Source organism: Tachypleus tridentatus, chromosome 10, assembly GCF_004210375.1.
Source record: "Tachypleus tridentatus isolate NWPU-2018 chromosome 10, ASM421037v1, whole genome shotgun sequence".
In the NCBI taxonomy this organism is placed as follows: Eukaryota; Metazoa; Arthropoda; class Merostomata; order Xiphosura; family Limulidae; genus Tachypleus; species Tachypleus tridentatus.
The window spans coordinates 74,968,822-75,040,910 of NC_134834.1; the positions used below are offsets into that span (position 1 = coordinate 74,968,822).

The window sequence follows — 72,089 nt, forward strand, 5'->3', positions numbered from 1 at the left end:
GATAAACCGTGGGTTCATATCGGACTAGGGAAGAACTTATTGGAAAATAATCCAATATATCTAAATCTATTTGACATACCAGCCGAAAGTAGATTTATCGATTGATTACTGCATTAACAGTGAAATGTGAAAAATAGATATAATAATGTGGCCTTCATAAAGGAATATTGGTTTGTATGATTTGGATCATGTGCAAAGCTACACGAGGGCTATTTGGGTTAGCCGTCCCTAATTTAGCAGTGTAAGACTAGAGGAAAGGCAGCTAGTCATCACCACCGACCGCCAACTCTTGGGCTACTCTTTTACCAACGAATAGTGGAATTGAACGTAACATAATAACGCCCTCACGGCTGAAAGGGCGAGCATGTTTGGCGTAACGGAGGCTCAAACCTGCAACCCTCGGATTGCGAGTCGAGTGCCTTAACCACCTGGCCATACCGGGCCAGACATTAAGGAGGCACCCGGGGTAGGATTGAAATCATATATAAGAAACCATTAGTTTCAGTATTTTATAAAACCAACTATACAGTGAAGCCCAAAGATGTGATGTTGAAGTTAAAGCTGATGCGCCATGCATTACAACATGATTTACATAACATTTCTCAAATTAAATATGCCATTTCTGCAATGAAGAGTAAATACAAGAAGGATAGTACAATGCCCAGTATGGGGCCATTATAGTTTACCCTAATCAAAAACACCTTATATGTGGAAAAAGGTGTGGCTAAGAAGAATTGAACGTGCGACTTAAGCGAATGAATCAAAATTGGCAGCCAAACTGGCAGCTACACTTGTAGCCTTTGACAAAAAATACAGTAAATATTCATTAATTAGTTAATTAGGTCACGTGTTTTGTTCAACTTGGGGCATGAGGATGGATAAAACAAAATATTTTTCAATGAATTAATATTTTTGAATGGCAGATTGCTTATTCTAAAAATATTACTTATATGGAATATTACGAAAATATCATGCCAGTTTTATAAAATAATGGAATAAATAAAGATATTTTTAAAAATAATTTCATTTTGCTTCGTCCCCATAAGTTAATAAAATATTTTCGATTCCATACGATTTAATTTTATTAGGTTCACATATCATTATAATAAAAAAGTCAGTTTTCTCAGGACTAACTCACCTGTCTATAGAATTAACTTATCCTTTCTGTAAGACTAACTTGTGTTTTAGACTAAATTGTCCTGTCTATAGGACTAACGTATTTTGTCCATAGGATTAATTATCATATCTATAGGATTTATTTTGTCTATAAAACTTGCTTGTCCTGTCTATACGATTTTTATTTCGTTAAATGTCACCTTGTTTTTTGTTTTGTTTTAATTTTTTTAAGTCTCACAGATATATATCATAAATTTTCTGGACTCCATCAATTATGTTTTTGTTTTTGTTGTTTTCTAGAACGCTATTTGTACTGTGGTTTAATAAACTCATTCGCATACATATTCGACATGGTTAAAATGTAAGATTCTTTCACTTTGAAGTAATATATAATAACAAAGAAATCAATGCAAAGTTTTAGTTCGCTTTATTCTAGTTTGCGTTTACTCATTATTATATAAATCATGTAATATACCTTTTAATAAACGTTATACAAATATCAGTGACAGAGAATTAGATAAAGTAGAGTAGCTGTTAAAGCTGACGCCCGAAAATGTAATAAAAAGGCAACTTTAGGTATAAAAAACTTATATATATGTAAATCTGGCTTTACCCGCTGGATAGAAAATGTAAAGTTATACTGGCAGATCTCTGTGTTTTCCGAGTCACTCACGGGTTTGAAATAAAATATTCTTGAGATTTGCTTATCAAAAACTTCTTGCTTTCCCCTACAATGAGAGATTTATTGTCTTCGTAAAACATAATTGTTAATAGAAGTCAAACCATATTGTGCAGCAAGGGAAAATGAGTCAGACGTTTGTTGACAATAAACAACGGTTTTTCGATCAGTAGTTTTGTTTTTAAAGATGTCAAATTAACCCTTATAAAAAAAATCATGCTTTAAACGTCCTATGAATAAAACCATAAAAAACAATATTCTCTATCGACAGCTGTTTTTGTTAATTTATGTTCAGTTCGGTGTTTGATAAATAGTTTCTCGTAGTCATTTCGTCCTTTTCTAGTGTTCAATATTTAATTAAGAGATAATACAATATTATAAATATATGTATAATACGGTAATAGTGGTACCACTATTAATCATTCAATACCTGCATTAAATAAATCATGTGTTTCTAATAAAAGATGTAATCAAAGTTTTAACAAGGGCGACTGCTTCAAGTGTTTGTTATTTTACTTTCAGTACAGAAAAAGACAAAACACAACTTACTGTACTAAACCAGGCTCCCAACTACTCACAACTGAAGATAAAATAATCATAAGCTGGTTGGAAGAATCGTTTAGTTGGAACAAATATCTGTTGTAATTTTCGTGCTCGTCAAATCCTATTTCCTCTCGGTACTAGTAACCAAATGTTTTCCTGCTGTAAAATGTATTTCTTTTTTTGCTGTCGTTTTCGACAAACCATAGTTACTATTGGTGATAAAATATTGTTTTTGTCTGTTTTCTAAGTCCAGCACCTTTGTTGAAAGTAAAATAAATATTTACTCTTTCATATTCTTTTTACAATCTAACCTTTATACTTTTATATGACCTAAGCAGGTACTTTTATATGACCTAGGCAGTTACCTTTATACATTTATACGACCTAATCAGGTACTTTTATATGACTTAGGCAGTTACCTTTATGCATTCATATGACCTAAGCATTTACCTTTATGCATTTATATAATTTAAGTAGTTACTGGCAGTGTACAAGATAAGTCTGTTTTAATTATGCTTTATAAACGTGTTTTGAAGAACAAATTAAAGTGCTCAGTCAGTGTATATTGTTGAGAAATGGTAACCACGGAGTTGTAGAGTATATGTGTTTGTACGTGTGTAATATTATTGTTACATCTTGTTTTCTTCACATCACATACCAGCGTTTTGTCTCACTCTTACTGGTACTGTTCACCTTTTAAGTCACAGTTTAGAGTATGTACACTCTGTTTCTTCTTAAACCACAGTTTAGAATATGTGCGCTTAGTTTCTCTTAGACCACAGTTTAGGATATGTACACTCTGTTTCAAGAATACAATTGTTAAAGATACTTTCAAAAACAAGTAATATATTAAAGATTCATGCGCTACTGGTTATTTTACAGAAGGCGTATCCACAGAAATTTATTCGTCAAACTGTCTTCAAAAATATTAAGCCAAACCGATCGTAGAAGCTGATGGTATTAGAGAGCCACTTGAGTTTCTTTCTGTATCAATACACATCTTACATGCACTAAGACAGATAATGTCTGGATGCTGAAAATTTGTAAATATTTTCAAATTTGTTTACCATACCAGAAGTTTACTGTGCTTATTTCCATTAAAGTTATTTCTTACTGATTTCTTTTAAAAGTCCATGTTTGCAATATGCCAGAGCATTCTCTGGTGATTAGGGTGCTCAACACATAATCTGCGGAGCATGTGTTTGAGTTCTTCAACGAACAAGCTTGCCCTTTCAGACCTGGGAGGGCGTTATAGTATGATAGTTAATCCTTTTATTGTTGATAAGTAGTATCCGAAGAAATGGTTGTGGACGGTGTTAATAAGCTATCTTACTTCTAGTCTATTGCTTTTAAATCAGCGATTGCTAGTGCAGATAGCTCTCGATCAGAGATGTACATGAAAGTTAACAAAACAAACAATGTACGATCATCTCTTCTAGAATTGCTATGAACAATCTAGTTCTTGAGTACTGAAACGCAGTATTCATATTATTTTATAACCTCTTTCATATCAGATGCTGATATTTGTTCTTGGTTTAGTTTGGTTTGAATTTCACGCCAAGCTACACGAAACCTATACGCAGTAGCTGTTCCTAATTTAGCAGTGAAAAACAAGGAGTGAGGCAACTAGTCAGCCTCACCCACCGCTAACTTTTGGGCTACTCTTTTACTAACGAATAATTGACCGTCACAATTTAAAGGTCTCTGGCTATGAGGACGAACAAGCTGAACAAAAGGGCCTCGAACCCGCGACACGGATATTATAAGCCAATCGTCTTAACTACCAGGTCATTCCAAGTCTATTTGTTATTACATAAAGTTAAAATTATTTAAGCACTTTAATGTAACGAGAAATCTATGACGCTGATAGCGATATGTTTCAAACTTATTGTCCACACATCCGTCAAAAACACTTTTCATTCGGTTCTGCAAGCCCCAAAAACAATAATACATTCTGAGAAAAATTTTAGTCTCTTTCTCAAGCGCTAATACGTGTCATGACACATATCTTGATCTCCCACTAAACGTTTCTTGCCAAAGCATTCTCAGAAATTAATTTGCATTTTTCGGTCTCTCATCAGTTTTCTAGAACGTATACCCATATATTTATTTGGCACTCACAAAAGCGTTAGCAGTTATCCTGATCTATGTGTTAATCTAGTACATATTTTAAATTTTTTATTATTCCATAATTAACTTTCAAATTCATTTCTTAGTCCCTCATTAAAGAGCTAAAACTTATTCTGACGCTAGTTTGTGAAGTCAGTAAAAATGGATGAACTTTAAGTCAAGGGAATTTCTTTCTCTCAAATTCTTTACGTTTAGTCTTCAGGGATCCAAAATTGAAATTCTAAAAGTTGAGTCTTTGTTAAACATTTTATATGTCATTATTTTAGAGGACAGTGTTCGAAATGGCGAATCAAAGGGTTCAACATTTGAGCCGCGAAACCGTGAGCACATTTTGCATTTCAGTTGTGGCGGTCAATCTCGATATCAGATTCACAACATTGGACATATCCTCTGTTACTAGGGATGCTGATAAGTTGTTGCTGTTCCTCTGGTCAGGAAAAGTTACACTTGAAAGCAAGATATCTTTGAAGTAAGTTTAAAATAACAACACCAATCTATACATTTTGTGCTCACTGCATATCGGAGCTATATGCAAGAATTAAAAGACTGCATCATTGTTGACTAGAAATTGAGGAAACTCCTTGTTCTTTTTTTGAGTTAACTGGTATCTGACGTACTCGTTATACGACGTCAGAATCATACGAGCCTTTGGAAGTAACAAAGGGGGTCAGATTTGAGCATCGACTCTTTTTGTCTCTCCTCAAGAAGTCATAATGGTATTTGACAGGTTAGGTGAGAATTAGTCAAGCAGCTCATCAGCTATAGACGTGCACGCGAAGTCTTTTGTGATGCATTCCTGAAAATCTGTGTTGTTCATTGATCTTAAGACTCCAGTGGCACAGCAGTATGTCTGAGATTTTCTACCGTTAGAAAATATTTGTCGATTCCCGTGGTGGCCAGAGCATAGATAGCCCTTTCTGAAAACTTATAGTTAATAACAAACAAATGCATTACTGTGAAAAGAGAATTTGATATCTTTTCCCTTCTTAACCGAAATAAATTAACAAATAAGACATGTATATAATTACGTAATAGTTATGCAATGATCTTATATTTTCACAAACCGAAGTGAATAAAAACAAAACAGTGATTGAAATTATTTTAATAGTAGTAAATATATATATATATATATATATACATATCATCTTTGAAAAACGACAGATATTTTTAATCCTTTTTATTAAACATTCCGTCATTCAAGTGTGTCCTGCCTGCCATTTAGTGTAATCCAGCGCTATGAATTATACATTAGTATAATCACAGAGCTCATTTCATTAAGTTCCTGGAAACCATGCGATCAATGGCGATTTCAATGGTTTTTCACATCATTATTGATTTATGTAAAGATAGGTGGATGTGGACCTGAAAAAAAGTATTTGTAAGGCTGTAATGTATACTGCTGTCGTACGTACATCATTTATGTTTGACTGACATATAGAGAGTAAGAACATAACGGTTAACATAGCATATAAAGACTTGGGGTATTACTATAAATAAACGCCTTGCGTCGTCATGGTGGGAATACGTGGCAGACTGACAAGAACTATACAAAGAAGTATGCCTGCGTATATAATATTAGCTGACTTACTGAACGGATTTTTTTTTCTTATTAAAGTTACCGTAAAAGATTTTTGCAGATAATCTTAAGATACAATGATGAGACTAGCTTAGGGTGAATGAACAGCATTCGTTCGACTACGATATACTGTTGCTCCATAAGCGTGTTAAGAAATTTATGAAAGATTAATAAGTCATTCTGATTCTGTTCACCCTGGATAATGCAGGAACGTTCTCATTTTTTCGTCTTTAATGCAGGAAAAGGCAGAAAATTATCAGTTTAGTAGTAATGTATAATGAATATCAGTAGGTCATTAACCAAAGGAAACAAGGGGTAAGAATATATACATTTGGGTTGTATGTATACGAGGATACTGAGAAAGCTGAGAATTACCCGTTAAGACACGGATATTTTCCATTGTTTTATCCGGTTTTTTAACTGATATCAGTTGTTTTTCTAAAGCGATAGAAAAATTTAAACGATGTGGGATTAAGAACGTAAACAATTTAAGGAAAGGTTTTATCTAAATATGGTATAATGTATCAGTTAAGTCGCAAATACAACAAAAGTGCACTGGCTCTGTTCATTGGACTGGTCAAGTATTGAAGAAGCAATATTGATTATAATTTTCTGCAGTATCCCGATATCCTGTAACTAATATTTAGTTTCCTCTACCATGATAAGTTTCAAATGTAGAGTAATATGAAAAGTTGGTAACTCTGATATAAAATACGTAATACCATGTTAGATATCACTCTGTGAAAGGTTGTGACATGAACATTTTTTCCTCATTATAGGGTTAAGACAAAATTTACGTGTAGTTTTATATATTCTAATACGTGCTTTGTAACACTGTTTGTCAGAGCGTGGCACAATGTTTGGTGTGTCAGCCTGTGTATCCGAGGCTCCGAGGTTCCCACACCTTACTGTCAAAGACTGAATGTAGTGCTCAACAGTTTCGGACTGCAAGTACTTCAAAAGAGTGACAATCAAATCTCACTGTTTGATTGAAGTGGCCCACAAGTTGGCGGTGGATAGTGTAGGCTAGTTATTTTCACCTGACTGTAGCATTTCAAAAGTAAGGATAGCTAGAGCAGATAGTTCTTGAGTAGCTTTACCCAAAATTCAACAAACAACAAGTATAAAATTATTCTCGTTCCGTAATTTTATAAACTTAAACAGAAGCAAATATGTTTAGTTTGCAGTTTCTTTAGATTGATTTTTAATTATGAGAACTCCAAACGTTTATTTTTTTAATTACTGTAGTAAATTGAGGATGAGTTTTTATTTTCATGTATACAGAATTTTTTTTGTGTAACAAAGATATGACATTTCCGTGGGATTTGGGTACAATTATTTTTCACTCGTCTGTTTTGTGTAAATTATATAATAAATAAAATTGAAACGATATGTTGGTCATTTCGTGCGTATGACTTACATTCGGGCTCAATATAACATATTCATTTTTCTCTCGGATATTCGTGGTTACTTCTGTTTTGTTTATCATGTAATGTTGAGGTAAATACACTAAATCAATGAAAAGTATGTAGAATAGGAAAACATAAACAAATCGTTTATTCTAACAGTTTAAAATAATTCTCTCCTGTCGAAGTCTAACGTGACATATAATATGAGTTGATATAATAATGCAAAATTAAAATATTATGAGAAAATCACAATAGCCTTGTAAGGTACAAATAAATCATAAACTAGAATATTTGTTTCAAAATATGAAGGTCTAACAGAAATAATTTTTATAAACAACCGAATAAAAAGAAATTAATTGATAAAACAAAACAAAGAACAAGTTAAAAAGTATGTTTACATATATGAAACATCAATTACAAACACATATAATATTTTTAGAAACTGAGTTTGGAGTCTGTGATCGCTAAAAGTTTATTAGAAAGTCTCCTTGTGAAAAAACGGTGAGTTTTCTTACTTTCAACATTGAAATTTGGTGTTTGACTCTTGGCTTTAGATGTAATGCAGATAGTCCATTATGTAACTTTGCGCTAAAAATCCTAAACAATAACCAACAATTATTCAGCAAAATTTGTGTTGTATTTTTAATCATTTTCAATGACTTTGGGAACCTATATAGGAACAATCTACTCGTTTCCAAACCGAATACTTGTTATTACAAGAAAACAGAAACTTCTAAACAAAATGATCAACTGCTTTCAGAATAGTCACAATAGAAACCAAGCCAACTACAGAAACAACCAGAATGGACACTGAGTACTCCAGATCTAGCCAAAGTTACACAAAAATGCTTCATGAAGGCTTCTGGAAGGCTTTCTGTTGGATTACAAGCAAAGGTCTAATTCTAACCTGCTATGTTATGTCATAGTAGTGTTAAATGTATTGAGTTTGGTATTTAAGCAAGCACTTACTCTATAAAAAACAATTCTGAATCCATAACACAGAACAACATTGATAAATATTTATGAAATATGAATATCGTGTTTTGTAAAACCCGTATTCTGATTTTAATTAAAATAATCAATAATGATATAAGAAGAGTAAGAAATATTAAGAGTTTCTGTATATACATATATGGATGTGTATTTACGAATATATGTAGTCACCAAGAGAAAATATCTGCACCACCATATCATAATTAACTTTAGATTTTAACTACTTTAAAAGTAATTAGTAAATGTTATTAATCATTTTGAGTTGTATTATTTAATTAATTAAATAACTTTTCGTTAAAAAAACGTTCAGACTGGAAAAAGATATTTCCCACCATTAAGTTAACCTCTGTGTACACGGACTGCTTCCCCTGCTACTGGATATATTTCTCACGGTATTATGTAACACTCGTATTCTAACTCTTTGGTAAAAGACGATCTCCACAAAATTAATGAAGCTTTCAAGACTTGTTTAAAATTTTCAAATCTTTCTTTCTGGTTATAAAACCATCTGCTGATGCAGATCTACATTGCTTCATGTTGCTTATGCAAACCTAGTGGACACCTTTCAGTAGTTAGGTCCAGAGTCTTTTCAAATCGTCTTAATACAGGTTATATTTAGAACATAAAAACTGTAGGTCTTCCAAGATGACATTTCGTCATCTTCAAGTTAAATTTTGCTCCTGAGCTACCTATTCATCAACATCAGTGGTGACTTGTGTACTTAACAGAAAGCAGCTGATATAATTTACTATAAAGTAATCAAAGATGGCAGAAAAAGATAATAAAATATCTCGTAAGAAAGGTCTAGAAGCTATAACAAAACACTGTAACCGATTTTTCTAGGGAATAATTATCAAAACTGATATCAGAACATTTTGTTGATACTACACTGCCTCAAACACGTGAATGTTTCTCTATTACAAGAGGATACTATCGTTTGACAAACATTTTAGCCCTACCGCTCATTCAATATAGTAAAATGTATCTGGTATTCTACTGTGTTGACTTTCTACACTAATCTATTGTTGAATCTTCTATGATTAAGCTTGTATATTGTCAGTACCATTGCAGCTCTGACTGTCAAAAGGAGTACATCAATACTCGTCCTACATTGTGACGATGCTAAACAATATCGCTATTAAACATTTTCAATATAAGGTAGTTAATTCATAAAAAAATAAAACTTACCGCTCGCTGAATAATCCTTAGCATATAATTAAAACTAATATGAAACCTGAAACTCTGGTTCCTTCTATGTATATACGTATATGTATGTATGTGTATAGTTGAGTATATATGTAGTTAACAAAATTGCGTTATCTGTACTACTATATCGTAATTAATTTTAGAGTTTAACTCCCTTAGAAGCAATTAGTAAATGTGATTAATCATTTTTAGTCGTGTTATTTTGTTACTTAATTTAATCTTTCTTTAAACCATGTTCAGGCCGGACAAGCCTTTTTCACACGATGATGTGAACATTTGTTTACACTCATTACTTTCTCCCTCTCTGGATATATTTATTATATTATCAAATAGAAAATTCAACCAATTTATGATCTTATTTCATTTGTCTAAATAAGATATTAGAAATTAAGTACAAGTGCAAAATCAAGACAGCAGGAAGTAAAAGAAAATCAAAGATACACAATTTATAAAATAAAGCAAATGTTCCAGTATTAAACATAATTTATTCCATTGCATTCTCCCAGTGTGGTGAACTGTCTAGAGAAATTAGTTGATTAGCAGAGTTGAGTTATATTACTAATTAAGATAATTCTCCTGTTCAATGTCTGTCTTCTTCATAAAGTACTTACACTTGTCTGAGTAAGTGCAGATCTTAATGGGATTGTAACTACAAGATTTTACAAAATACCTAAACCGTAATAAAAATAAAGAACAAACAAAGAAAACAACAAAAGAAACAGAGATATTTATCCGAGCAAATGTATAGAGTCGTAAACAGATGTCAATTGGAAATGTGCTTAGAGTACTACTTGTATCTATTGGCCTTTGTTTTCCAAAGACTTATTGTACATGTTATGTGCAATGTATTTCGATAGCACAATTACCATAAAGCATCTTATTTATACTTCAGGTTTTGAAAAACACTTATATTAAAAATGGCTTATTTGTACAGTAATAAACTACATTAAATAAAGTACAAAAAACGAAAGTTTCAAATTGTTCACGAAGTTCAGCTTATGATTTTGTTTGTCAAATTGTATTACATCACATTTTAAAAAAATTTTCTATATTCTATCTGTTCGTTAAGTAATGTTGCTCAACATTTACATGTTATATTTTGTAACTTGTTTTGCTAAGTAACTTAGCTTATTCCTTTTATTTCTGTGAAAAAACATCTAGCTTACAGAATTACTTTAGAAATAATATATGGAGTCTTAACTAAATGAAGTAGAAAACATCCTATATGTGTGTGTGTATATATTTATAAATTTAAAAATGAAAACATCTACAGTGGGTGAAAAAAACAAGTGCCTTCCTTGGAAGTGTTGTTAATTGGTTATATATTGTATTAGACAACAGAAAAACATGTAAAACTATATGTTTTTAAAACGCATTCGGCAAGATCTGTTCAAATATGATCTCGGATCCTCACTTGAGCTCTAACTTTTATAAATACCTGAGCTTTTCATTATTTTAATTACATTTTCTCATAAAACGTGTTGTGCATCTGCTGTAGTTTCTTAGGCCTTCTTAATCCAATTAACCAACAAAATAATCAGACAAGTTTCTCTGCAACAATAAAACATAAAAAAATGAAACTCAAAATAACACAAGCCAGTTCCACAAGTTAATATTTAGTCGGTATGCCCTTGGTTTTCAGTACTGCTTTACATTAACGTGACATGCTTTCGGTGAGTTTGTGCAGATATTCCAGAGTGATTGACTGCCATCCTTCTTTGACTACTTCAAAGTACCTCGGTTCAAATCAGCTCAAATTTTCAATCGGATTGATATCAGGTGATTGACGTGGCCATTCTAAAATATCAATACTCTATTTTCTAAAGTATCTTTTAAAGACGTCACAGTTGGAAAGAAACTTGTTTGATTATTTTATTGGCTAATTAGAACAATAAGCTCTAAGAAACTACAGTAGTTATACAACATATTTTATGGGAATATGTAACTAAAATCATATGAAAAGGTTAGGTATTTACAAAAGCCAGTGTTAAAAGTAGGATTTGAGATCATATTTGAACAGATCTTGTCAAAAACATTATAAAAACATATAGTTTTACATATTTTTCTCTTATACAATAAAATATATGAAAAATTAACAACATTTTCAAGAGGAAGACACGTTTTTTGTCCACCCCTGTATATAAAATGCCAAGCATTTGAATTGAGTTTATTATAGTTTTTAACACAAAAAGTGTAAAGTGGTCACAATTACTAAGAACAAAATGGTTATATATATATATACATATAAATGAAAATAAAGGTTTTTGATATTTAACACAAAGCTTCACAACGGACAATCTGTGCTCTGCCCACAACTGTTTCGGAAACTAGGTTTTTACGCATACATACAGATGTGTCACTGATAAAGGTTTTTATTGTTCTAAAAATTGCAGTTCCAATATGATTATATTGCATGTTTGTAATTTGTATTATTTCTATTATTGAAGGAAACTATGTAACTTAACAATAGCATATTGTTCTTAGTTTGTTTAATACAAACACAGTAGAATAAATTAATAAACTTTTATTGAAACAATTTCTTCAATCTCACTAACCGTTATTTTTATAAAACCCGATAAAACATAAATGTGAAATATATCTAATACATCTGATTTGATTTGATTTTATATTTGGTACTAAAAATCAATTATTATGTCAATATATACATCATTCATAGGCAACGTAAAATTTGGAACTTTAAATAAAAGTGTATGTTAACCACATATCCAAAATGTTAAGCCCAACATCTAGGTTATCCGTTCATTAGCAAAGAAAACAGTTCTCAACTCAAGACATGCATTAGTCTTGCAACACTGTTGACAGAACTACATACATAAACTAATTAATATTCTTGGTCACAGCTAAAGTGTAAAAATCCACGTTACAGCGAGGAATTGTATATTACAGTAACAGTTATACACAAAATAGGTTATATTTTCCATGTCTCTAATAAACCATTCTAGACCCGCTCATCATCACTTTGTTTCGTTTCATCCTTGTTGGTATTATCTTGAACGTTTCTTTCCACTAACTCTTTCACCTGTAAACAAGCTGACCTAAGAAGTGCCCGTTGCACTCTCCCATGATTCATCGACTCAGACACCACAACTTCACAGATTTCAGGCTAGAAGAAAAAGAAAAATCAAATTAAAGTATACCAACAAAATATACAGTTATCTCCAACATCAATAAATCTGAAACATGTGTTATGTTCATGGAATGAATCTGAATACACTAATTCTTCTGTGTTAGTCGTTATACTACAAAGCGTATTTTCCACTGCTTTATCTTAGATAGGTTGCATTCTAAAATTACTTTCCATAATTGATTCTTTAAAACTCTTACAGCATTCTTTACAGTCCTGGATTTTTCTGATTTATTAGAGTGGTTCGTAATTCTTAAATTTAAGAGATTCTGGCCAAATTTAGAAAACTGAGATAGTTTTAAAGATACTTACATTTAATAAATTTTCCAAAGTACCTTTCATACGCGTTATTTTTGGGCATATCACCTTTCTTGGAAAATGGTTAGATGGGATCAACATGGATGTAGAGTGTGTGTGTTTTCGTTGTAACAAAGTCACATTAGGCTATCTGCTGAGCCCAATGAGGGGACTCGAACCCCTGATTTTAGTGTTGTAAATCCCTAGACTTACCGTTGTACTAGCGGGGGGCGTGATATAGAGGAAAAGAGTAGAAATATAAAGTATGAAATATTAAAATGTTACTTGTAATATAAAAATACTCGAAAAAATGTTCTCACATTTTTCCAATACGAACCGATGAAGTAACAGATGTTGAAGTATTATAAGAGAGACTGCAATAATAAATTTGAAAACAAAAACATTACTTTTGTAACTACCAGCTTTTTAGTTGTTTTCATGGGCATAAATAGTTGGTTATGTCACACCTGTTTTAACCACTAGCGGCGTAGAGTCTTGTCTTTCAGATGATCAGTAAACATTAAAATGGCGTAGTATAAGGGAATCTTAACGTTGCAGTTCGTACTATCATGAGGTCAGTAAAATGTGAGAATAACATGAATCACGAGAAGAATTATATATTCTATATGCTACAACAACATGACGTGTTGACTTTAAAAGCAATAAATAAGTCCCCCAGTGGTACAGCGACATTTTCGCGGACCTTCAACGCTAGACGATGGGCAAAGCACAGAAAGCCCACTGTATAGCTTAATTACAAATAAACAAAGGCGACAAAATAAAAATATTTATTACTTTTAGTTTTGATTTTATTTATTATTTAAACAGAATTCTTTCGGGGATCCGCGGAAGTATACCTACTTTTAACGTTACCTGATATATTGGTGTTTATACTTACTTGTAAAACGAAGCTCGATGTTTTCTTATTACATTGTTCAGTATTAGCTGAAGTAGACTGTACTTTCAATGTCAACGAATAACGAACACCATATTTTTCCTGCAATAAAAATTAATAAACTGTGTTTATAACTAACATAATACTGGAGACAAAGAAGTTACTATAGTTAAACACATATAACTAACATAATACTGGAGACAAGGAAGTTACTATAGTTAAACCTTCAATTTAGTTAAAGAGTTTATACCCTCTTTTGAAATGTGTTTGATACATACTATCGGGTCAGCACCTTAATGTCACTTCCTTCATTCCTTATCTAATAATATGTGTATTCGAAATCCGCCTTGTTTATAAATATAATGGTCTACTAAAGTTCAAATCTCTTATAGTTTTCTTATTTCCAATAATGAGAAGTTCTGTTGTTTCTAACAGATTGTCTCATCAAACTTATAAAATTCGAGCAGCTTTATACAGTAAACATATCCCGTTTTCTTATTTCTCGTGCAGTGTTTCTTCATTATTTGGATAACATAATATTACAACTACTAGTACTGAAAATATAGACTTTAATAGGCATTAAAATAAATAATCAGAAAAAAGATTCCTTTAACTTAACAAAAACATCATTCGTTATAGAATATTCTAAATAACGTAAGTGGTAAGAAGTTCAACGTCTCCCTTCATCGGTGAACATTAAGAAACCACCTTAGGTTTTTAAAGATTAAAGGTTACAAATTAGAGGAGCTAGAACAGAAATAGCCAATGAATTATCGAACAAGAATGGCAAATCTATATTTAATTTAAGTAAAGTTAAATTAGAACAGTAGCGTTCACTGAAAAACAATAGTAACATTGCTGTTCCCAAGGAAGGTAAGTGTGATTTTTGATAAATGGGTTATGAGGGTAAGATTACGTATTTATTAGAGGACGGTCTCTAATGAATAATTATAAAATAATTATACTACTTGGATTTATAACAGGTTGAAAACTATAGTAAAACATAGTTATTTTGACATCAGTTGAAGAGAAGGACCTTGTTCCCAGGATGTACGTGCAACCTAAAATCCGTATAATTGGCTCTCCGTTTTTTCTAATTGTAGGTAAAAGGGATTCGTAATTCCATCACTGGTAAAGTTCTTTTGTGAAAAATGTTCGCTCTTAACCAACTTTCATAAGTACTTGGTAAAACATTTAATCTTGATTCTGTTAATAAAATCAAAACGATGAAGTTGAAACCTATTGGTAGACTATTCTCTTCAGGTATTATGAATTTGGCCACGAATGTGCCAGTTGAAGAGGTGCTTAGTTTTCTTGAGATTAAAATACTAGAGAGAGAAATTATCCTGTATGAAGGAAGTGAAATTAAGATGCTGACCCGAGAGTGTGTATCGAACACATTTCAAAATATGGAATAAACTCTTTAAATAAATTGAAGGTTTAACTATAGTAACTTCCTTGTGTCCAGTATTATGTTAGTTATATATGTTTAACTTTGAAATGTGTGAATTAAATAGTTGAGAGGTTAAACACTACGTGTGGTTAAGGTTAAGGCAGAATAAAAATGATGCATTGAAGGACATCGTAATCCGCTTCATCCTGTTAATTGGTTTATCCAGGAAAATAAAAAAAACGGATCAAATAAACCTCTTGGATACGACAATCAAAAAGTATAGTGGGTTTTCCTCGAGGTATGTTCACCAAAACAGCCCCTCTCCAAGGTAATGCAAACAACATAAATTTCCGTACCTATGACTGATCAGTACAGATAGGACCACTTAGAAATTGCTCCGAGTAGTTTGAAGTGTTGAAAACGTTTTTGTCTAAGTGCAGGGTACTATAACCCTTAGATTATTGACAAACTGTATAAGAAGAGCATCAGAAAGTTTAAAATGTTACTATTTGTAAAGTAAAAAGGAAATAGTAAACTTTTATAAGAAGTGTTTGTTTACCATATCTTCAAGGTTTTTCAACAAGAGCAAGTAACATAAGAGATATAAAGATTCTAGTGTAATTTTTTTTTCCGTGTTCTAAGGGTTATAAGATTCTGTGTAAAATTGGTGTGTTTAAGAGAGATGAGAAAGCTACCGACTTCTGGTCAGCTTCTAACGGATTAAGGAAACAAGTGGTTAAAATATATTGGAGGGAGCGGTAGCCTTTATAAGTTCAGCTTGATTTGGAAGTGACAATATAAATATAAACCTAATTACGGAAAACAGAATAACATGATTGGACAGAAAGGAAGTGGTTTACAAAAAAGGACAATGAAAAACAGGAGTATGACAGAAGAATGACAACAATGTATCTCGAGACGTCTGGTGTGGGTATTAAAACTTTAATTAAAATAAAGTAGAGAACAACGTTTCGACCTTCTTAGGTCACCTTCAGGTGAGAAGAATAACAAATGTAGGAGAGACCAAAAACCGAGAGAGAAAAAATTGAAGAAAGATATCCTGCTAATATGAAAGAAAACAACAACAATTTTCTTGTTTTAGTAACAAACAAACATACATTTGCTTACATCGTAACAAACAGAAATATACTATTGGTAAGAGTCAGTTCTACAACCTTAATAAAGTTGAAAGGAAAGCAAAATGCATGCACAGCTACAACAAAATGGTGTTGAGACGATCTGTAAAAAGCGGTGGGAGAAGTTAAATAATTATTTCACGGATGTTAAATAGAAAGTAGACAAGTTGATAAATGTAACGTTTGCAAAATTATTTGCGTCTGTGGGTGAATTTATATTCGCTAAACGATTAGCAACCAGAAATTTAAAATTAAAGAACATAAAATTGCGGCAGACTATTGTGAATGAATCATCTTTAGCGGAACATGTATTTCGTAAATCTCGTGATACACGTTAGAAAAATGTTAAACTGATAAATAAGTTTGAGTTTACGTTGGAACTAAATATTAGAAAATCACTAGAAGTTGGGCAAACCTAAAATATTACTTTGAATAAATATTATGTAATACACGGTTGTGTTACAATAGCATGTAACAAATAATGTGTTGTTTCAATGTTATTGTTGACTAACTGTAGTACCCAGTTTAGGAAAATTCAGAGTTAATGAAAGGTTATCCAAGTTCATGAAAATTTGTTTCCCTAATGCATAATTCTAACATATGCAAAATCGCCCATAAAATTTGCAAGACATAAAATATGAAACCGCAACTTTGCATGTAGCTTCATGCCATCAACAAGAGTTGAAGTTTTGGTAAAAGAAAACGCCCATAAAAACCGCAAAACAAATAATGCAAAACTGGGAATTCATACGTATTTTTCCTTGTACTCAAATCTGGTGAAGGTTCATTCACAGTTAGCCTTATGGACATACAACAGGCGCTACTATTTTATTTATATAGATTCTTCTTTCAACAAGTCCGTGTTGAGCCAATAAAGAAACATAAGATTAAAATTTGTTCTCGGTATTTTTGTACGGATGTAGAATGCATCACAAAGATCCACGAAAATAAATTACATTTATTATATCATCACTATTTTGTTTGATATTTATTCTCTGGTTGAACTGTAGAGAGCATGTAGTGTTTTAATATCTTCTAATTCAATAAATAAATTTTTTGCTGAAAAAATTTGTATCAGTGATGTTTGTTGTAATATCATTATTTTAAAATAATTATTTCGCAATTTTGCGAAACATTAGCTTCGCGTTGAATACTGCGTCGATGTCGTATCACACATTAACGACCGAGAAAACATAAAGTGGAAGAATCATGGAGTCACACCAAACATGCTCGCCATTTCATCCGTGGGGGCGTTATAATGTAACAGTCAATCCCACTATTCGTTGGTAAAAGAGTAGGCCAAGAGTTGGCGGTGGGTGGTGATCACCAGCTGCCTTCACTCTTGTCTTACACTGCAAAATTAGGGACGGCTAGTGCAGATAGCCCTTGTGTGGCTTTGCGCGAAATTCAAAAACAAACAAGCCATATCTCGAATAGCAGGACAATAAAAAGTTCCTACCTTTATTCATTAGCAGAGGTGCCAAGTAATGTTAATTTCTTGGGTATCAATGTTAACTTACGTTGAGAAATAAACTGTCTAAAATGCGCTATTATATAATTCACGAATATAACCCGAAAATTATTGAATTATTACTTAGACAGTCTCGTAGAATAGAAATAGAAATGTGTACACATTTTATCATTATGTCAACTAAACTATGAAATTCATGATTTGGTCGTTCGGATAATACATCGGTGATTCAGTGGTACTTATAAAGTCTTATACCACTAAAAATCGAGTTTCAATACCCGTGGTGGGTATAGCGTGGATAGTCCATTGTGTAGCCTTGTGCTTAAATACAGACAAACCTCAGGTGGTGCATGCAAAGGTTGCATTACTAAGAAAAGGGAGTTACAGTATAATGTGTTGGTCTTGATGACGAAAAAGTCACTTGAAATAAAAAATGTATCTCAAAAGGTCGAAACGTTGTTTCCTGCTTATCAATAAAAGTGTTAATACCCATACCAGCCGTTTTCAGATACAAATCTGTAGGTCTTTTCGTGGTCTTCTAAGGTAAAAGAATATTATAACGATAGTCACATGCTATTAATTTGAGTCCTTAAACTTTTCAACAATTCATTGCTTTCCTTCCACTTGGATTTTTGAGACAGTTGCTGCAACAATTGTTAATAATTAAATTAATTTTCGTTATACAGAAAATCGTTTTTTGGTAACCTAACAAATTGTAATGCTCCCAGATGGCTGCTTTAAGTTAGTGTCTGCAGACGTCGATGCCCGCAGGGAGCTGAGAACAGATAGTCAACTGGGTAGCTTTGTGTTTGATAACAAATAAACAACTTTTAAGTACGTGCAATTGTCTAAACAGTGAAAAATAGTAGTTTCTGCAAGTACTGAGAATTTTATACGCGTTAACACAACAAGAATACACACTGATTGCTCTAACAAAGCTAGCAAGTAAGTAGTGCAATAGCTTGATTGGTATCAATGTTTGTCTTTAATAGATACTAGGCCTGTGGTGCTACCTAAGATGAACCATTGTCCTGTATTCAAGTTTCTTTTTAACTAAATGAATTGTTTAAAAAATATTATGGATAACATCAGCATCAGGTTCTGACAATCCCTAGTTTACCGGAATCAAACGATAATGTACAAATCCTTCCAACATTCACAAAACATTTTTGTGTTCGCTAAGGTACTTTAAAGGGAACTGATATTATATATGTGTGTGTGTGTGTGAATATATATATATATATATTATTTACAATAACTTAATAGAATGGTAAATGTCATAGAACCATAACACATAAAAACTAAGAAATAGCTGTTGGCTTTCCCAGTGGGACAGTAATAAGTTTACGGACTTACGACGTTAAAAATGCAGAGCTCAGTTTTTCGCGGTAGACATAGCAAAGAACCCAGTGTAGCTTTTCTCTAATATAAGCCGAAAAATAGCTTATGCTGCTTTTGTCTCATAGGACAGTACTTAACAACTCAAGAAGAATTATGCTTAACTAGCTTTAGCAAAATAGACCACACAAAAAAGAACTGTTTTCTTTCTCAGTTGTTATCAAAGCAACTCCACCTTCGACTTTTAAATCTCTACCAGACAACGATATGAGGTATTTAAAGCACTAAAACACAACGACTATCAATCAATCTTTCTAAAATACAACTAGAAAAATGAAAGAATCAGCAAACATGATTGTTACTGAATAGTACAACACTCTGCAAAATAATGATGATACATTTACACGGTAGAGCGCCCCCAGTGGCAGAGTGGAATGTTTTGCAGGTTCGCACCGCTAAAAACCGGGTTTCGATATCTGTGGTGAGCACAATAGCTTTGTGCTTAAATTCAAACAAAATATGGACCAATTGTGAAAAATAAAAAGTACCGAAATCAACATAGAAGAAAAACAATTTAAACATGAAGCCTGAAACATCTGATGCAGATAGAAATAAAGAAGTAAAACCTATTGTTAGGAGGACAGGAAGAGGTGGATGGTGTACCTGACCCTCCCAGGTCCAACAAAATCAGACCTAAAATTCCAGTATATGGAATGATTGATCACAAGCTAGTGTAACCAAATTGAGTTCATCGCGTATTACGGACGGGTGTTCTAACAGAATGTATGTCTGTTACTAATCATCACCCTTCGTTTGGAGTAGATGTAAAAATATGTGAAGGTAACAGAGAACCTTCATCTATACATGTTAATTATGAGGGTGTTCCCGATCCCTGTAGCAGAGTAATATTAATTGATGTAAGAGCAAAGTAATATCTAACTTCATATTCTTGAGCAGATAAATGTATTATAATTAGGTAAAACGTCCAAAAGATAGCCCTGCAAAAGAATACATTTATTAACTGGCTGTCATATAGAAGGGATTTATAAGAAATTGTCGTTCAGCAATGTAAGACGGAAAGCGCATAATATATGTAAAGTAGGCCAGCCGAGTGGAGTAAACTGTCAAAATTAGAAAAGGAAATTATCATATTTTTTTTACTGGACTTTATCTAGAGTTTAGTAGTGTTTAAGAAGTTGCTTTAGTGCAAACGAAAACTTATGAATAAATGCTTAGATATTTTTTCGCGATAATTCAAAATAGCTTATTAAAATACGTTTTTCTGATTGCATTAGAGAATCGAAGCTTAGCAGTTGATTATGGAAGGCTAGAAATACTGTGAATTTAAGGCTAAGATACATTTGGTGTATAAGTAAGATTTAATGGTTAAACTACGGTAGGTTTTAAATCTCCCCAAAACAAAAGATAAAACTATTATTATACTCTAACTGATACTGCTGTAAGCGTGATTCGCGAACATATAAAAAATCTACAATTTTTTCCATAATTAGATTCTGTATTTTTTTATTTCAAAGTAATTATTATTCCAGTAAAAGCGTTCTCTGCAAGAACAATATTGTTGGGAAAATTAATATTTTACGTGAATCACACGTGGCGCCTTCAATGATTTTACGCTACAGTCGTAAATAAATACATTGTTTAAAGGGTTTAGATTCTTATATAAAGCCCGTGTGAAATGTCACGTTACACTTGATTTCTTGAAATAGAAGGAGTCATAAAAGCCAAAATGCATTTACCAGATAGAATAGTTCGATTATTGTCTGCCCATTACAGTTTTAATAACAGGGTGTAAGAGGGCCATGTTGTTTGATTTTTGTTTTTGAATTTCGCGCAAAGCTACTCGACCGCTATCTGCCCTAGCTGTCTCTAATTTAGCAGTGTAAGACTAGAGGGAAAACAGCTAGTCATCACCACCCACCGCCAACTCTTGGGCTACTCTTTTACCAACGAATAGTGGGATTGACCGTCACATTATAACGCCCCACGGCTGAAAGGGCGGGCATGTAAGAGGACGTGAAACCTTATAAGTGTAGTAAGTGTTGGTATATTAAACCTGAGAAGACGTAGTATGAGGTCACCCAGCATAGAGACAAGTGCAAATAATTTATCATGAGAATAAATTATCTATAAAATTTTAAACTTAAATCGTTTCTTAATTAATATATTTTCTGTTATATCACCAACATTTTAAATTAAAAATAAATCAATAAACGGAGACACTAAATTAATAAATCAACAAATATATTTTTTAGGGTTTTTTTTGTCTGTACATTTCATTTTATACTTTCAGTACACAGCTAACAATAATATTAAGTTATACTTTTTTTGCTAGGCGTAAAATCATTGTTGGAAAGTGTTATTATCAAAACATATTCGCTTTTCTATATACAGTTAAAATCTAACTGATTTTCACCAATAATTATTGGATAGAAAATTGTCACCCGATGGTACAACGATATGTCTACGGATTTACAACTTTAAAATCAGGGGGTCAGTTCCCCCTCGGTGGACTCAGCAGATAGCCCAATGTGGTTTTGTTATAAGAAAAACACACACGCTATGAATAACCACGAAATAATTTCATGAATAATTTTAATTGGCTCACAAAATAATTTACCAACGTATGACTGCCTTGACTGCACTTTTCTGTCTCTTTGTCGGTCAAGCTTGATTTTGCAAAATTTATTGATTTCGGATGGCTATAAAATGTGAGGTTAAGGTATACTATGGAATGAAAGCCCAGTCATTTTTAACGGGCTATACCCTAGTGTAAAGTATAAAACACAGTGATGTTTATATTTTCCACCTGAACGGCTCGAAGTACACTGAAAGATTTAATCAACTAGGTCATGAATTTCTTAACATTTAGACAAAGTCATTTCTTTTTACTTTATTTAAACTTCTAACCAAATAGAGGGTAATCAGTCAGAAACGCATGCCGCCTTTCTAGTACTCTTAATCAAATAGTGAGATTGATTATCTCAGATAAAACACCCTATGCTAAAAGGAGAGAAGGTTTACAGCGGAAAATCGCGCTTAAGGCCTTAGGCCTTCTGATTCTGCTTCAAAGCTCAATAGTTTGTATTGCGTTTAACATTCTATGCATTTATCTGATTGTTAGGGCGCGCCATTTGCGACCTTTATATTAAGTTCTCCATCCCCGAACATGCTTGCTGTTTTAGCCACTAAGGTGTTATAATGTGACTGTCAATCTCACTGCGAGAAATTCAAATCAAAACCAACATACAATTTAACTACATGTATTTCTGTGTTTGTGTTTTTCTTATAGCAAAGCCACATCGAGCTATCTGCTGAGCCCACCGAGGGGCTCAAACAATGTTCAGTCTTCTATCTGGTCGAAGGTCCAGGTCCACGACGAACGAATTTATATTATGTTGACACACAGATACACTTTACTTGACGAAAATGCTAACTAGTACCTCTATTTGTGTTTGGCCTAATGCGGCTTATAAACTTACTTTTCATAGGAGAAGATAGATGTCTAATGACCTCGTAGAAATTGCTAAAGTTAGAAGTTAATTCACTGAAGTTGAAAGGTCTGTAGTATTCAAAATATATGTAAATTTTCCTTGACAAATATCTGTAGTTTCCAATTAATAAGCGTTTGTCATTATTATAGTATACTGACTGTAGCAACCAAAGAATATTCTATTATCTCCCCGCATTTTGCGATAGCTACCTTTTATACTAATTAGGCGAAATCCTCGAAATATCTCTTGACAACTATATTCGAAGATGCAATAGTGCTTTCATAAAACATACGTTGTTGATTTCTGTGCTCGAGAATCTTCTATTAATTCAAAGAACAGGCGGAACTTGTGCAATACACATTTAACAATATATATTACATTCATTAAACTGAAGCAAACGTAGATATTAAAATAAATGTATAACAGTAGATCCATTACATACCTTTGAACTCTATCATATTATATATATGTATAAAGAGAGAAAGATGGAAATATGTAGGAACATTTTTGTTAGTGAATGTTCAAATTAATTAATTTGAACATTCTATTTCAATTCTAAAACTGAAAAGGTAATTATTAGTTTAACTGGGATAGAGAGAATTCCCTAACTCTATATGCAGGTATTCAATATTAGTGAATTAATTTTAAGAAATACATCTGAAGAAGTAACTTTTCTTTATGGGAATTAAAGTAGACGACATTTGGATGTTAATTTAAAATATACATTGTTATATGCATAAGAAACAAAAGTCGACTCTCAACAACACTGTATACAAAAGCGTTCTTGAGAAATAAGTGAATACAGACATGCTATAGTCAAGTTCTGCGTGACATTTCATGATTTGATTTATGTTTCTCTGTTAAAATGACCATTTCTATGGTACGATGATATACGAGCATAATTTTGATAACAAATTCAGAGATTAACAGTAAAACTTTACAAACTATTTGCCAAAATAAGGCAGTTACACAAGGGATTACACACATTTTGTAAGTGCTAACACAGCATTACAACAGTGTATTGCTATAAATGCAAGGTGGAACGACGAAAACAATGTGTTTAATGCCTATATATTCCAGTTGTAGTAAATTTCAGACCATTCATTAGTGCAACGCCTTATGGCTTGAAAACCATGTGATAACTCTTATCGAAGTGAAATATTCACAGAGCAAAATATAAAGTCAAAACATGCAACAGGGCGATATCGTATAAGATAAGTAAAGTGTCTGCTATTGAATTTCTACAGCTTTAATTGAAATTGCTCAGTACATTTAACAAAAAATAAATGCACTACAATTTACGTAGTAATATATTTAGATTTGAAAGAAATGGGACTTCGAAGTTCTTGTCAAGTTCATTACAGCTAGTTACATATGTTTCATCAACTTTCTCTGTCTGAGTCATCAGAAATGTTAACTATGCTGCATTATTTAGGCCTGTAGAAATTGAAGTTGATATTATTTATGACAATAAATAAATAAAATTGTAAAAGATGCTATTTTCCGCTAACTGTTTGTTTGAAGCACAAAGTACACAATTGGCTATCTATACTCTGCCCACCATGGCTATCGAAACCTGGTTTTTAGAGTTATAAGTTCACAGTCATACTGCTGTAATATCAGGGAATTTTTGTTTAGCTTCTATAATAAGAAATATTAAAAGTTTACATCTGTGAATGGAATTGTTCCACTGTTAGCCACGTGTTTAGATAAACGTTCCAAAACGTATAATATCAGTGTCACAATACTTAATTTCAAGGAAAACGAAACACAGTGTTAGAGTTAGATGGTTATATCAGATATGGGAGTGAAAACATGGCTTTGTAGGCTGAAATAAATTAAGTGCTTATTAATACATGTTTCTCGATTATACACAGAAGTGTCTAAAATTTGAATGATTTAGGTTAACACGAAAACCAGTCTACTTAGAATGTAAAATAAACTAATATCTATAATAACGTTGTAAAGTACGCTCTATGCAAACATCAAAAATATAACAAAACACGATTAAACAGAATAACAATATTACTTATACAAACACTTTGTTTATTGATGGAAAAGCAATACAGCTGTTAATTTTTGTTTAGATATTGAACTTTAATGTTTATATATAATATATGATTAAGTTTTGAACGTTTTTTTAATATGAAAGACATTCCTCTAGTTAGTTTGTAATTAACTACGGTAAGAAGATAATTACGTTACACGAAAAGTTAAACTATAATTAATGAAATATTAATTTACTAAAAACGAAACCGGGGCTACATATAACATGAAAATACTCATATTGTATTTTTTTCATTCGGATGTATAGTTGTATTTTTAGTTCATATATCTTTAGAAGATAATTTCTAGAGTTTGAAATTTTTATGTATAAAGCAAAACATTTGAGATATATTTAAACTTGTGAAAGAAGAGTGATTAAAGTTAAAACAAAAACACAATTTATTTGTAAGATAAACCAGTATAAAGAATATCATACAAATATTCAAATTGTAACACACAAGGTCCGGCATGGCCAGGTAGTTTAGGCACTTGACTCGTAAGCTGACGGTCATAAGTTCGAATCCCCGTTACACCAAATATGCTCGCCCTTTCAGCTGTGGCGGCGTTATAATGTACGGTCGATCCCACTATTTGTTGGTAAAAGAGTAACCCAAGAGTTGGCGATGGGTGATAATGACTAGCTGTCTTTCCTCTAGTCTTATACTGCTAAATTAGGAACGACTAACGCACATAGCCCTCCTGTAGCTCTGCATGAAATTTAGAAACACACAAAGTATTAATTTTTAACTATTCAAACATATTTATTATTATTTTTATTAAAGTTAAACTACAAAACTAACCCTAATGGTGATGTAGAAATTAACATCATGTTAAAAACTATAAAACATATAATAGTACTTTTTTCCTGGTGTGATGAATACCATACATATATGTTTGGTTAAGGTTTGATTGTCTATGCTAATATTCGTGATTAGTGTTCTACGTAAAACGTATGGTAAACCAATATCTGCTGACTATTTCATCACTCACCTCTAATGAGGCACCTAGCAATACAATTTTAGAACTGTACGTCCTCTAGTAACAGAAATTTAAACCATCATTCACCTGGGGTCTCTTTGTAGAACTATCACGTGACATGAAATTCCGGTCTCAATGGAAGTTCGTCTCATCCTTTGTTCTCACTTTCATGGCCTCAGGCTTTCTTCCTTATTATAGTTGGGTTATATACTGCTGCATCAAGGAGTTCCGTGTTTTGCACAGTGAACACTTACGAGCTGGTGCTTAGAACGTCACAATGTGAACGGTAACAGTTGGAAAGAACACTAACATTGCGTAAATATCCACCAATGAAAAGAATATTCCGTTAGCAAATACCATATTAAGGAATTTTCATTTCTGATGTGGCCATTAGTTGCCTCAACTACTTAGTACTTTGGTAACCAACCTGGATTGGTTGTTTTCTTTTATAGACTCTTGCTTACCTCATTGAGGGAGAAAAAGTTGCATCCATATTTTAAAATCATGGACATGCATAAAGTTCAACGTTCTTTAAAATCATGAACTACACATCAACATCATGTTATGTTCATCTTTGAATGCCTTCAACGTCTGGTTAAATGTACAACCAATTATTACACCATCATTATCTTTCTCATTGGTAAAAGTTGGTTCCATAACAGACGCTATGTATTCATCTATATACACGATAAGTATCGACTATACAAAGGCTGTTATTCATCATGCTGTAAATCCTTCATTGGAATGCATACATAGCATTATTTTATATGCAAGTGTAAATGTCATCTATAAGTGGAGTCACCATATCACCATTATCATTACCCATTAGTGACAGTCAATTATTGCTTGAAAACTGGTGTCGTCAATTACAAAATAGCATTAACAAATTCCCTGACTAAAGCTGCACGAATCAAAATTAGCTGTTCTCTGTATAATAAGAAAATAATTTAAGACCAGAACAGGTAACAAATTTCCATCTGACAATCCAGCACGAAGCTTCATCGTCAGGGTAGTTAATAATGTCTGCGTGAGTATTTCTTGAAGATGGTTGGTTTGCTTTGTTTGAAATTTGCGCAAAGCTACACGAGGGCTATCTGCGCTAGCCGTCCCTAATTTAGCAGTGTAAGCCTATAAAGAAGGCAGCTAGTTATCACCATCCACCACCAACGGTTGGACTATTCATTTACCAACGAAGAGTGGAATTGACTGTCACATTATAACGCTCTCACGGCTGAAAGGACGAGCATATTTGGTGCGACGGGGATTCGAACTCGAGACCCTTGGCTTACGAGTCGAACACCTTAACTGCCTGACCATTCTTGAAGATGGAAGTTTGGATTGAAATACTTCAGAACAAACATAACAAATCATAACATATTATGATGACAAACATAACATCTATATTTTATTCCACATCATGAACTAGGTAATAATAAACGGGTTGCAATAAGAACTGGATGTTTCTTTTAAGATGTGTAAATAGCAGCTTGACAGATCCTTATTGGTTGACAAATAATGCTACATGTGCTACAAGAGCTAGCTGGACAAAAAACATGAAAAATGTGTGATTCTATTATAGACTATAATAGCAAATCCAACGAGAGAAGCTTTTAATATTGCATAAGAAAATGAAAAAAAAAGACACATCAGAGTAATGGGATGATAATGGGTTACAAGAACCATAAGCCAATCCACAACAGCATCTTCATTCTTTGTTATATCACCTGATGCAGCGCCAGTGGACTTTTGGGTTCATGTTTTGCTAAAATATGGTATTTGAAATCGAAAATTCCCACAAAGTAGGATTAGCTTAACAAGATCTCTAATTTAAGTTTAACATCATTGTTCTTTCAAGAAAGTTACTGCAATAAAAGCTTAGATGTCGAGGGAATAGTGAGCAATCATGTCACTCAGATTGAGCATGATCGATGATGGAAAAAACAATTCTTAAGGAAACTTGAGACTTGGATTTTTTTTTTTTTTTGTATATTACAACTAGCCCTCAGTATGCTCTTGTTATCATATTAAAGCTGTGCAGCGGCAACAGTTATTAGAGAAATATGGGTTTGCTATCATTAAGAGCTCATGTTTTGAATAGGCCTAGGTATGATTACTTTGTTAACCCTCGTAAATTTTTGTGTATTTTAACTTGAAGGACTTAACTTAAATTTATTAACCTAAAATTATTAGTTTTTCATTAAAAGCATTTTAGAAATTCAAATTCTACATGTTCTATAAGGTAACTCAAACATCTAGTCACACAAGTATTTCGTTTCGTATAGTGTACGCCTATATCTCAGAGTGTAATATCTTTGTTCCATATCTAATCATCATTACCTTACGGATTTTTTGGGGGAAATTAAAACACCGGGATAAGAAGCATAAATACATTTTAAAAATGGTGGAATTTTACATTACTTTTTGTATTTAATATCATTAGCAACTTAATTTATCATTCTTAAGCCTGGAATAGAAAACTCGCAACAAATATGGAGTTTGTTACAGATAAATATTTTTACTTATTTATTTATTATTTAAAGCTGGAGTAGATTGCTCACAACATCTTCTAACAGATTAGTTCGGATTTCATAATTTTTGGGTTTAAAGTTTGCTGTTACAGTTAATATAACTAAGGTTAATGTGACAAGATTATGTCTACAAGGCAGGTAATTTTTTTTCATTTGTGGGTTTTTTTTTTGCCTCTCCTGAACAATAGATATGTTCGCTGTTGCAACAGCGATAAGTTTACAGAATTACAACGCTAAAATCCGGCGTTCACTTCACCTTAATATTTATGTATAAAATAGATATTATTAATTCATTGTATTAAATTATTATACTTTCCTCCTTGGTGGTTCAGCGGCATATTTAATATTTATAACACTAAATCTCTGATTTTGAAATTTTTTGTGGGCAGAAGAAAGGTGGTCCATCGTACAGGTTTGTGTTTAACAGAAATTAATCACTCAATTATCATTTATCATATGTTATATATCTCATATATTTGTAACGAATAGTATATAGTGTTCAGGTGTCATGTACAATATTTATTGTATAGCATAGCTTAAAATTTTGAAAGCAGAAATTGTTGTCTTGTTTAATATTCCACGTATTTTTAAAGTCAAAGATATTTGTTACTTCCTTCTATTGAGTGGACTTTATTATTAGAACCCTTAGAAGGTAATTGGATGGAGGAATGCCCGGGTCAAAGCCAGTACCAAACTTCTCCAACGTATAATACAAGTAACAGTAACAGTATGAAATCATTGTATTTGTATTGAGTGCTTGGTGTTGAAAATACATACAAATAATAATAAAAGTAATCAAATAAAAAATAAATTAACAGCAGATACCCAGAAATATGGAAACTGGAAATGCATATTGAAATGGCCAAATAAATTCGTACAACAACTGTTTTTTCGTGTGTATTTTTGTTGTTCTTTTAGCCACACGCCTGCTAAATACCCTAGTGCAGCCTGGATAAGTGTGTAAGTCATCAATAATTTACCTTAATCCTTATAATGTTCGACAACTTGGTGTGACAAATTTTTAGATCTATTAATAGGTAATAATTTACAACATTAATATACATAGATTTATACTAAGAAGTACATATAAACATAATATACCATGTATTTAATGTAAATTTTAGTGTTACAAACAAAGTAGGTTAAATAGAATTTATCGTGTTTCAAGTGAAGAGTTAGTTTGTGTTTTGTTTTCCTACTCAAGGTTACCATGAGTTCATTTAGAAACTTAGCACATTGTTACTATGGGTTGGTTATAGCTCTTGTGTATTGTTTAAATTACGTTAGCGTGAGTTGAATAATAAGTAAAATGCAGAGTTATCACTAAAGCGATTTATCTTAGTTTAGTGTTCAACCAACAGTCTGAAACAATGACTAACTTCTTGATAACATTAGTCTCAGTTTTAATCATCTGAGTCTAACTGCAGGCAAAATTGAGATCGATGAATCACTGGATATGGTGTAGCAAGTCACAAACACAACTTAGATCTATAACTTGTACCAGATAGTAGCACATATACTTGGTATTTTGAAATATCATAATACAGAGAAAACACTTCATCACACTCTGGAAACAACACAGGAATGCATAGTTAGCAGTTATAAGCAGTGGTTATTTACATAATGTCCTGCACCAAGGAGACTTCTTGATGGTGAGAACGTATTTTATAAACTATTGACTGGTGTTGATAATGGTAGTTTCGTTTTAATAGCTACTGACCTGTAATTACTCTTCTGTCATGGAGCAGACAGAGATATGAAAATGTGTTCTGAAGTGTTTAAGTTGTGCTTGCAAATACTGCTGCATTAAAAACAGCGCCTTGGCAGGCGAGTTTGGGAGCAAAAGAGATTGTGCGCTCATCAGGGACCTCAACTGTCCACGAGGAGATGGAGAAGAACAGAAAAACCGAGACCTAAATATCACACTTGTAAACAATGCAAGCACAGAAAAGTGCACCAGTCTTGCATTATGATAGGTTACTGCAATATGGAGTGGACTAAAAGAAACATATACTGTCCTGAGAATCTATCTGTATTTTATTACATCATGCTCTTTTAAAAGACTAAACTCGTAGACCAGGAAAAACTTACTCTTACTAGCTTTAACTTCATATGGCATGCTGATTCATAGACTGAGATAGCCATTGCATTTGACAAGACAGCAACATATGTTATGAACACCGTGACAGCTCTTAGTGGAACATCATTATTACCAGGTGGGATACAAACCGTCCAACCATCTAACCCACAGTTATCCATCAAATCTCTATCACCAGGTAGGGCATAAACCGTCCAACCATTTTACCCAAAGTTATCCATTAAATCTCTATCACCATGTAGGGTAGAAACCATCCAACCATCTTACCCAAAATTATCCATCAAATATCTATCATCAGGTAGGGTAGGAACCGTCCAACCATCTTACCCAAAATTATTCATCAAATCTCTATCACCAAGTAGGGTACAAACCGTCCAACCATCTTACCCAAAGTTATCCATCAAATCTCTATCATCAGGTAGGGTAGAAACCGTCCAGCCATCTTACCCAAAGTTATCCATCAAATCTCTATCATCAGGTAGGGTAGAAACCGTCCAACCATTTTACCCAAAGTTATCCATCAAATCTCTATCACCAGGTAGGGTACAAACCGTCCAACCATCTTACCCAAAGTTATCCATCAAATCTCTATCATCAGGTAGGGTAGAAACCGTCCAACCATCTTACCCAAAGTTATCCATCAAATCTCTATCATCAATGTGCAGATGAGAGGATTTTATTAGTTTGCTTATCATTAGTTACAAACCCACACAGTGGGGTATCTGTGCTGTGCCTACCACGGTATCGAAACTCGGAGTTTAGTGTTATAAACCCACTGACTTACCGCTGAGCCATTAGGAGGCACGTAAAAGGAACCACCACACAACATGCTAATGATAGAAAGTTTCTACATGGTCTGTTTAACGACACTTCTACGTATTTAATGACAGGAGACCTCAATGCCAGTTGACTAACTATTCTACTCTTTACAGAATAGTCACAAGCCTGATACTACTAAGCCAAAGTGAACTAGCAAGAGTAATAGACTTTCAAAGTTAGAAACTCTTTACAGACCTTGCTTCTACAATTCCCACTTCGAGTGTTATTTCTGCTTAGCATAAAAGACATAAAGTATGATGAGCGTATTGTATGTTAATACTGGAAGATAAGATGATATGAAACAATCTAGAATCTCATATAAGGATGCCAAAGTTTCTTGCAGTTCTTGTACCTTCAAGCACCTCTCCTTTATTAAATAAAGTCAAATCAACAACTACTTCAAAAGAAACACTCCATGCCAAAGGAAAAGTAGTACTGATAAAGCATAAAAAACATGTAATCATGCCTAAGCTGAGGTCACATAGATAAAGTATGACCTAGTCAACAAAGAATAGGCTAGGAGTGCATTAAATAGAACCAATGCTCTCTACAGATAATCAGCTTCCAAAGCACCTGGCATGAAATAAAATGAATCATGCAGCAATGTCAATCTCACAAACACTTCATGATGGCACTTTCACAAGCTTATAACTGACACAAGAACCAGTAATTAACAATATTAGTAATTTATAATGATAAGAGTATCCAATAACCAATCTTACTACGGTAGTTTGTAGAATAGGTTTATGGTGCAGTAATCCTTTACTGAAACTCTGTGCTTGTATAGAAATCATCTTTAGCTTGGAAAGAGCAATAAATACATACTAGAGTGGAGTTCCGTGTCCAGATGTTGTAGAAATCTTTCAAAAGCTTATAAAAGTTAACCTTTGGAAATTAGGGTTATTGTGCCAATGTAGACTTAGCATCCTTGAAATATGGACTGATACCTTTTTCTTATCCAAACCCACACGAAGGGTAACTCTTGTCTTATAAACCATGAAACCCTAAAGAAGCGTCATTGGCAAGACCTCAGAGAAGGTTGTAGAAAACTTGCTTATGAGATTGAACCACTATTACTATCATCATTAGGTGACTGTCACAGAGGAAAATAAACCTGGATCACAACCTTTAAATTCACAGCAAATACAAGTGAAAATTTTGAAGCTGGCCTAAAACTCCTTGGTAGTAGCTTTAAATCTGTCAAATGTCTAAGATAGAGCCCAATACCCCACATAACGCGAATAGCATTGTTACTTTTCACAAAACTTTATCTGTTTTTCAACCTCTTAGAATTAAATCTGTTTTAGATGATATCTTTTCTTCCCAATCTGTTTAGTTATATAATTATCTTGCTTTATCAGGTTAAACGTGCTTATAACATATCACACGTTGAAAGTTTAAGGAAATAATCAGCTATAAATAAGTTATTTAAACATCTTATGATTTTATTCACTAAGAAGCTGTTTTATTGGGCTAGTTATTTCCTGTTAAAAATAATAAATAACATGAAAATCTTTAGATGTTCGTAAATGAAGTTTTATGTACAAGTAGAATAATAAAGTTTACATTATTCAAGAAAATATCTCTTGTTCTTAATGGACATAGATAAACAAAGAAATATATACTAACTTTGGAGAGCGGGACCATTTAGAAAAAGACTTGCAACCACTTGTACTACATTTACGATAAAAAAAAATGCTTTGCTTTGCAACTGGTGATAACCCATCAACGCCAAAACCAGTGTAAAAATTGTCCATCTTTCTCAGGTAACATTATGCCACATAATTAAGAAATATTTTGGTCTGAAAAAAGTGTCACAAATCACACGTACAAAAGTTGCTTACATAGCATATTCGTTTAACAATAGTATACCCAAAGGAGCAAGAAAATGAAACCGATATTTATGCTCTTCCTTACGGAGACATACAGGTCAAGTTGAAAGATGCATCATCTACAGTTATCTCTATTGTACGGCAGAGGAAATGAGTCTTAGAAAATCATTGTCTTCGTACACTAGATGATCATTGAAAAACAGTGTGAAGGTGTGCTTTGGGCATGGTATCTCTAAGACGGAGTCTTTTATAAAAGAAACTACTCTGTAGAGTATTTGTCAAGCTACACAGTCGTCAAGTACAGTATGACTAAAGATGTCAACACGTACTCTAACGATATAGTGAGTTTCCAAAATCGTTTTACTAAAACTCATCCAACTTGTGTATATTTATGAAATGTTTCGTAAAGGTCGTGAAAAACTGAATTAATTTAACAGAAAAAATGTTTTTAGTAAGGTCCTAAATAATTCACATGTGTTTAATAATAATAATTAATATTTATAATTACCTGTTTAGTATAGTCCGAGACAACAGAACTTAGTTGGTTACTTAAGGATTTGCTTTATAATTGAGTTTGCTCCTTGCCATCTGTACAACAACTTAAGGAATCAATTTTATCAATTTTTCCTTATTAAGGTTGTAGATATTTTTCTTGTTACCTTACTTTCAATATATATATTTTTTTAAGAAAATGTCCCTCGTTGGGAGAGTTGTAAATTTACTAATTTAAAATGCTAAGAACAGGGGACTTGCTTCTCTTTGGTGGACACAGCAGATAGTCTAATGTGACTTTGCTATAAACCTTATTTAAATCCGACCTCGTAATAATTATCAGTATGGATATTAATAGTAATTGATGTGGTTTGTTTTGAATTTCACGCAAAGCAACATGAGGGCTATCTTCGCTAGCTATCCTTTTTAGCAGTGATAATTTAGAGGGATGACAGCTAGTCACCCTCATCCAGCGCTAACTCTTGAACTACTCTTGTACCAACAAATAATTGAATTGACCATATGATTATGATGAATACACTTCTGAAAGAGCGAACATGTTCGCTGTGACAGGAATTCGTAACCACAACTCGCAGAATACAACTGGAGCGCCCTAACCCACAGACCATAGCAAACCTTGCATAGAAATCAATAATATAAATATTTAGAAACGATCCATATCTTCTTTGCGAAATATATAGGTTTCCTAGAATAGTGTAAGACCTTCTTTTCTATACAATTCAACTTTATTGATCACACGTAGAGTGGTTAAAACTGACAGCTTATATTTACTATAAAGTTCTATTTAGTTTTCCTATAAGAAATAAAATTAAAAAACGTGTATCCATTGTTGTAGTACATTAGGCCAAAACTCTCATTGGCTAGCTTATCTGTATATATATTTACGGACTTATTTAGCTGCAAATAGCAGATTACTGTTCATTTATGTCGTTAGACTTGAGATAATAATAATCACGTTAAAGTTACATATTCACATCTGTCTTTTCGGGTCTTCTAATGCTTCGTTCTGCTGCTACCTTAACGGTGTCAGCTTTGGATGGAATGGAAGTGAAGCGCGTTCATTTGTAGAACGATGCATTAAGTTTGTTCTAAAGCATGTATATTTTTACCATAAAATAGTTATTCTAAAACATTAGGTTTTAAAGTATGCATAACTCCGGCAAAAATGATTATGCAATCTAATATTTTGATCTTACTAGAAATAACTATTTCAAAAATACGATAAGTTCACGTATGTCCGTTATCTGCCTTCGTATGTCACTAAACTTGACATTCAAGAGTGTGATCAGTGAAGTCGCTTTTATGTATCAAATAAGGTTTAACTTTTAAAAACACACTTCTATCATATTGCCACAAAGTAAATAAATACCAAAATATTATGTAAATATGCAGAATAGTTGTACGGAAATAAATGTTTGTATTAACCTGTACTTTATATCTGAAATAATTTGTAACGAAATATTTTGTTTTTTAATTATAGAGTCACAAGGTAAACAAATTAGGTAAAACTTATATTATTTATTATTAGAAAGCGGGTTTTAAAGAATGAATTTAAAAAGTCTCAGTGAATAACAGTGACAATGTTCTTATACCATCGCCCAGCATGGCCAGGTGGTTGACTAGTAATCTGAAGGTTGCGGGTTCGAATCCCCGTCGCACTAAAATGACCCCCCTCTCAGCCATGGGTGTGTTATAATGTGATAGTCAATCCCGCTATTTGTTGGTAAAAGAGTATCCCAAGAGTAGGCGGTGGGTGGTGATGACTAGTAGCCTTCCCTCTAGTCTTACACTATTAAATTAGGGACGGCTAGCGCAGATAGCCCTCGGGTAACTTTGCACGAAATTCAAACAAACTTACTGATACACCGACAAAATTTAGTTTAAGATATAAAAGAATAAAATACTTCCATTAAAACAAAATGGTTGAAAACGTACTATCGTGACATATCAGCATCTTTCTCCTTGAAATTATTTTATAGTCTAAACTTAAATTTATCTGGTGTGTCATAAAAACGGGTTTTAACATAAACAGTTTAGTAACGTTATTATGTTAAAGATAAAATGTGAGTGGTTGAAATTTGTTGTTATAGCTTTTAAAGCAAATTATCATAGATCAGAATTCATTAATTATTCTCTTAATGTCATTGGAGAGTTGTTTTATGTTTCTTAATGCCATCGAGGAGTAATTTGTTTTATTTGTTTGTTTTTTAATTTCGCGCAAACGTATACGAAGACTATCTACGCTAGCCTTCCCTAATTTAACAGTGTAAGACTGGAGAAAATTCAACTACTCATCACCAGCCACCGCCAACCCTTGAACTACTCTTTTACCAACGAAGAGTGGAATTGACCACACGTTATAACGCTCCCATAGCTGAAATGGCGAACACGTTTGGTGTAACTTGAATTGTAACCCGCGACGTTCGGAGTACGAGTTGAGCCTCGTAACCACTTGGCCATGCCAGGCCGTCTCGAGGATTAATTTTATGTTTCTTAATGTCGTCGGTAGTACTTTTATGTTTCTTCATGTTATCGGAGAGTAGTTTTATGTTATAGCTTGTGCGAACGATAAAATGTCATTGTTTTATATATATATATATATACATATTGTCTGAAATGATGTAACGTACAAGAATTTATGTTTAGACTACATTGCTACATTATGTTCGATTTTCAGTATTTCATTTGTTACAACAAAATTCAAAGAAGTTTAGTTTTAACTAGATTTTTTCCCGCACATTTGTGGCTACTAGTTTCAATAATTGTCACCTCACTCTTTTTATTTATTGACGATGTTTTGCTTTAAATTAATTATTCTATATAAGCTCGTTTGAGGGCGGGTCCCACTTCAGGGCCGAATGAGTGTGTGAGAAATTGATTGGATTATAATGTGTGTGTGTATATATATATATATATACACCCACACATACACACACGTATATATGTCAAGAGGAGGAATATATACACAGAAAAGTAGGTGTGTATGTGAATGCACATTTACGTATTGATTATTAAAGATTATTTATTATTAAAGATTATTGATTATTAAATGGATAGATAAAGATAAATAGAATAAAACTATACAAAAGCTGGATATAGTGGTTTATGTAAGATATGGAAAACAGCAATATCTAATGTAGCTGCTAGAAAGTGTTATCTGTTTTTCTTAAAGTTCTTGTAGTCAGTAGATGTAGATGCAAAGTCTTGCTAACTTAAAGACGTCTTGCCTATTATATGGCCATTAAGTTGGCAGACAATCACGCGTCAGCTGCAAAAATTGTACGTGCTGTGGATGTGACGTGTCAACTTATCTTTATCACGAAGAATATATGCATCTTTACTATGTTTTCAATAACCTAAAGATCTTCTTGGTTCATCTTTCTTCTTATGAATATTCGATTGACAAAAGAAAAACTGTTGAAAAAGTAAATAAAAATGGGTGTTCCAAAATGTCTGAGCCTAAACATTTTGTATTTCAAAACGTTGTTAGAACAAACGCCCTTCACAATGTTTTACGAATATAAGCTCAGCCCTCTTTGAAGAATCTTCTATTTCTAGCAGACAAAGCAGCCAATCATCAGCACCCCGATGTTGCGAATGGATTGACTGTTACACTTATAATTCATCCATAACTTAAAATATGGATAACAGTTTGCTCTGTCACACGAATTCAAGCTCGGATCAGTAGCTTCGAAATCCACCCCAGAACGAACAAACAGTTAGCAGTAACGATTACTTCACTTGAGCACGAAGCAAAAAAGATAAATAAATATTCCACTTTTCGAATGCTCGGTTCTTCCTGTTATGAGAAAACACACGCATATTGGATGACAATACATGTTCAGGCTGAACTCTGTTAATAAAGTAAGTATACTTTAATAAAATAAAACTTCGGTACATATTTCAAAACGGATTTTTGGTCAGTATACTTTTTCAGGGTGTTAATATAATAATAATATAGCTGTATTCATGTTTCTTGCTCCTGGATAAAACTCTCTCGGATTTTATATTTTCCATCATTGTAAACACAAAGTAAGACATTTCGTACAAAGAGTTGATTTGATTTCTACATCATTCATTGGGTTGTAGTGTCTCAAACCGATATATGTTCAGAAAATACAGTTCAAAGACCACCATCCTTCTGTTTCATTGACTCCGTTATTGGGTTTCAAGAGTTATCACAAGGCTACTTCTAGCATGGAAAGGGGATTTTACTGACAATTTTCATCAAGTTTTCTCCCGGTTCTGATACGTCTATAAACGTGGCAACTGGGGATCCTGAAGCTCACATACTAAACGTCATACAATGAGACCTTGGTCTTAGATCACAAGTACGATTTATTGTTGTATTATAGACGTCCTCGTGAGTCCAACAGTGTACTGCCAGTGTGCTTTCGTCATAATTTCAGTTTTAGTATTTATCAATACTCAGTACATGGTATGAAAAAAATAGCATTTTTGTCTTTGTTCATAACATTACGGTAAATGAAAAGACTGGTTTATTTGTGAAAGCTAGTATCAGTTCGTTATTTACAGAGAACAAGTTACTTGCAAAACTCTTCAGTTTCTGTTGTACGAACAACGTTTCACACCAATAACTCTTAAATTTCTATACTAAAAAAAACTGTTCGCTAACGTCACTCCCCATTTTCCACACTAATACGGACAATTTAGTTTCTTCGCTCGTCGCTTCTGTCCTAGAAATCAAGAGTTTGTTTGTAATAATGCATTCATTTTTCATCTCCTCTTCTTCACTAGAACACGTCCTCACATCCATCAAGAAAAGTATGGTTTAATATAAATCCTACATACGTTCTGTCTGGAGAAAAAAAGTTAATAACTGTTACTCCCAAATTAAAACAAAGGAAACTTTGCTTCATTAGCATTACTCCCTGTCTCTGCTCTAGAGAAAACGACCTACAAATGTCACTGTCACGTTTCTACACCAGAAGAGCAAACGCTTTATTATTGTCATGACCCGAAGTTTTTATGCAACCGAGGTTTTCGTACTAGCTAGACAGTTATCGATTTTAATAACACGCCCAAGTTTCTATTTCGGAAAATGTTGTAACAGTTACGTTATCTTAAATCATGTGGTTCATTAAATAACTCTACGGTTTTGTTCTCCAAAGAACAGCTCACCTCATTTTCTACAATATAAAGCATAATTCAATAGATACGCCCGAGTTTTTACCCTCGAGTAATTAAATATAATACGTAACCAGCTAAATGCTGATGCATTTAAAGCGCACACGAGCAGAAATGAGAATCATTCTTCAACATCAGTGCGCGGGCTGGTCCTGTGGGAAAACTTTATATTTTGGAGTTGAAGAGCCGAGCTAGAATATACGTGATCCTACAATGTACTTCCCGCACTTTAAATCGTGGCTGGCTGCGTTATAAGAGTAATTACTAATACCTTAGTGTGGATCGCGGTGGCATGGTGCCGCTAACCGTCTGCTTTCGTACTAGTCAGTGGATGAAAATTAGGTAACGTAGAGCTTTGCAGTAATAACTTTCCATGATACAAAATTCAAATACAAAACCCTGTGCAGTAACGTTAAGCTCAGATGCTTCAACGCGAAAGACACGTGTGAATGATTAAGTGAACACTTTTTACCCAAAACTAAGAAACGCATATACAAATGAAGTTTTGTTGAATCTAATTAATTATAAAATAAATATCTTTGTTAGTTTTAATTAAGTTTATTGTAAGTTGATTTATTTACATTAGTACATAAAAACTATTTTTACGTTTTAGAAACTTATAAAAAACTAAACATTTATAGATATATCAGCCTACATAATGAAGATGTGACAAAAATAGACAATTAGTGTGATATTTATTGAAAACACATGAGCGGTAAAATGGTATACCATGTAAAGTCAATGTGCAAAATACTAAATAACCTAAATCAATATAAATTAATTAACATACTTGAAGATGCACCATCTACATGTATAGTTTAAACTACATAACTTAAGTCAATAAAGAGTAATTAGAAAACTTAAGTCGTGAAAATGTATACCGTCTAAATTAATATGTGAAAATTTACACCATATAAATCAATAGACGAACATGTTTGGTGGAAAATAATCACAGAAACTTTGACTACATGTCTGTCTTTTTGATTGGAAAGTTAATAATTTAGTTGTAATTAACGAACTAACTACACGAAATATGTGTAAATTACGCACGTGTAGTAAAGTAACGAGACAACAGATCTGAAAGTTGCATGAAAACGTTAGTGTTGTCCGCTATGTACATATATACACTATTATTGACTGGCTAGTGCTACTACATGCCCATTCTAGATATGTTGCGACAAGACCTTATTGCATGTATTGTTTGTAATACGATATTAAATTGATCTAACGTGTGGTACTTGTTTTGAGACAAAATGTTTGTAGGGCCCACTGTAAACAATAACACATTGAGTTTGGATTTTTATTTAGCTATTTATGTTTCAAGAATTAATCACTATTTGTGTCTGAGAATAACAGCTACACCCGATATTTTTATCTTATATCATTCGTGCTTTAGGTCTGTTATAATCAGTGCGTACAATTTGTATTTAATTATCCTGTCTTTTAACTACACGTTGATATAATTTTGTTTAGTTCTTAGTAAGTACATTTAATTACATCACTGGTGACAGTCGCTCTGCGTTTGATGAAATATGTTGATCGGATACTTTCTGTATCGATAATATTAATATTTTCTAAACATTTGTCTCTGAGAATCAATGCTTGCAAGTGTTAGGCAGTCACCTTTTGGACTTGATGTATTAGATAACAGTAATTATCTGCTAACAAGTACATACAACAAAAACCTCTAATGACAATTGTCCACTGGGTCTAACAAATAAGTAACAACAATGTTTATCTGTTAATAAGTATCTACAATGAAAACCTCTAATAACAATCATCCCCTGGGTCTAACAAAGAAGTAACAACAATGTTTATCTGTTAATAAGTATCTACAATGAAAACCTCTAATAACAATAATCCACTGGGTCTAACAAATAAGTAACAACAAAGTTTATCTGTTAATAAGTATCTACAACAAAAACCTCTAATGACAATCATCCACTGGGTCTAAAAAAGAAGTAACAACAATGTTTATCTGTTAATAAGTATCTACAACAAAAACCTCTAATGACAATCATCCACTGGGTCTAAAAAAGAAGTAACAACAATGTTTATCTGTGAATCGGTGCTTACACATTATACATTGTTTATATAGTGAGAGTTAGTCTCTGAATTTGTTTATTTGTTTCTAAAACTTGTGTAAAAACTACTAAGAGGAGCTATTTGCGCTAACCGGTCCTGAATTTGGACTTATAGACTACAGGTAAAGCTGCCAGTCAAGTTCACCACTGCCAGCTGTTTGAATACTCTAGTCGAATGTGGTATTTGACCACCACTCTTATAACGCAGACACGACTCATAGTTGGATACGTTAGCCACCAAACCACTCCTGACTTATTTAGTGGGACTAAAATAGAAAGAACAGTAAATATTATCTACTCATTAATATCTATAACCAAACATTTACGTCTCCTCGATTTCTTCTTTGTTTTCATAAAATAAACTGCAACGTTAATCATAAAACGAGCAAGTTTCAAGTATAAAACCTATACATCAAACATACTAGAAACTTCTTATAAATTAGAGTACCAGTTTAACGAAACAAAACACAGAAACTCATCTGACTTAAACTACTGAAATAATCAAATCTGTTTTTCGTTGTGTTTTTTTCAATGTAAAGGAAACCTTGATTAATTCTTGAAGCATTCTTACACATAAAACATTGAATGCTTTTCTAAAACAGTTTCCTTAAATTTCCATTTATAGCTACATTCATCAATAATTCATAAAACAAATTTTTTAGTGCTTAATCCAACTTCTATATGAAGGGCCCTAATTACATCCCGAAGAATAACGTAAAAGGTTTGTTTTTGTTGGTTCTGTTTTGAATTTCGCACAAAGATACACGAAGGCTATCTGCGCTAGCCCGTCCATAATTTAGCAGTGTAAGACTACACTTGAGCTACTCTTTTATGAACAAATAATAGGATTGATTGTCACATAATATCGCTCCACGGCTTAAAGGGCAAGCTTGATTGGTGAGACAGGGATTCAAACCCTTGACCCTTAGATTACAAGTCGAAAGCCCTAACCCCCTCGCCAATGTAAGAGGTGGACCAATGTCTAACGATATTAAGGTTTTTAATTAACATTATATATATATTTGTTTGTTTTGAATTTCGCACAAATCTACTCGAGGGCTATCTGTGCTAGCCGTCCCTAATTTAGCAGTGTAAGACTATATATTCTTATAGAATAGAGATTATTTTACAGAACAAAATATTAAATTAATATTTAGTGAACAGTAAGAGTTCCTGCAGCAAACACAGTATTAAACTCGAAAATTCGATAAACAATCTGAAGGTATAACCTAATGTTCGATACATTTGTTTTTTATAGGAAAAACTTACTTTTTTTCTACCTCTCAAAAGACTAGCAACTTCCAGACCGTGACATTCGTCCAGTTCGTGGTGATCCAGTTTCAGTTTTTCAATTTCTCTGACTGTAAACTTAAGCAAAGCATCTAGTTTTGATTGATCGATAGTCTGTTTCCCATACTTATTGATTGAATTGTGTTTGTCAAACACAGCCTCTACCTGGCTGGTTAACAGTACGACAAGCATTAAAGTGAACATAGACAATGTAAATAACGGAGTCAGGTAAAGCAAGGTGGTCACGAGTACGAAGCTTTAAGTTGTTTAGTATCACGTGCGCTTGCAGTTTTGAATTACATCTCGGCTCTTCAAACAAGTGAATTTGTCACTAGACGGCGCTCAACTAAGTTTAACGAATAGCGAGTAAGTCTGGCTGGAAGCATGCTATCTCTCCACGTGCTATAGATCATGTCATTTTGTGTTTTGTGTACAGCAGAGCCTGTAAGGTTTAGACAACATGAACTGGTGTTAATAAAGATAAGTTGGAAACATACTAAGAAACTTTATGCCAGCTAATTCGTAACAGTAATAAACAAAATGTTTAAAACTACTTTCGTATGTAATAATCATTTTACCTCGGAGCTTAAAGCTACTGTTATACCATAGTGAATCTATTATATAAAAATTAAACTTGTAACATTCATTTTTAATATTTTTATTTAATCAAATTACTTAGTTCTTGATTTAATTTTTGCTACTTAAGTACAGAAAGTTACATTTATATATATTTTCCCATAGTCTCTAGGAGTCTAGTAACACGTGCAATTTAGAGAGAGATGCTATATTTTTTACAAAAAAAGAACGAAATAACTGCTTTATTGTAGGAAAGTAAAGTTTAAAACTTTTACGTTCCTTACAAAGTCGGTTAACAGTCACGTTTGGTCTGATATATCTTAAAATTCTCTACACAGAAATTTCTGTTTTTATATAAATGATACGGTGATTGTACCAGACAGGTTGTACGTGATCACAATAATCGAACTTTAAGAATGAATTATTATCTACTACACAAATAATATGATAATAGCGTTCTAGTCCTTTAGCTGCATTTAGAATGACTTATACTGTCGACCATGCTCATGGCTACTCACTACTGCCCAACACAGCAATTTCCATTATAGCAAATTGCTGTGAAGGAAAACGAGATCAGTCTTAAATTACGAACCTTAAGAGACTTTTTCATGTACATATTAAGCAGGTTAAGTGGATGAATGGATTTGTATAAAAGCAGCTGTTTATTTCAACATGTGTGAAAAAGCTTGTGAACGACTGATTTTTCAGCCTTCGTGAACTACAAATCCTTGTTTAACAACCTCTTAGTATAGCCAGGAGGTATGTCAAACTTCGAGTAATGGTATTGTTTTGGTTATAGTGTTTTATTTCGTAATCATATCTGTCATTACGTGGATGTAGGTTATTATTTGGATTGACTATTCGGATACCAATGCTGTTATGAACGTTATATTCTTAAAAGTTTTGCCACTTCCGTGCAATACACTGAAGGCACTGTTGTTGTTTTTTCAAGCGTGAAATGCAACGTTTATCTCTTCCTCGCTTAACATTCTCTCTATGCAAATCACCTATTTTGGAAAAGGCTAAGACAGTTCATAAACATACTCTAGGTGGCGTTTGACCGTCTAAAAATCAGGAGGTCGCCGTGAATGGAATACGTTACGATTAATCATCTGTAGTTTAGTAGTTCAGTTGCAGGTGCTTTCTCAGTAAACTAACAATTGGATTTTGCGTCGAGAAGTCAGTTGATATATATATCTGCTCATACTTCAAGGTATTCGTTTGTTTTTTTCCATTATCAACTGGTTAAGAAGTCGGAAATATTGTTTTTATGTATGTAATATTTAGTCCCATTAGTTTTACTTATTTTCATATAAATCACGTGAGAATCGACTATTTGAAACCACATGGTAATGGAATTTTTTTTTTTTTTCCGTACTTCTAATTAATCTTCCAGCGTGGTTTCGTAGCTCATACAGATAGGAGTGACACCACAGTTCTTGTACCATGATCCACTACATAATGGTGTTTTCTAATAACGTGACGTCCTTAATTAACGGAGCTATTGCATTTTTTATGCTGCTTAATTTAATGAAATTATCGGGCGTTCATATGACTTGCATCTAACTGCATTTACTCCATATGTTATAGATAGGTACAGCTATTTCTTACGATATACAGAGATTTTTTAAATTGTTTACTTCTTGTGTATATCATATTTCTGTTGAATTACATCTATTCTTAGATTATTTTGTATTTTTAGAATGTTAGTGATAGAATTATGAAATTTTTGAATCATTTAATAAATGCTTCCTATTGTCGTGTTCGTATTCCCCTTTGTCATTAAGTTGCGTTTTCCAAAAAAAATAAGTCGATTACTAGAATATTTTCTACATTTGTAGACCCTATAAAGAGAAAATGGTTATTTCCAAAAGTAAATCGATTTTGAATAATATTTGGTTAAAAGAGATGTTTCCATGTAATTCTAAGTGATAATAATGAAAGGATTTATATCTTTAAGCAAGATAAAAGTTCAAATAAATGCGAAACTATCTCGGTTCAAAATAAGTGTGAAACAAATTATAATGAAAAACTAATCCAGTAACAGTTTTAACGAGTATTACCACAATTAACGCCCTCTTGGGCATACATTGTGGATGTTGTATGATATATTAATGTTGTCTATCACTTGTTCAAATGAGTAATGTAGCTGATATTGAGGAAATACTTGTCCCGATCTAGCTTTAACTATACTTAACATTAACGAACGTGGTGTTGTTTGCTTTATATCAGTACTGTATGTATATGTTTGAGTCGAGTTAATCCAGTGCGGTAAAGAATTTTTTCAAAAATGCTTGAAACATTCGTTCTCAGATATGTGTGATCAGCACAGCCTCTCGTTTAAAACCTGAGCTCTTGTTAATTCAACGTGTGATAAGGTACCTTTTGAAGGTATCTTTACTAACTGATGGGCATAACATATTTCAGATCACCCAATAAGTAATGTTCGAAAATTTAATACAGAAAGTGCATCATCATCTCTGTCTTTGTAGAAGACTTTAATGACTAAAATATGTAGTAGGATGCGTATAAAAAATGTTCAGACAAATAAAAGAAACTAACCCAACTCCACTTTTTCAAATCATCAATCAAATAAACCCTTATGAAGATGGATGTGTCTGAGGAGTCCGTTAGGCATATAATGCTTTACGAGTTTAAAAAAGGTAATAGTGCAGCAGAAATAACATGAAACATTCAAGGTGTTTATGGTGCGGAGTCTCTCAATGAAAGAAAATGTCCAAGGTGGTTTCAAAAGTTCAGATCAGGTGACTACAGCTCAAGTAATGCGCCACGTTCAGGTTGTCCTGTTGAGTTTAATGATGACTTGTTGCTGGCTGCACTTAATGAATATTGTGCTGTAACAGTTGAAAAACTAGCACAGAAATGTAATTCAACCCATTTACCAGTTCACCGTCATTTGCAACAGCTTGGAAAGGTGTCAAAACTTGGAAAATGTGTCCCCCATGATTTGACAGAAGCCAACCTTAAATCAAAAGTGGACATCTGCACATCTCACCTTTTTTGAACTAGTTAGTGACTGAAGATAAAAAACGGATATTTTATAAAAATGTTTAGTGTCGCAGACAAAATCTCAGTGCAGGTAAACGGGCTAAAACACAGCCCAAAATGGACTTCCACAATAGGAAAGTATTGTTAAGCATTTGGTGGGATATTGTTGGTGTGATCCACTTTGAGATTTTGCCACTAAATGTAACGATTACATCAGACTTCTATTGTCAACAGTTAGAGCGCTTGAATGTTGCGCTGAAAGAAAAGAGGCCTGCTCTGATCATTCATGAAGGTGTTGTGTAACATTGAGATAATGCACGGCCTCATACAGCAAGGATCACATCTACAAAGACTGAAGAGTTAAACTGGGAAAAACTTCCACATCATCCTTATTCTCCAGACCATGTCCCATCTGATTATCATCTGTTCCGAAGTTTGCAGAACTATCTTGATGGAAAAGAGCTTGGAATACATGAAGATGTCAAAACTATCCTATCTACATTATTTTCCTACAAACCACAGGAATTTTATAGAAGTGGCATTCAGAAGTTTGTGAATCGTTGGCAGGAAGTAACTAATAATAATGGAACGTACATTATTAATTAAATAACATTAAAAGCGTTTGAAATTCTTTATCTTTTTCTAAACCGAAAATCGGACATTTCTTGAGGGATGACCTGATAATTGATTATACTTTATAAGATTCTATAATTTCTTGCTTCATCAAAAGTATATATGTATATATGTATAAGCTGTAATTATTATTAACCATTTTCTTGGAATTTGAGGCCCTTGTATTTAAACGTGTTTATCTTGTGTAATTTTAAATTGATAAATAAACCAGATAAAAGAAATAATTTTGTTTCAACATTATATAATTTATGAATTTCGTATAATTATGTAATAAAATAAACATGCTTCTACCAACTATCATTAAAAACTGTTAACCTTTATATTCTGGATCAGTAGGATGAATAATGGTAATGGTGATAGATATGTACAATTTTACGATAACTACTAACCTTTTAACAACTGTATATTTCTTATAATACTGAGTTACGTATGTCCCAGAATACATATTTTATAACTGGTATAAAGATATACAATGTAGCAGTAATATAAAATGTTCTACAATTTATATAATACTAACAGTATACTGATGATATTTATAACCATATGAAAGACTTTAAAATCTAGAACATAATTTCGCTTTCATCAGAAAGAGTGATTTGATTTCGTTCAGCAAAAAGTAGTTATCTATTTCCTCACGAAGTGAAAACGAAAGTCTGTAAGGGTTTTCAATACGAAACCATTTCAGCGTCAAATTAAATTATATTTATTTTATTGGTAAGTTACTGCTTCTAAAACTCTGTTCAAAACATAAATGTATGAAGTAAAAATGGTATAATAAGTATTGTGTATGTAAATATTTATGTATTGTATTTCACATTAACATCCAATTGATGTGCCCAGTTCATATTGTTACTGCCTGCGTTATGTTATTACGTTCATATTGTTGTTATGTGTATATTGTTAATAACATTCTGATAAGAAAGATACTAATGACTTTCAAAAACGTTGCAGTAATTAATAATGGAACTCAAGTAAGCCATTCGTACACTATAATGCTTTGGTCTACTTGCTTAATACATAAATCATTCTCTAAGATGTCGATAAGTTTCTGGATGGTAATTTGTATGATTAACTTCAGTAATATTCGCAGTTTTCTTGATAAGAAACGAATATTACACTTCTATAATTCTTCATCCCATGTGAACACTAACTAATTTCAACACATTTCATAACTTTTTATCAATACCATAAATTGTGTTTTCTCTTGATATTTTCAATCATTGAAGTAACTTATTTCACATTTTGCTAAATTATCTCGTAAGTTCTATTTCGCGTCTAAAAATATGCTGGTCCTTTACCAAAGTACAGTTAGTTTCAAAATAATTAACCATTTTTACAGTTAAGAAAGCATTAATTATTCCAAGAATCATTCATTATTTATTAATTTTATGAATCGTTTATCAGAAGTTCTTGTTCAACAGAACTTGATGTAATTAAAATCACACTTGACTGCGAACGTTTTTTTCTTCACATTCAACTTTATCAGCTCATTATAGCTTTTAAATCAGATGTGCATAAAAGTAGCTTTTTAGACTTGTCTTCCAACTGCCATATGTTTTTGCCCAGCAGGCCTTTCGTTAAATGGCAGAACTCACCAGCAAGAATAGGCTCCTAACCTGTCAAAGCAATGAGATTTTTAAGCCTAACACAAGTGATTAAAATTACGCTTGAGTGCAGATATTTTTTGCTTGTATTTTTCTAATTATATTTTTATCGATTTTAAGTCAGAGGTCGACTTAAGTTCCCACTGTGTATTTATTTCTTTGCTGTTAGGATAAATCTTTCGTCTGGTTCGTGTAATTGTTACGTGTTAAGAACTTTATTTTTCGTTAGTTTTTCTATCATTAATATTTCTGGATGATTTTAATGTAAAAATGACACTGTAGTTGTAAATATGATAAAGCCAATACATTTATCTAATTTCAATTCTTATGCTACAATTAATACATATAAAGATGTTATAATGCCTCTCGATTGTTTATGATATTTAAAAAACTATTGCTATGCAGAGAACTCCTGAAAGGCTTAAACCTATTGATACTTCCTATAACGACAGGTATGATACTTGTACGCAATACGATTTATAGAGTCTCGATTTATTGTGTTACTTACGTTACGTATTACGATTTCCAACAGCCGGAAATTTTAACTTCGATATGTATCAAATTTATGATATTTGTCAACAAGACTGGTACACACAATTTTCTTTCTTAACACAAATGTATTTTAATATAAAAAACAATATAATTTATAATATTCTTTATTACAAGTAGTTAATACAAATAATTATTTATATACAAACTATTTTGTACATGTACAAACAATAATCACTCTTTCTATCTGGATTGGAATTAATATTTTATAGAGGGTCTAGGACCACTACCCGCAGATTATTACTTTTATGTTATACATAAATACACTTCACCTCACGGGAATGCAAGCTAGCTCTATTCTTGTTTGGCTTAACGCTGTTTACAAGGTTACTGTTCACAAGGGAAGATAAATATCTAATGCCTTTGTACAAATAGTAATGTCTCTGAAGTTGAAGATTCTTAATATTCAAAGTCTATAAACATTTCTCGACAAATTATGTAGTTTTCCAACTAATAAGGGTTAACCACAACTATAGCTTCCGAGGCATATAGTATACTGACTGTATCTGACCAATAATATTCTATTACTGTTTCTTGGCACATCAATTTATAAACTTTCAGGCGAGGTTCCAGAAAGTTCATTTGACAACAATACTGGCAATCACATTGTTGATTATTACGCTCGAGAATCTTCTACAAATTTAGAGAACAGGTAGAACTTGCGTAATACACGTCATATGCAGCAAACTGAAACAAACATAGGTATTAAAATAAATCCGTTACACACTGTAATATATGAGTTACCTATAAATATATTCTGAGATACACATTAACGTTATATATGGAATTCGAAGTTCTGTTCCTCACGGTAGACAGAGTGCAGTTAGCGTATTACGTTGCTTTGCACGAAAACAAACAAGCATTCTTTTTTAGTTTACCATATACTGTAGAACAAAACACAGTACTTAGGAGATCCAAGGTTTAAAATATTAGCAGCACACTTACAAACATCCCATGTGTATTTCAAACTCAGTCAGTAATAAAGATCGAAAGGTACTTCTTTTTTTTTAATTGTTTCCCTATGGGTCAGCTATAAGTTTACGTACTGACAACGCCAAAAACCTGGGTTCGATACTTCGCAGAGTACAAAGTGCAAATATCCCATTAAGCGGCTTTGTGATAAAATAAACAAATACATTTTTAAGATGGCTAAAAATAAGAATAATTGATCTTCATATGATGAAAAGATTAAAAGTACAGTCTTGGCCAAAACTTTTGCACACTTCTCGATATTAATGTTATTGTTTATATGCATGGAGTAGTTATTAGATAAATGCCCGACTGGTAATAGAAAAGATAGCGTGTGATTGGACAAACATATGCGAGTTGTTATTCTGGTCTCTATAAGTTATTTTAAGCACTTATTCGTCAAAAAAACATGCATACGTTTTGTATAAAAGGGTGGGCTTGGGGTATAATCTTTTTCGAAACAGATCAACGTTTTGTTTAAAAGTTTCTCAATATTTTGTGTAGAGTTACATCTCGTCACAGCTCTAAGGTATAGGGTTTCAAAATTGTTCGATTCTTCTGAAACGGTATGAAGTAAACTGACATTGCCAGAACAGTAGGGTACCCACATTGTACTGTTTAGAGAATTTCGAAACTTCATCAGACTACAGGAGACGTCTCTCTAGGAAAGTCTTCTGACAGACACTGAAAACCCACTGCCCAAGATGGCTGTGTTTTCATCAAGTTAACACGTCAAGGTCGAAAGAAGTCTAGCTACTGGAATAACATGAACACATTCATTCTAGTGTATCCAGAAGAGCGGTGAATAGGAGACTAGCCAAACAAGGTTATTTTACAAAAAAAAAAAAAAAAAAAACCTATAAACTGATAGTAACCAGAATTCACCGCCGCTGCCATGTAACTTGGGCTAGCTGAAATGTCAACTTACAGTTCGAACACTAGCGACACATCATCTTTTCAGATGAGCCCTGTTTCTTGCTATTAAGGCTAATAGTAGGATTCGTATTCGTCGTTTGCTTGGAGAACAGATGTTCCACAGGGATCACACAATGATGGTACAGTACATGTTTGGGCAGCTATTCGTCATGGTGAAAAACTGTTCTTCATATCCTCAAGATAAACATCTTTGAAACTTCCTACAGACAGCACATAGAGAGAGGATATTTCTACCATATTCTAAGGCAATGTTTTGTAATAATTTATGATCCAGGATGACAATACCACTGCCAACAGTGCACGTACTATAAAAGATTATCTCGACCAAAAGGATGTTATGAGATTGCCATGGCCAGTGAAGTCTCTATATTGTAATCCTATTGAGAACTGTGCGGAAAAATTGCTAACCAGGGCCTAAACCAGCTAGTTTTGCTGAGAAGCAGTGCTTTCCAGAGACAAGTTAAGATGAAATCACGGTGGATTGCATTATAAACCTCATCAACAGCATGCCACATCAAAGAATATTAGAGACTCCATTTATAATAATTTGAAATTATGTTTTGTCATCATGTATGTTTTGGTAGGGTTTTGCTGTGATAGGTGAAATGCTAAATAGCGCATATTTCTACAGATGCCTGATAAAATAGTTTGCCTTCTTAATTAATTGTTTTGACGCTCATAAAACATTTCTTTTTATACAAGTTACTTATGTAGAAGTTTAACATAGCATGAATTTCTCAGTTTGACAGCGCTAAGTGTATTTGTATTCCACCTCATTAATAATGATCTTATTTATTAAAAAATATGCAAACGGGTTGTTCGAGACTATATTTCTGGGTTTTATGATAAAGATTAAGGGGTAATAAGCTCCTTATGATGACAAGCTATTTTGTTTCTTGTCATGCCAATGACTAATAAATAATTTTTCCTTATGTTGGTGAGAATAAAGTGTGTTTGTTTTCTCACGACAAAATGTAACAGATATCTTTCTTCTCGTGACGATAAGGTTGAATATTATTTTAGTGTGTTTTTTCTTCTGTTGAAGACGAAACTAAAAGTAATGCTGGTGTGTTTTTAACATTGTTGTTTTATTGAACGTGAGTTTTGTAGTAAGCCAGTAAGATACCACTCTGTCTATTGTATTGACAGCAATACTGAGACAGAAAAAGTGTTTAAGTTTTCATCTCAATGGTTGATTTCCATAAAATCACGTTGCAAACATAAGAGTTATGAGTATTTACCACGATATAATTAGTTTTAATGGTTTATTGTTACATATTAGGTTCTCTGTAAAAGTTTAACATTTTATTTTTATTTTTTAAAATAAATTATTGGAAATACTAAGTACCATCTTATTCAAACATAAAGAGTTTCATTCAGAATTTAGAATTTAAATTCAAACTGGTTTCATATTCTCGCATCGTGGCTATATCGTTTTCAAAATAAAATTTATAAGTGGAATCTTATAATGTTTACAAGTAAATACATTTTCTTCTTAGAGAAATAAACAACAGCTAAACAATATATTCTTAGCATTTTACTCAAATGATCACCATTTGCCACCATTCACCAATGCTGTAAAAAACATTGTACTGCAAGCCTCTTTGCTGCCATCTAGTATGCAAAATTATAACGACATTCAACCTATAGATCTCAAGCTCTTCAGACGTAAAGAGGTTAACTCCCAAAAAACTGTACTGTTATTCCTATGTTATATTTGTTTACCATCATCAGAACCTTAGAAGAGATAGCTACATTGAAATTTTTATTTAAACACCAGGGAAGTTTGTCACTTTGATGGTGGCCATAGTGAGTGCGCACGTGACCTAGATTTGCTGGGTCAAATAAACTTTAGCCCCTACTTTTAATTTTCCTCCTATACTTCTGTTTAGTAATTCAAGAAATATTTCACTGAGTTTATTATAACGACTTTTTTTTTACGTAAATACAGATACATTATTAACCTGGGCAACATTCATTGTTTATTTAGATTGTTTGTTGTTTGTTATTAAACACAAAGCTACACAAAAGAGTGTCTATGTTCTACTCACCACGTGTATCGAAACTCGAAGACACACCGCTGTGTCACTAGAGTGCGCTTTATTCAGAATGAAAGCAACCAAAAAAAATTAATACATATGTAAACATTAATACATTTGTAAACCAAATCTTTGTTTTGTTTTTACTGCAGTTAAATAATTTTCGTTATTATTGTTCTTTTTGTTTCTTTCGTGTACTTAATTTTCCTTAATAATTCAAAACTTATTTTATAACTTCATCTTTTGGAAAGGAAAAAAGTGTCGCAATATATAACGTCTAACGGATCCTATTTTATTTAATATTTATACTAAGAATTAGAAAGGACAAAAATAATATCATTCTAAGTATGTTAATACATTAAATCTCTCTACACACAGATGATGTCAAACGATAAAATCTTTTATTATAGTTCCGATATATCTAGTAAATGATATACAGTTACACATTAGGGTAAAGTGACCATTAAATGTAGCTCAAACGCTTCTGTCAAGATTTTTCTCCCTACAAGAGTATTTGAATTAAAATAAGATAATTGAGTAACATGTTTTCATGGTATGAAACTTCATTTTATATTTTTAATATAACTTCTATTGCTGTGTTGTTGCTGCACATGTTAAAAATTTCCCGTCTTCTTTATTTATTCTTTTTTAACTTTTTTTCAAGCTATTTTTATGAATTACGTAGGTTAATAAAACCGGTTATTATTCGCTAGATGGCAGCACAAGTAACTTAAAAGTTAGCAGATTTATGTTTATCAAGTTAGATTAGGGGTGGTTTTCCTGAGGCTCGGCATGACCAGACAGGCAGAGAGCTTACTTCCCAATATAAGAGTAGCGGGATCAAATCTCTGTTATTCTAATCATGTTTAGCCATGAGTGTTATAATGTGATGGTTAATTCCACTATTTTCCTTGTAAAAGAGTACCTCAAGAAATAACGGTGTGTGCCACCTTCGTTTTAGTCTTTTACTGATAAATTAAGAACGATTTTCGTAGCCCTCATGTAGTTTTGCGAGAAATTCAAAATAAACAAATAAGTTTTTCCTGATTTTTTAAACTCTCATTCGTAATAATTTTGAACAAAATTTAGCTACTCTGCCCAATTATATGCCTTTTTAAAATATCTACTCATCAAGTTTAAATGTTATGTATTTGTTTAATGTAATATAGGTCATTGGTAGCATTTTTATTATTGTTTGATGCTATTTAAAATATAAATAAAACTATTCTCTCCGCATTATAATGTTAACCTATTTCATTTATTTCCACATTTTAGGCACGTTCATCTGTGATGTTAGTACATAGAAAACAACTGTTATAAATTTTTTCTTAAAATATTTGTTTTCTTCCTTTAATAATAGGCCAGAAATTACCTAGCGGCAAGTGTACAGTGCTGTATATTGGAAGATCCGAAGTTCAAGCTGCGAAATGTCAGTTAATAACTTTGCACTTTCAATCGTGAGGAGCTATAACAGTAGCCAACAATCCCGCTACTCAGTTAAGAGTAATCTTGTTGACAGTGAACGCTACTGACTGATTGTCTTCGAGTTGACCATGTCTGAAGTTTAAAAATTCTGACTCGGTCGTTTGGGTCAAATATCTCATAGAGGGCTGTTCATGTTAAAAATATCAAATACAATTCCTAATATGACAAACATTTAACAAGTAAGAGAATTGTGTGTATCCGAAAACTAAAACAGTCTGCAGTTTCTCGTGGTTTGGTAATTCAGTAATCACAAAATTAGAAACTAAGATAGGGTTTGATTTGTTGTAAACCTCTCAGTTCGTTTTCTCTTATAATTTGTGTGGTGATGTGATCAGTGTAGCCAGACCAATATCACAGTAATTATACAGGTTGTTGTTGTTTTTTTAACGATTCATATTAACACGCTTATATTACAAATGGAAGATAAGTCTCATATTTTCTGGCCTACGTGCTGTTACTCTGTAGTTTTTGCCAAAATGTTTTGTTTTTATCCCATTGAGAACAAAAATAAAGTGCAGGTGCAGTTTCAAGTGAAACTATAAGCAATTGATATCACCAGACCGGATGTTTTTTTTCCTTTTTTCAAAGGTTATATATCAAAATATAGCATTTATCTAGTGGTTTTATATGATATCAAGCTTTACATATGTATCAAGTCTTTGGAATATCATTATGAAAACTGTAAAAAGAAGGAATTCTTATGTTGTATCAAACGTAGATTTGCATTTGTTAGCTAAGCATGCAACAACAGTTATATGGTTTGTTTTATTTCTTCATACAAAATTGTGCTTATATTTGAAAATATTACATAAGATGAAACTTTTACTTGGTTATGTTACTTGAAGTCGGTTCTGATTACATGTTTTGCATGGAGTATGGTTTATTTATATTACAGTATACACAACTGGTTTTTAACTATTAGCTTTCATTCAAAACGAGTTATGTATAGGATTTTTTTCTTTCCACATAAGTAAAAAGATTATGGTGAACATAAGTGGCTTACAATGTGCTGACAGCAGAATTTATAATCCTATACTTTTTACAGTAATTGCCTGTACAATAAACGTCTGATTGCGAAAAATTGATTATCTAATAATACACACATGTGATTAGATTGGACTATAAAACTGTACCAGTGATTTTAATCAGTCTGCGTCTAAAGATGTGGAATATTCTGCCGATGAATTGTTTTAAGAGGTTTTAATAAATTGCCGTTTTTTGAATTTATATCTACGTAGTTAGTTCTAACGATTTCAGTGAAGAGCTGCAGCGTCATCTCGACTTTTGATTAAATTTATTTTTATTTTATGACTGACCTTAGCCCAAATTGTTGTTTGTGTTGTGTTCAAGTATTTTTTATACTTGATTTATACACATCGAACAAATTGTTTGCGTTACAGATAATCTAAATAAGACAAATGACTTATAAGAAAAAACTCCCTTCAAACTGATTTTAGAAAGTCCCATTAGAATGAAGGTTTTAGTTTTTCATTGCCAAGGTTCAACTGTGTCGCTCTCTTTTGCTTTACGATTTGAAATTAGTTGATGTTTTTAATATTTTTTAAATTTTTTCTGAACTCGAACAGACAAAACTTAATATTAAGGTTTAAAACTATTTAAAATAATCTTGGAAATATTTAATTTTAAATGATTGTTGTCATCGTTATGTGAAAATGTGGCCATGTGACGATATAGAAAACTTCCAAATAGTTGCATGAACATAAACGACATAAATTCTCACTATATAGCATATCAGATAACTCAAAGGCTAAACTTCAACACATGCGAAGATGCGTTATGACTTCGCGGAAGTGTGTGTTTTTTACTTTTTATAATACATTTTGTTATGGAGCGCTATTGGTGCTATAATTGCTGTTTTAACATATTTTTATTGACGGCTTCGTGTTTCTATAAATTATAGTTCTTTTTATCCTAGACATGTTAATGACAGAAATTCTTAATCAATATATTTTATTATATGCCTTTAGTTGTTGAACCTTTGCGGTAATCCTCAGTATACTTATACGCTGTTTGAAATCGAAAAATGATGTGAAATTATATATTATCAGTTGGTTTGGTTCGAATTTCGAGCAAAACAGTCCCTAATTCAGCAGAAACTAGTCATTACTACGCGTCACCAACTTTTGGGTTACTTTAATACAATCGAATAGTGGGTTTCACCATAACATTATAACGGCTGAAAGGCTGGGTATGTTTGATGGGACGGGAATTCGAACCCGCGACCTTCATCTTGGAGTCAAGCCTACTAATCACCTAGACACACTGGATATAGTACTTCTTACATATATAAAGTTCTCCAAATGAAATATATTCGTGAATATATATATCTAAAGAGTATTCATTGATAGTTATCAGCAAATCCATACTATTATCATCTCATAATAGATCTCTCCAGAACAGCTCGATCAGTTATAACATAAGTTAAAATATACCGAGTAGTCTGAGAACAGAAACTTAGTCACGTGGTTATCCTTCATCCATATGAACGTCTCACAAAGTAAGACAATTTCTTAACAAAGGCTAATTTTAAAATGTATAACATTTTATTCTTTTTCTTCACAGTTTCTGTTTGACAATATTATTTTGCATGTTGGAGACTCACATAAATAAATCTATAGTGTATTCTTGACTTATTCTTACAAGTAATATTCATGACTTACTTGTTATTTATCTTGACCTAGTTTTTATTTCTCTCCTTTTAGTCTTTCCTAGAAATTTCGGCATTTTTTGTTTTTCTAAACAGCCAAGCATTAATATTATGTAAGAACAAGATATTGTTTGGCGAAGCATCTCATGATGTTTCTCTCGTCATAACAAATACATTAATATTATGTAAGAACAAGATATTGTTTGGCGAAGCATCTCATGATGTTTCTCTCGTCATAACAAATACATTAATATTATGTAAGAACAAGATATTGTTTGGCGAAGCATCTCATGATGTTTCTCTCGTCATAACAAATACATTAATATTATGTAAGAACAAGATATTGTTTGGCGAAGCATCTCATGATGTTTCTCTCGTCATAACAAATACATTAATATTATGTAAGAACAAGATATTGTTTGGCGAAGCATCTCATGATGTTTCTCTCGTCATAACAAATACATTAATATTATGTAAGAACAAGATATTGTTTGACGAAGCATCTCATGATGTTTCTCTCGTCATAACAAATACATTAATATTATGTAAGAACAAGATATTGTTTGGCGAAGCATCTCATGATGTTTCTCTCGTCATAACAAATACATTAATATTATGTAAGAACAAGATATTGTTTGGCGAAGCATCTCATGATGTTTCTCTCGTCATAACAAATACATTAATATTATGTAAGAACAAGATATTGTTTGGCGAAGCATCTCATGATGTTTCTCTCGTCATAACAAATACATTAATATTATGTAAGAACAAGATATTGTTTGGCGAAGCATCTCATGATGTTTCTCTCGTCATAACAAATACATTAATATATGTAAGAACAAGATATTGTTTGGCGAAGCATCTCATGATGTTTCTCTCGTCATAACAAATACATTAATATTATGTAAGAACAAGATATTGTTTGACGAAGCATCTCATGATGTTTCTCTCGTCATAACAAATACATTAATATTATGTAAGAACAAGATATTGTTTGACGAAGCATCTCATGATGTTTCTCTCGTCATAACAAATACATTGGAATTGAAGTATTTTTCAATGGAATTTATCTGAGAAAAGAAGGATTGGTTCATTATAAATAAAATCTTGAGTTATACATCATTAACTATAAAGATTTTTATCAATTAGAGCATACTTGGGAGGAGAGGCTAACTAATGACAAACGAGACCTCGTTAATGGAATATCTCATAATAATGTAGTTAATCCTTAAGAGGCCTAGCTCATTGAAACATCTGTGGGTTAGTGATTGAGGATTTAGCTCATTCTAAACAAGACCTTACTTACTGGAATAGCTCGTATTAGAGAAGTTATTTTGATACAGTTAAAGTATGTTAATTGTAAAACATCAGATGAGGTTTATCTCGTCAAGAACAAGACATCATTTACGAGAACATCTCAAGTTTGAAGCGGTTATTTTTACACAACAAAATTTTGTTCGTTCGTTATAAAACAGACGAACTATATCTTCTACAACCACATATACTCGTTTTCTGTTAGCTATCTGTACTATGAATCGTGACGATATGCAGAATTAATACGAATTTAAGTAAACTTGCTCTAAAATTAAACTTCTGCATGGGTTTATTGTATAAAGCGATGCTACAAGGATTCTAAACAGAACGACACACCAACTGTAAGAATAATATAACAGACAAAAAAACTTCCTAATGAGTCTCACATGGAAAACTTCACTCAATTCGTGAACGCAAGAAGACCACTTGAGATATAAACTTTGCAATAATATCACTTGTATATGACATTTATTGCTCAAGCAACACTCCACAGAAAGGTTTAAGACCGGATCACCGGCATAACGAACCAGATTTCTTCACTGCTAGAAATTTAACGTTACTGACCACTCCCAGAACAATCTGGCTTGGATAGAACACCATCAGATGGAGAGTTTATTATGTCTGTATATGACATTAATCGTTTGTCACGGTATGAAATTGGTGGAAACACCTATTATATTAAGACTGTATTTTGAATAATTGTGTTACTGTCGAATGTTTACACACCACAGTAATATATTCCAAATTTAATCAAATGTTATTATTTTCTTAATGATAGCAATTGGCAGAAAATTGAACTTTTGTTTTTGTTTTACGTTTACTTGAAAAGGCAAAAAAAAAAAAAAGGCTTATAGTGAATCATGTTGACAAAAATATATATTATTGGAATTTTCTATTTGTTCTTAAGTAAAGAAACGTTTTTTGTGGATTACGATGCGCGATTTTCTAGCGAAAATAAAAGTGAAATATTCAGCGCTTTGATAATAATACGAAAAATGTCCTAAGAAATACTCTGATAAAAGTCGTTACATTCCAGCGTAAACCGAGTATTGTGGAATTAATATGCTAAGACAGCAACAAACTGAGTATAGATAGTCACGTCTTAATCGTGATCTAAAATAGGTATAGTAAGTAGCACGATTATTATTAGTAGTATGTGAAGATAAAATAACTAATTATGTAAACAGAATAAAATCATACACTTTTTATTCTAGGTTTTTTATCAAAATATGGTCAACTAGTAATCTACTTTAAATACCTAATAAATATATATATGTATACTTTGTGTTTCGGAAATTTATTCAATTTAAATTAGGCCTAGAGGGGATCAGATTCTCTAGTGTTAAACCGTTTGATCTCATGTAGGCCTAACTCAAAACTCGCAGATAAGTATATAAATATATATATATACCTTTTTTTTTTTACTGTAGTGGTACTATAGCCGTAATATATAGAAATCATACAACTGACACTTATTTTTCACGCCAACGTTCTGTGTTTCTGACACATCACTGGTATAATGAGAACTAACAGCTCAAAATAACAACAAATAAGCAAATAAACAAATAATAAAGATTTTAACATTTCTGAGTAGAGATTAAGAGAACGAAGAAAAACATAAGTCCACCTGAAGAGTTACACTGAGTCGTAAAACCGGTTCTGAAAGTTTCACAAAAACATTTCGAATAAAGTCCAGTTCACGCTGAACGATCCATTCCTCTTATGTGTTCATGTGTGCGTATTTAAAAGACGTAATAATTAGTAATACATTGAATTTAATTAAAGTGTTTTGTTCGTTACTAAAAAGTTAAGGTTCAATTGCTCATATTAAGAGTCCACGTCGCACCAAAAATGCTTGTCCTTTCAGCCATGGGGGCGTTATTACGTTACAATCAATCCCACTATTCGTTAGTAAAAGCGGCCCGGCATGGCCAAGCGTGTTAAGGCATGCGACTCGTAATCTGAGGGTCGCGTGTTCGCATCCCTATCGCGCCAAACATGCTCGCCCTTTCAGCCGTGGGGGCGTTATAATGTTACGGTCAATCCCAATATTTGTTGGTAAAAGAGTAGCTCAAGAGTTGGTGGTGGTTGGTGATGACTAGCTGCCTTCCCTCTAGTCTTATACTGCTAAATTAGGGACGGCTAGCACAGATAGCCCTCAAGTAGCTTTGTGCGAAATTTAAAAAAAAAATCGTCAGTAAAAGAGTGTTTGTTTGTTTTTGAATGTCGCACAAAGCTACTTGAGGGCTATCTGTGCTAGCCGTTCCTAATTTAGCAGTATAAGACTAGAGGGAAGGCAGCTAGTCATCACCAACCACCGCCAACTCTTGGGTTACTCTTTTACCAACAAATAGTGGGATTGACCAAAACTTTATAACGCCCCCACGGCTGAAAAGGCGAGCACGTTTGGCGCGACGGGGATGCGAACCCACGACCCTCAGATTACGAGTCGCACGCCTTAACACGCTTGACCATGCCGGGCCAGCGAGAGAGTGATGAGTGATTATGTCTAGCTAGCTGCCTTCCCTCTAGTCTTGCACTGCTGAATTAGGGAGGGCTATCTGCGCTAGCCCTCGTGTAGCTTTGCGCGAAAATAAAACACAAACATGTTAGGAGAACATGGTTTAGACAGTTCTGCTTGTTTTTAAACTTTTAGCATGATGCCATTAGCGAAAAATATTAATGAATTATTATTTTTCTATAGTAGAATCCAAACGAAGTGATTTCCATTTCGATTACACTAAATTAAACATGAAAATTTAATGTTACTTTGATGTAAATGTACTCTCTGTTACCGCCCTCAGATCTTCCCACACCACCAGACTATTTAGTCAGGAAGTACGGTATATTTTAGTATTCTTTCTTCCTTTTTTTTTTGCAAACTATTTTTACGTGTTCAGAGAAGCTGAAAAAATATTTTCGTGGTTTGCTTCAACAGTTCGAAATGTCTTAACAACTAGTAAATAAAGGAAAACAAATCAATATGTATTCAAAATCAATCAAACATACTGCACGATTTCTTCGAAGCATGTACGTGCGTACCGACAGCTACAGGGATGTTCCCAGCAGGTTAGCAATCACCAGTTGCATGCTAACAGCCTCGTCCGAACGAGTAGAGGATTTTCTCAGGAGTTCGAACAATGCAACACTGGGTAGCACGTGGAGGGTGTTATTATCAGTGCTTGAGTAAGAATATGTAGACAATGGTTCTTAACCCTCATTCGTGTTTTTAACTTTTTTTTTTCTTTTCATAAGTGTGAGAATTTTTGGAAAGTTTTTCCTTCGAGAAAAATACTTGGAATTTATATGAAGTATGAACGTCAGTATAGACGTTAAGGAAAATTAGTAAATCTTTATTCTAAGGCATTCTTACATAACAATTATAGGTTGATATATAAAAATACATTTATAGAATTTTTAGATCTTTTTGTTAAACTAAGAAGGAAATGTAATGGAATAATAAAAAAATTCCGTGTTTTTTGTTTTGTATTTTTACGTATCCGTGATATCTTAGTTTGTATCAGTGTTTATACGTAAACTAACGACTCTTAAATCTGTGTATTCCATACAAACTGTAGGCTATAACTCGTTTAAAGTTTCTCCTTTAGTCGTTTTACATATCCATGAGCGACTGAATTTTTTTTCAAGCTTCTTTAAATACGTTAGCTAGCCGTCCCTAATTTAGTAGTGATAAACTAAAAGTAAGGAAGCTAGTCAACACCACACAGCGTCAACTCCTGAAATACTCTTTTATCAACGAATAGTGGAATTGGCTGTCGCATTATAATGCCCTCCATTGTTGAAAAGGTGAGCACGTTCAAAGTGACGGAAATATGTTAGTTTGAACTTTTCTGAAAGCTGTTCCTGCAGCCTATGCTAAGTATAAGTAAATAACAACAAGAAGGTGATTACAAATAACATTTAAAATTCATCTACACAGATTCGCTATCAAAGAAATAAAATACAAATGATATATTCCCAAATTAAAGATGAATTTGAACAGGTATCTGCGTAAGTCATAACATGAACCTTGAAAATGTATGACAAAGTATGAAATTCAAATGGTCTATTTGTGAGTATTAAGAGGTTTTGAATAAAAGATATTTAAGAAAGTGCTGGTCAAAATGAAGATAAAATAACTTCTAATGAGTAACAAACCAAATAGAAACACTACCTTCCAAAATCGAAACAACAGAAAACTTGTCATAATTAAAATGATTGAATCATAATCTGGTTACTCTCGCTGTTAATGACACTTTTGATCAATATTAGTAGCAGATGACATCACGGGAAATCACTTATGGTTAATATATTTCGTACAACGTTAAGCTTTCTGGCCTTCCTTAGTGAATTAAGGCGTTCATCTCCCAGAGATTTGTTATGGCATTTAGATCAGAAAGTTTTGCTGGTAAATCCATAATCTCTACAGATCAGAAAGTTTTGCTGGTAAATCCATAATCTCTACAGATCAGAAAGTTTTGCTGGTAAATCCATAATCTCTACAGATCAGAAAGTTTTGCTGGTTAATCCATAATCTCTACAGATCAGAAAGTTTTGCTGGTTAATCCATAATCTCTACAGATCAGAAAGTTTTGCTGGTAAATCCATAATCTCTACAGATCAGAAAGTTTTGCTGGTAAATCCATAATCTCTACAGTTTTAGTTCAGAGTAATCTCTTACGGTGTTGGGGTAGAACGGCACCAGCTATCATTCTGCAGCAGAAGAAAGACCCGTGGATGGTTGTCCAGATAGGTCCAGTACTTCATCAGTATATCGTTTATTAGTGAACCAGTTTATTAGAAACTTATTAATACCAGCATATTGTTCTTACCTATGCTATCCCTCCCCCACAAATAGGCCACCAACAAATTTTTGATAAGCATATGCACCATTGGCTTTTCCAAGACGAATCTGCCTATCTTTGGTAAATGTATTAAAATTTGGACTTCATATGAGAATAATGTAAGCTTCGAATGGTCTTGTTGCTAATTATGGGGGTCTCCATAAAAGCCAAAGTAGCTTCAGGACGAATTGTGTCGAATGTAATCTAGACATTATATAACAAAAGGTATTATCTTTGGTAATTTGTCCAATAACACTTTAGAGCTAAGTCATACAGCTTTAAAGGAAGCCCTTCTTATTTTCCGTATTTGTTTAGGAAAGACTTTAGATTTTTGATGAGAACAGTTTTATTTAGCTTCAAATCCCTACAAGTTAAAAAATAGCACATGAAATTGGGATATCAGAGACATAGTATTGTGCACTTCCATGCTAGGTTTGCTGAAGATAGTTTATAATGTTCTTTGAAGGGTTTCTGCTGTTGTAATTTTGTACTATCAACTTAACACTTCGGTCAAGACTGACACTTGTAACAATAGAAACCAAATGAACGCTACATTTCACACATACTGTAGATATGAACGTACTTTATAGTCACTATGAGAAAAACCTATACACTAGACAGATGAAGTGAAGAAAAAGAATCATCAGCCATCATTCAGTTCTTCATATTGCATGGCTGAGTAATAGATGATATAATAAATATTTTATTTTTACTTTAGTGTTTAGGTTTCTCTCGTAATAACAACAAACCATGTTCACACCAACAGTATGTTTTACACTTTTCACTATGATATAGGTCCAACATATCTCTCTTTGGTTGACTTATGTTCAGGGCTACAGATGAGAAGTGGAATTCTCTCGAACTGGTATAATCCAATAACATACGATGATCAGAGTATAGAATGAACTGGACCTACCTTAAACTTAAACTTCGCAATTAAACAATTTTCGGAATACTAAATTGATTTATTATTGAGCATTACATGTGTTTGATCTGATCTTTAATATTAAACGGGTTTCTTAACGTAAAGAGATTACCAAAACTGACACAAAGTGAAGATTGGCGGAGTTGTGTGCGAACTTGATTCGACAGTTCATCAACATAAGGTAATAATTTGATACATTTTAATTTCCCTAGTTTAAATATTGACCTGTTCCCTCTTGCTCTTAAGCTACATCTCTTTTATTACCAATGAACTAGTTAAACAGGGTATTTATTTCTTGATATGATAAGGATATCATATCACTTTTATTGATATGGAGGGAACAATGAGTATGTTAATACCCATACCAGAATATCCATTTCCTAATAAAGTATTCTTTATACTACTTACTTTTGATTTTAAAACAAAGGAAGAACTAGAAATTTTACAAGCTGTAACAAATAAGGCAGTTTTCTTGAACTAAATCAAAAACAAAATTCTGAAAATGAGAAAATAAACTAGTAAATGTACGTTTATTATAGTGGCCAACAACTAGTAAATGTACGTTTATTATAGTGGCCAACAACTAGTAAATGTACGTTTATTATAGTGGTCAGCAACTAGTAAATGTACGTTTATTATAGTATTCAACGACTAGTAAATGTACGTTTATTACAGTGGTCAACAACTAGTAAATGTACGTTTATTATAGTCGTCAACAACAGTTATCTCATGAAGTCTTGTAATTAGTGAGAGCTGTTTTGGTTTTCATATTCACGTGTGAACTTCAAGTTAGGGTGTTTTACATTTAGATGAGTGAGAAAGCACTGATCCTCAAAACTAAATTAGAAAATCATGAAAGTGTCGTTAACATGACGTGTGTAAAACAATCATTGGACAATACTCTATCGTATCGTCACGTGTCATGAACATATTTGATGAAGTATGACACTAAAATGTCCATAATGAAACCATCAACTTGGTTGAAAATTTTCACATTAAACTAAAATCGTGAACCTTTATTTCCCACATCTGGAAGTATTTTTTAGCAATTTGAGATTAAAAGCATCTGCACTTTGAAATCTTTGGTACATAATGTTTTACAAGCGCGAGACTGAAAGTTTCTTTGAGACAGTTACTTCATTTAGAGGTTAAACTTGTAAACACAGGTTAAATGTTAATTTCACTCCAAAGGTCATTCTTCATATACTGTAAAACAGAAAACAAAAAGAGAATGAAATCCATACACAAACTATTCCATTTACATAATGACAAACACTGATGTTCTGTTCCACAGAAGTACTTGTTTCAACCTCACATGTTAAACAATGTCACTTGCAGTACATGATGTTAATATTCAGAAGCTAGCTTATTCTAAAAACAAAAGTAATTATGAAAATCAACTACAAAAAGCTTCCACAAACGCAGTCTAATGTAGTTGATATATAAATCAATGACAGGAAAGTTACTTTGACATCACAGCAAGACATATTGCTCACACCGTCACGTTCATCTCGATAGCACTGCCATCTAGGGGTCGTTAAAAACTACCTATTCCAAATAAACCCTAAAATAACTCGATCAAAACACCAACTAAATTGTATTAAATTTGCACGATTTACAAACGCCATATCGACTGCTTATGCTATGTTAGCCCATAACTCTTTTACTACGCTTAAAGAAAACTGGTAGAAGCCTTCAGACTGTCATATGCAATCTCACACAGTGACACAAAATAAAATCACATACACTTATGCTCAAGATCACAAGTTTTCATAACCTGAGTATTTGAAAAGCGAATGATTTCATCAGATTGATCTGTGAGAGTGTTCGATCTTTAGCAACAGTCAAGACCACTTGTAATTTGTTTATTTATTAAACTTATTTGTTATAGCAGTGTTCTTCATTTAAACTGCTCTATCCCATTTAATGAGTGTTTCACCATAAAAAAAAAAGAAGTCATTTGATGGCTCAAGTAATGAGACTCGGAATGCTTCTTTCATCCTTTCATCTTGTTTGTTTGTTTTTTGAAAGTAAGCACAAAGCTGCACAATGAACTATCTGTGCTCTGCTCACTGCTGTGCTACTGGAGGCCTTCACTGATCTTTCACCCGCTCAATTCTTCTAGCTGTACATGAATGTAATGGTTATTATATGCCATTCTGCAGACATCTGTCTACGAATCATCTGTGGACAGACTGGAAGCTAGAAACACCATATCCTTTCAGTCGTTTATCCTCCAATCAGTTGACCATCCTAACTGCTTATCAGATATTTACACGTAGCCACAGTTATGAATAATTTGTTTTCAGTGTCTTGATCAGTCATCAGAGCAGACAGACTACTGATGGTTCCTCAGCTGACTCCTCACGAACAACCAAATTCACACTACAAATTTCTCTCTCTTTACCATCTGAGACGAAATCACAAGACACAGCCTTTGTACATCCGATTTACCAAGAAGACTCTAACTACCTGACAAACACGAGCATAGTTTTTTTTAATATTTGAATATTCCACAACAATTATTTATTCCATATTAGTTATGAATAGTGGAATTATGATAATGTTAGTATCCTCACAGAACACGTGCCCATAAACACGTTCACCATAATATGCCTAAACCACGTTACATATAATAAAAAATTAAAAACTAGAAGAATAAAATACCTATTTATAAAAATATCAAACATTGGAATACCGAGTGTAGCTTATAAAATTCATTATTTAATTTTAATGTTAGATATCGGCTAACATTGTACCATTGTTAAATCACTCTCATAATTTTCCTTTGCAGTGTGACATTCTAGTAGATATCACCACAGAATTTTTGTTGTTATCCAATTAACAAATATTAGTATAATAACAAGACATCATGTTATAGCTATCATCGCATCAAAACCTGATATAACAACAAAGAATATCAACTGACATGTTGGGTTACCACGATACGTTTGTTTGTTTGTTTGGAAATTTCGCACAAAGCTACTCGAGGGCTATCTGTGCTAGCCGTCCCTAATTTAGCAGTGTAAGACTAGAGGGAAAACAGCTAGTCATCACCACCCACCGCCAACTCTTGGGCTACTCTTTACCAACGAATAGTGGGATTGACCGTCACATTATACACCCCCACGGCTGGGAGGGAGAGCATGTTTAGCGCGACGCGGGCGCGAACCCGCGACCCTCGGATTACGAGTCGCACGTCTTACGCGCTAGGCCTACCACGATACGTTTAGAATTCTACTAACGTTTATGACGAAGGAACTAAACCTGTATTTAAAAGTAAAGCGGAGAATAATGAAGAACATATCTAGAAACTAAACACACAACAACCATTTAAACCCTAGTTTATTTAAAATTAATTGTTTTTGTACTGGAAACTAATATTTATCATGCAATAGAAACCGACATCCATAGATTTAAAATTGAAATTACCATGACATTTAATGATTGATATTAACTGGCAGCTTTGAGTATACTGTATTTGTACAATACGCATTTTTAATGGATAACTTTTTTTTACCATTTTGTGATTGCATCGTAACGGCAACTCAGTTTTTTTTTGGTGTGCATCGAAAAGAAAAACCTACAACCTAATGGGGCATTGTTTGCAAAAGGATTTAGCTTCAGTTTTTTGTGGTTTGATTCTTTCTGGCTACTTGTAGAGGATTAACGAGTTTTTGCTGTTAGGATCCTTCTAGTTAAGTACACAAGCTGTAAGTTGGGAGTGACTCATTTGTTTTAAAAAATAACCAATAACCTTGTTCTGTGTTGCTATAGACCGCATCTATATGGAAGGGCCAGTTCCAAGAATAAACAAAAAACAACAACAACAATAAACAGAATAAATAGAAAGTAAAACTATTGTGGCGAAGGAAAGAGGAATAATTGGACGTGTAAGAAAATAAATTAAATATATACTCTAGAAGGAGAAGGTTCTTGGAAAAGACATACCTTTCCTTTAGTAGTGCAAGTTTCAAACTCAAATAATTATATTCACAACAACACTTGGAAAGTAATAATACATCTTGCATTGAATTATATATTATTCTGTTTAAGGGTCTTTAATGAACATGGCAAAAATAAATGAATTAAAGTACACGTACTGCTTTTTATAACCTTCAATAAACTTGTCATTCAAAAACTAATAAGTGAATTTTGATGTCTTAGGATCGTTAATAAACTTCTAAAAAAAACTAAAAATGAGTTGTAAAAGTTTAAAACGTTTAAAGTAATAAATTATTTTGTAGTAACTGTCTTATAGCTTATTTGTACTATGTGGATCAAGGTTTATAAATCATATAGTAACAGTGATCACTTGGTAAAGTGTTTTATCTGAAAACATGGCACACTAAAACTAATAACCCACAATTTTAGTTAACCATGTAACTTCAAGTACAACATTCAATGAATGATAATTCTAGAAAAATAAAAAAATCACTACACTTATTTCATATTCTGCTCAATTATCCAATTGTTCAACCAAGAAAACAAAAACTTAACTCTTCTAATAAGTTATTTGTCTAGATGTGGCAGACATCAGTTATTATAACATTCTATCACTGGTAGCGTCATCCACGTATCAGTCATACACGATCTGTATTATAACAGTAGTTAGAGAAAAACGCCAAAACGTTGTATATATTTTTTTCAATATACTGTGATAAAATTTCAGTAGGTTACAAGTTCGTCTTTTATTAAAAGGTTTCTAATTTGACTGTTAATAAAATATCATTTTACTTCTACTAACATTTAAAATGCACGAAATAAACTTACAGTTAATACTTTCTGTTTTTTTACTGTTTAATTTTAATGAAAGTTTCATTCTTAAACTTATAGGTAAAGCATAAATACAATTAGAAGTTTCTACTGGTTATTTACCTACTAGATAGCATGAAACATAAACCTTGTTTAATAAAATGGGTATTTAAAATTTGTGTCCCGTTGTTAAACTAGACTGGAGAAAAAATTATTTTTAATTTTGTAATAAAAGTTTTTATAAGCTATTAGAAAGCGTTGTATAAGAAACGATGTTTATATTTAAAACGGAAAGAGATAAAAATATTGAAAACAATTATATGTTTCTGGTGAAAATTCTCTAATGAATACATTTCATAAACAACGGTGTTATATATGTTAGTACTGGTCCGAAGCTATTTAATATAAACAATAAAAAATGTTTCTTGATATGATTGTGTTTTCATTCACACTGAGATCGTAAATAACAACGTATTTGCAAAACAAATCTTACATAATATTCATGTCCAAACATATATTACGTTTGCAAAATGTTCCAGAATTTTTACTTTCGCTGCAAGTAGAAAGTTCATATATAAATAATTTCACTAAGTTCTATAGTTATAAATTTTAACAAAACTATCAAGTCATACTACTTGTAGGTTATACACACACGCGTACTTATTTATATATATATATAGGTAAATGGCAAGTGACAAACACAATTTCATGTTTTCCACTGTAGTCGAGCTGATACAAAACGAACGTCAAACGTTATCTCTTCCCCGCTTTACATTTTGTATGACTTCATCTCCCTTCCTTTCTAAAGGCATACAGTCCCCGGGTTTATTAAACATTGAAGGGCCCACTTGTCGTGGTTGGACCGCTACCTATTCACCACGTTTTGTTCTGCCGACTCTTTCTTCAATATCCTTATCTTTTCTTCTTTCTTTTTGTCACGCGAGGGCTAGTAAAATAACATAATATTCCTATCCTGAATCGTGACTCTATGTGTGAAAGGTTTGTGGCGGTGGGAATTAATTTACCGATGTTCTCCCGAAATCTATAGAGCGTTTTTCAGTCTATAAATAAAGGAACGTTTACGTATAATTTTACAACAAAAGTCTTTGTGTGTTTAGTGAGTAAACCAGAACTTACTGGGCCATAGAATAATACTTTTTAATTACAAATTCGCTCTACCTTTCTCTTTAATTATCTAGGAAATTTAACTACACTTAACATATAACTGACAGAACTCCAAGTTAACAGATTTCTTCTAATTTTTCATCTTCTGGAGCAACGTCTATTCAGAAAAACAAACTAGAGAAATCACCATTGTTTATTCTTCCATTGCACAAAAATATTCGTAAGACGAGTACGAATTATTATATTTTATTGTAGAAAGATAAAGTATTTTATAGACATGTTTCAATTCTATTTTGAGAACCTAAGAAAGACGGAAGTTAATAAAACGAAAATGAATTATTATTTTCATAATAAAAATATAAAGTATTCCAGAATTAAGGCTCTTACTGCACGAACGTCATAGTTAAGTTAAAACATTATTTAAACTACCAAAATAAATAAGTATTTTCCATCAATCTTGAGGTCTGTATTATTCTATCAGAACAAAACATATAAACTATATTTTTCATACTTTTAGAAACATTAATTCATTTCAATAGTTAAAATATTTATGTGTTCCTAATTATCTTAACTGTTTAAGCTCATACGTGAGTTAAACTAAACGATATACGAATGGAAATAAATGTTTCGTTTGAGTAAACAGTAATTCATTCACGTATTAGAATTTAGCTATAATAGAATCAAAACTGAAATAGATTATAATAATAGAAAACCAACACACCAATCGCTCGTCAACATTTTACTCTTAATCTCAAGTTAAATGCAAGCATTTCTGATAATTTTTTATTTCTTCGGTTTGGTATCAAACGCTAAAAGAATTATCCTAATATTATCCTGTCTCTAACACCCTAATCTAGTACTCTAAGACCAAGAACTAGCCTTAGTTTCTGTGACATGCCAAGCTAGTACAATACAACTAAGGACCGGCAGGGCAAGGTAGTTAAGGCACTCAACTCGTAATCTGAGCGTCGCGGGTTCGAATCCCACTCATACCAAACATGCTCGCCCTTCGCCCTGTCAAACATGGGGATGTTAGATTGTGATGGTCAATCCCACTATGCGTTGGTCAACTCTTTGGCGGTGGGTGGTGATGACTAGCTGCCTTCCCTCTAGTTTTAAACTGCTAAATTAGGGACGAATAGCGCAAATAGCCCTCGTGGAGCTTTGCGCGAAACTCGAAGACAAACAACTTTTCCCTTGGTAGATCAGTGGTAAGTTTATAAACTTACAGCGCTAAAATCCAGGGTTCGGTTCCCTGCAGTGAATGCAACAGATAGTTTATAAACATTTGCGCTAAAAAACACATTGGGATGATATTTCATAACTTATTCAATTTAATATTTGTACGTTTCCAAATAATGTTCATAAACGTACAGTGATATGCAATGGCTTATCAAATAACGTTCATGATGTACAGCTTGTAAGCTTGCAGTGGTGTACTATATCCTGTTTGGTAATTTCTCCGAAATAAAGTCGAAGGCTGTCTAGAATGGTTACCTGTTTTAAACTCTCCCATCACAATACAATATTGTGTTATCTGTCAGTCAGTCAGTAGATATTAAAATAACATCACATAAGGAACCTTTGTACTGTCGTGACATCCGTAAAACGAACGCAAGCCATGGATCACGAGAAAAATTATGTAATCTGTAGGCTAACGACACAAAACCACATACAAGAAATAAAATATATTTGTTACTCTTAATTTTGCTTTTATTTACTCTTAAAACAGAACACATTTAGAGATCCTCCTAAAATACTTATAATATTCATATTTCATAGCCTTCCAAATAAGTTTAAAAAATTATTCAATTATTGTATTAATCCAACTTGATATTGATTAGATATTGTTAGTTTGGAACGACTTATTAAACAGCGTCAATGTAAAACAGTTTGTTAAAACATGGACATAATCACGGTCTTTTCTGCTCAGTGTACATAATCTACGTCCCCTTAAACAATTTATTAAAGCGTAGAACCAAACTCGTCAACTTATTTCCTTATAGAATATTTTGTAAGTAGAGTAAACGTTAATATAGAATACTCACAAAATACAAAAGGATCAAAATAAAACGCATAACACTTCTTACAAATAAAAATCATTCGTATTGTTGAAGTCTTAAAGTGTTAATGCGTTGTACAGAATGGAAATGAAAACGGAATAATAAATTATTAGAGTTATATTTTAAATAAATAAAAATTATGAATTACTAGAAGTTACGTGGTTGGACGTTGGCCATAATCTTCGTACTTTGACTTCATTATGTAATTTTATTATAGTGTGAAATTGTTAGTCCCTTTCTGTTTTAATGAAGACGTAAATTAGACTAATTAATCCACAACACCACTTAAGATTCGAGATTGAGTTTAATATCTGTATTTTGTGAAAATAATCCACGATAATCGATTAATCCTGTAAATGGATTTCACTCATATCCTGTGTTCCATATCTCCTTCTAATAAAAAGTAAACAGTGTGGAACT

General features: G+C 32.7%; 1 protein-coding gene across 1 annotated transcript; it reads right to left on the bottom strand.

Annotated features, from left to right (window-relative positions):
- Positions 1-7,573: 7,573 nt before the first annotated feature.
- LOC143229596 (uncharacterized) lies at positions 7,574-42,460 on the bottom strand. Its single transcript, XM_076462156.1, has 3 exons — positions 42,155-42,460; positions 13,993-14,091; positions 7,574-12,776 (listed from the first exon to the last, which is right to left on the bottom strand). The coding sequence occupies exons 1-3, from the start codon at positions 42,377-42,379 to the stop codon at positions 12,612-12,614; spliced, it is 489 nt and encodes a 162-aa protein (XP_076318271.1). The 5' UTR covers positions 42,380-42,460; the 3' UTR covers positions 7,574-12,611.
- Positions 42,461-72,089: the final 29,629 nt, after the last annotated feature.

Bases quoted from the DNA above. Each gene is read 5' to 3' on its own strand.
- LOC143229596 (XM_076462156.1), bottom strand. From the start codon at position 42,379: ATGTTCACTTTAATGCTTGTCGTACTGTTAACCAGCCAGGTAGAGGCT. The intron at 14,092-42,154 runs GTAAGTTTTTCC...TTTTTATTGCAG, and splicing joins TTTTGAGAGGTAGAAAAAAA to GAAAAATATGGTGTTCGTTA. The intron at 12,777-13,992 runs GTAAGTATAAAC...TTTTTCTTCTAG, and splicing joins CATCGAGCTTCGTTTTACAA to CCTGAAATCTGTGAAGTTGT.